We start from the raw sequence: 72,089 nt of genomic DNA on the forward strand, positions 1-72,089 counted from the left end.
TGACACTGAGAAAGGGAAGTTATCAATAAATGCCATCATTTAAAAATGGCTGGAAAAGAAATTGTGTGGAAAGATGTGACAGGATTTTGCAGTGATTAAAATTCATTCACTTGTGGTTCTTCTGAGCAGCTTACCATTGATTCACACTGCTCCCTATTTTGCCATATATCATTTAATGTTCATTAATAAAGAACTACTGCCTTGCTGTCTTTTCTATTTCATTCAAAGGTGGCTGCTGAACTATAAAATAAAAACATGTGCACGATATGGATTTCACTAGGAGCTGATCCCACTTAATTCTGCCTTCAATGATGGCTTGTTTTTGAAACCAGGCACTTTTAATAATGACTCTAAAAGCTCAAAATCTTTATTCTTCTTCCTAGATTACAGAAAATCCTATGCAGAGTAGTATTGGTTTTAAAATTTGGGTGTTTATGGTGAAGTAAAATAAAACCCTGAGTCTAAAACTCATTAAACTAAAACATATTAGGTCAGCCTTAAATCCTTTTTGTACTTAGTGCTTAAGAAAATGACACAGACTCATTAGTCTTCCTGTTCTTGTCAAATACAGAAACTGGAGTTGATTTTTCATTAGAGAGGAGATTAAATCTGAAAACCAGAATAATGGAAAGTTTAAGTGATACTAAATGAGTCATATTAAGTTTGTAACCTAAATTCTTCCTTTTCAGTTTTAAATAATTAGGGAAATGATCTTTCAGCACACTGTTGTAGCAGCAATACAATTATTTTGTCTAACACTGGACCTAATTTCCTACCATTAATTGTACATGTTAATTGAGTCATTTCAGTCAATCAATCACAAGGCAGTTCCTTAATGAGTTTCTATAATGTGAACAATTCTGTGTTTAGTTCGATTAGAACAGTAGCTTTCAAACTTTTAAAATTAAGATCCACAGTTCAGAAATCTATTTTATATTGTGAATCCATTCATGTACACATTCAATGGTAACAGGTCTCAAGGAACAAAGCCCATATTGATATCTGTGAAGCCCTCTAACACAATATTTGCTTTCTACTTACTATTTTATTCTACTCTTTTTACTTCTTTTTTGTTTTATCTATTGCATTAGACAATGTTGATTGAGACCCGTGACTAGCAAGCATATTGAAAAGCACTGCTATAAAGCAGGCAAGGACTCTCTCCAAGGAGATTATAATTAGGTCAGGAAAGAATAATACACAACAATCTTTAATATATGAGTCAGTGAAATGGTCACCAAAGGGACAAGACTTGAGCCAGATTCTGAAGAGCAAGAGTCAATGAAGGGTGAAATAGGAATGACCAAACCTTGGAGATGACATAGGCCTGTTATCACAATTGTGAAGAGACCCTCCTGGGAAAAATGCAAATGTGTTTTTGGAACAAGAAAATTATAACAGCAGAGAAAAAGTGTGTAAAGAGATGCAAAATAACTGAGAATGAGAGAGAGGTTGACACCTAGCATAGGAGAAATGAGAGAGAAACCAGAGTATTTTGATAATTAGAAATGTGATGGGTTTTCTGAGGAATCTCCATACTGCTTTCCAGAGTGACTACACCAATTTGCAACTCCACCAGCAATGTGCAAGTGTGCCTTTTTCCCACATCCACACCAACACCTATTATTGCTAGTGTTCTTCATAATAGCCATTCTTATAGGAGTAAGATGAAATCTTAGGATGGTTTTAATTGCATTTATCTAATTACCAGAAACGTTGAACGATTTTTCATATATTTGTTAATTGCTGTATATCTTCTTCTGTAAAGTGTCTGCCCAGTTCCTTAGCCCATTTATTGATTGGGTTCTTTGTATTTTTGGTGTATTTTGTAAGTTCCTTGTAGAAGGAACTAATCTTTTGGAGATTAGTGCTTTAGCTGAAGTATGTGCGGAAAAGATTTTTCTCCCACTCTGTAGTCTCTCTTTTCACATTGAATCTACATCGTGTACAATAATGCAAATGAAAAGTTGTACCCCATTTGTGTACAATGAATCAAAATGCAGTCTGTAAAAATAAAAAAATTAAAAGAAAGAAATGTGTTGATATAATGATATTGAAGGTAAAATTCAATTTGATAAAAATAGGACAAACTTTGAAGGAATGACTGCAGAGAGAAAGAGAGAGAGAGAGGGAGGGAGATCCACTATCCACCATGATGGTCATTCTGATGTCAAATGAATAGTCTACTAATAGTTTAAGCAGTGGCATCAAGGAAGCATTTTGCATGAGAGCATTGAATGGTTTCTGAATTCCCTGCTTGCAGAGGTGACATACATTATGTGTTTGTTGTAAGATGGTATCCTTTTAATTTTACACTTTCAAATTCACAAAATAGAGTCAAATGTAATGTATATTGTTCACAAATTACATATTTATTAAGCAGTTACTATTTATCTAGGGAGGAAATGGTGTACAGGTGAAGAATGATAATATTAGTAAAGAACAAATAAAATGATATTAGATAATGACACATCTTAGGAAGAAAACACAGCTATATTATGAAATGTAGTTATCAGGGCCCTAAAGGTAGGTTATTATTGACTATAAGCAACAATACAGAAATAGGGAAGAAAAAACAGAGCTAATACCAACACTTCCAGTTGCATATGTGACCCTTGCAGGTCACAGGAGCCAAACAATCAGAAACAATTTACATGGCCCAAGGAACTGGACCACAAGAACATGAATACATGGAGATAAGATGATATTATGAAGACAGAGCCTAAAAGCTATTCTATGAACTCTGGTAATGAGAAGTACTCTTTGACTCTCACAGACAATGTGATTAGGTTGATTCTAAATCAATCATTTGGAAATATCACAGAGACAAGGTGGTCTGGATGCCATATAGGTATCTTAGGATTGCTGAGCTTTGATGAAATTTTTAACAGCAAAGCAAAATTAGAATCTCTTTGGGTTATTGTTTCAAAAGCAAATGATTAGATGATCTCCCCAGAGGTACTTGCTCAAGCAACTTTGAACCTGTTGAGGAATCAGCATTTGTAACAAATATCCTAATTGAAGCCTAAAATTACTGAAGCATGAGAAAGACAGAATCTTTCATTTTATAGTCAAGTTGATGGAAGCTAGCAAGATTAAGTGATGTTCAGGGTCATGCTATCACACACACAGCTGAAACTAGGATCTGAGTGTCCTCGGTGGTGTTAAAAGAGAACAGTTTTAATATTTCGACATGTGTGCCTCTGACATTGGCTCTGTTTTCTACTAGTTATGTGACCTATGTCAAGTATTTTAAACTCTCTGAGCTACTGATTTCTTTTCTGAAAACAGGGATGATTTTTCATAACTTAAATGTGTTATTTATATATTTTCTAGAATCCAAAATAACTTATTAGCCAACATTGCCTGGCATAAGGAGCCTGTACCAACTGTAGCTATTGCTGCTATTCCTGATATGTTGTAGAGCAAGTGTTTAAGTACATGGGCTCTGGAGCTAAACCATGTGTGCCCAGAACCCCGTTCTGCCATTTACCAGCTCAGTGGCCTATGGGGAATTAAACACATCATACCATTGTGTCTTCTTGGGTAAACTGGCAAAAGGAATGCAGTAATTTAAAAGAATTGTTATAAAGATTAAGTGAATTATGACAAGTGTAGCACTTAAGACTAGGCACAGTACATTTTCGTTCTCAATGTGCCCTTTTTTATTCTTGCCTTACACAAAAAGAAAAAGAGAAATAGCCTTGGGGAGGTCATTGCTCCTGAAGAGGCTGCTGCAGAGTCAGACAAATTTCAGTTACAGTAGAATGAGTGTAGAATGTGCAGTCTTTAAAAGAGGTCAGGGCAACCTTAGAGTCAGGAATGCTTGGATACCTGCTTCTCCTGCAGATAGAGTTGTCTCCTTGGATATTTCAAATTTAGGTAAGGCTGAAAATTGGGTCGACTGCATGTTCCCCCTGGGTTTCCTTGTTCTACTGTTTATTTTCCTCAACTGTCTTTCTCTTTACAACTTTTCTTGTTTCTTTAGTCTGGGCAACTTTGTGTTTTACTGAGATTTCTAGAAATTCAGTGAGATGAAAATGTAGTGGTTGTATTTGAAGGTATTTTCTAGCTTCATGGGTATTTAGTCTTTCATTTAAGTATTAAAATACTTTATTGTTCTCAAAGAATTTATTTTGAGAAGTCTGAATTGAAGTTCTTCTCCACTAAAACATTCAGGTCACAGCAAGTAATTAAGTTCCTCATGTAACATAATAAATAACATAATCAGCTACTTTTAGTTTAAAACATGCCTTCATTATGATTAACATCAGGTTAAAAGAGTGAGTCATATTTACATATGCACATACAAATGAGCAATCATTAAATCCTGATGACTGTACTTTCTAAGATGGTCTTAGACCTCTAACTCCACTGCTATCACAGTCTATAAAGTTCTTGAAAGCCTTTTACCTAGTATTTTAAAGCATTCCTGATGCACAAGCATAGTAATTTAAAAAAAAAATACTGACACATACAAACGTAAAATTTGTATATATTAATAGGGAACCATGTAATCATTTGATATATACATAAATTGTGTGATGTTTAAATCAGGTTGAACCTGTCTGTCTCTTCATTTCCTTCTGGGTGAAACTTTCAAAATCCTTTCTTGTAGCTTCTTGGAATGAACAGTACTTTATTGTTCTCTGTCCCACCCTATCACCCAATAGTACACCAGAAGTTCTTGCTATTTAAGTGTAGCTTTGTACCCATTAATAAGACTTCACCCCACCCCTGCACCCTCTACTCTCCCCAGCCTCTGGGAACCATTCTACTCTCAACCTCTAAGATCAACTCTTAGATTCCATGTATCAGGGAGGCCCATATGACACTTGTCTTTCTGTGCCTGGCATTTTTAATTTAACACAATGATCTCCAGTTCCATCCATGTGTCCCAAGTGACAGGATTTCAAATACTAGAAATCTTCCCATATCACTCCTCTGCTTCAAGTTTTCCATTGTTCCTTAGAATAAAGCCAAAAATCTTTTAAAAGACCATGTTGACCCATCTTGTGCCTCTCTCTTGCACCTGTGCATATTTTTTGACTCCTCTCTGCTCACTACAGTATCATCTCTCTGTTCCTTCAGGTGTTCCTCTTGGTTTTAACCTCTGGAAAACCATTTCTTGCTCTTCATTCAATATCAACACAAACACAGATTGCTTACTCCTCATCCAAATCTTAGATTTTAAATCCCATTTTTTAAGAAATAACTTTTGATTCCATAGAGTATTTTGTTCCTTACTGTTTTATATTATCCTAGTACATTATGGTATGTTCTTTTTTTTTTTTTTTTTTTTTTTTTTTTTACTTTATATTACTTATCACTTCTGAGGTCCAAGAATGAATGATTTAAGATTTGTAATCCACATTGTACTGAAGCTGCATGATGCCAATGACCTTGCAAGAATTGCTCAGTACTACATCTTCAATCCTGGAAAAGTGCTAAGTAAATCCAGAGAAGGAACATAGCAACTATTTTTTAGCTGAACAAATGCACTTGTGAATAGCATTCAAGATGAAAATTTAAAAGGGAGACATCTTACCTCTAATTATGGGCACTACTTGTCATGAATTCTAACAAATTAGACTTTAATTCTAGCAAATATTTAGAGTTGACAACATAAATATGCATATAACAATGATGGAATAATTCTCTATTATTTTCTGGCTACAGTTGTTTTTGCCATATTGTGAAACACAGGCCTTAGTGGGGCATATATACCAATTGATATTAATTTGAACTAATGAAGACTTAAGGAATGATTTGAAATATTGCCCATTAGTACTAAATGAAGTAAAGTGAATGTAATCATTCTTTTTTAGATTTTAGTCTGCAAAACCTTTTTTTTTTCTCTCTCTCTCTTTCTTTTCTTTTTTCTTTTTTTTAAAGAATCTGCCTCTTTCATCCACAGGGACTATGGATTAAATAGCTCCAGTTACTTCAGCCTAGACATGGGCATGGGGTTGCGGTTAGCCAAATGTGACTTTTCATCAAATAATGACTAATGGGGTAGGAACATGATCAAAACTAGGCTTAAGTCTATTTAGAGTGATTTGTATGATCACTGAAACTTAGGGATCTTCCTCCTTCTGAGATTGTGAATACTGTCTTGAACTTTGAGTGGTCATCTTTTCGGTCAAATAGAGAGGTCTGCTTAAAAAGAAAGCAAGGATAAAGAGCACCAGAGGTGACAGCAAAACAAGGTCACCCAGATCTGGTTGTCGTTTTGGAATTATGGTTTACATAATGCAATGAAAAACTTTAAAAGAAAACTCAATTGAATTTCTTTGCATTTTAGATGCAATGACAGTTTCCAGAAGCAAACTTTTCTTTAACCTAATAGTACATTTAATGAGAGATGTGAGTGTACATAGTGGTGTAGTATTATTACGAATCATCAGATTTGTGGATATAAACACATTCGAACTGAAGGAAATCAAGAATAATGCAAGAATTTCTCTGAGACTTTTACAGATTTAAACATGTGGAGAGCATTATGTATAGTAAAGTCTCAAGAAATACATTACAGAAATAATGGGAGCAAAGGACAAGCATTGGTATTTAGAAACATGCTCTATCAACAGAGTACCTAGCACAGGGCAGAGATGACTAAGAGAAAGCATAATACTAGCTTCCAAATATTTATAAGACTTTTATTGACAAGAAGGCTATACATGTTCTCTTTTTACCTTAAAGGAAAAATATATTGGAAATTGGGATACATTATTTAATGCCAAATCCTTACATCAATATTTAGTCACTTGTTCTTTAAAAAGGTACAGTAATAGTGAAGTCATTCTTTTAAGTATTTCCCAGATCCTGAAATTTTTTAGCAAAATTTAGTGCTTAAAGGAATGTAGTAGAAATGACATTAAAGGTGGTAGAATGAAGTTTATAGTTTCTCACTTTGTGAACCATTGCTTTCCATTGCCAATGAAACTCTAGAGTATTAAAGATATTAAAAAGAAGTTTTTAGAAAATGATACAATTTTCCCTTAGTTTCTAAACCTTCTCTCCCTCTTCAAACTATTCTTGTTGCTCTTATACTACTTCTTGTTTCAATATCCCAATTTAGGCAGTCGGAAATCATAAAGCCTTTTTTCTTCTTCTTTGCTCTCAGCATGCTAGTTCACATGCTGAGAGATTATCTGTGAACAAATCTCAAAGTGCCTAGATATTTTACAGGCATGAGCTCTTGAAACCAATTTTACAGGTTCATAATCACTGTCTTGACAGAAACACCTAAAAGTGGTATTGTAGACTTTGTCATTAATGAACATCATAGGGAAATAAGATAACAGCACATTCATTGTAAACAATGACAACAAGAAACTTCAAAAAGATAATTAAATTTAATTTTTTAAAAAATTAAAATCAATTTTATTAAAAAATACAAGAGAAAGTCCTACACTATGGGCTGGAGTTATGGCTCAGTGGTAGAGCTCTTGCTTGCCATGTGTGAGGCCCTGGGTTCCCTCCTCAGCACGACATATAAATAAATTTAAAAAAAAAAGATCCATTGACAACCAAGAAATATAAAAAAAAAAAAGGTGGAGCCTTCAAAACTCTATATATGTTCCTTTAGAAAAATTGTGCTGTCATTTGTCTTTGTAGCAACAGAATGTTTAAAATTAAGAGTAAAATGGTTAGCCCCAAATATTTGTGGTTTAGTTGCTAATGAGTAAACAGTGCTGTTTAATAACATCTGGCTTCTCTAAAAAGCCCCAATGAGAAAAAAAAAATATTGAATTTAAAGCTGGCAGGCACCTTGAATAGAAAATCATGTCCAAGTTTTGAGTTTTATAAATAATGTGAAAAATGATACAGACAAATATAGTAACATCAGGAGACACATCACAGTCCTATCCCTTACCGCAAGAGAAAAAATGCTGACAATTATAACCATATTTATTCTAAAGAGCTGTTAGCATCGACATATTTTCATACAGTGGAGAAATTTTTAAAACAGAATAAATGGCATTCTATGTAATAGGACAAAATTTCAATGTCAGATTATGATTCCCACTATCAGGTCTCCCTTTTGAATTGATCTTTCAAGGATGTGATAGCTAAAGAGTAGAGAAGAGACCCTACAGATGGTAACTGACATGTGGCAGATTCTTTCTGATGATGTCCATCTAGCAAAGATGAGAGAACACAGGATGATACAACAGATTCATTTAGTAGAATAGTGTCTGGGATATATTTCATTCATATATCTCAAGTCACCTGAGGGTACCTTTTGTGCTTTTACTTATTGAATGGAAAGGTGCAAAATGTAACATGGATGTAACATGTAATTCAACTGTTGAAACTGTAGAAAAAAAAAGAATTAGATTTTATTTATGTAGGTATATTATAGTTTGATATTAAATAAGCTTATAGCAGGAATTAGCAATTATTTCCATAAAGGGCCAAATATTAAATACTATGGGTTCAACCAAAAAAGTTAAGTTGGTCATGGTAACATGAAAGCACTTATAAACTATACAGAAATGCATAACTCAGCTGCAGTAAAACTTTATAAGAAATGGAAATGAACTGCAATGAACATAGGTTAGTAGTATCCTGGTCAGTGGTTAACATAGTACTCTACAATACTACCCTTCAGTACTCATGCAGTCTGGACCTCCTTCTGTTCTGTCTATGGAAAATTCATTCTTGATTTTTGAGCCCATTTTGAATTCTTGGATCTCTGTAGCAGAATGAATTTGCCTTGAAATCTAGGACCCTCATTTTCAGCAGACAGCTGTGTGTTGGATAAAAGAAATTTACAATCCACAGTTGGCTCTAAGTATTAAGAGCCAAAGACTAAGAAGTATTAAAGTGCACAGATTATTTCATAAGATATATAATCAAAAAGAATGCATGGTAACACTGAAGTCTTTTTTTTTCTTTTTTCTGCGTAAGAGTATATGAGAGCTTCATCAAGCAATAAAACCAGAGAGAAAACTCAGAAGAGATGTGCCAAATATGGTTAGTATTCAGATGCTGTTGGGTTCCTAAAAGTTTCTTAATCTCCTCATTTGTGTAACTCTAGAAGGTAGGTGTGCAACAGCAAGGGAATGCAGCCAACATTTTCTGAGCAACACCTTCCCCCATAATAATGGAGCAATGGCTAAAAATTATGGCAGGCCAGTTGAGGCCTCATGGTGGAGAAGATGAAGAAACAATTATGTACACTTGATTAATGGATGACCTTGTGGGACCAAGGACATCCATCAGCAAATGACACTCCTAAAGGAACAGAGAACTACCGTACATGAAAATTATCTCCCAAACTTAGAATGCCATATTAATATTTAGATTGCTACCCTCATGCAACTCAGTTGAGAAGAGAAACCCAAAATTGACTAAGCAGTTACAAAAGTAAACTAATTTAAAGTAGAAGTAACTGAGTTGCCTGAATTGGAAGTCTTGATGACTCAGTTGCTGTGTATAAGTTAGTCTTTTTTTGAGTGAGGTTAACTTGAGAAATATAGAGAAATAAATACTTTAAATATTTTAGACCTTTGATTATTTAAATATGATGCTGGAAATTTTTCAAGATGTCAGTAGGATATAATATAGGTTTCCCAAACTTTGCTATTCTATAAGGCCAAGGGAAGAACACCAAAATAATTTGGGAAAATGACCATAATAGTTACCCAAGGGGGGAAAAAAAAAAAAAGAGTACTTCCCCTTGAATTCTACTCAGGGTCAGCTTTAAGTGAATCTATAACAGGAACTATTTCTTTAAAGATTTCAGGAAGGTGTCTCTTGAATAGGTCTAGGTGGCAATACCTCAGCAGCTTAGTGGTAGAAAAATTGGACATCATCTGGCAACATAAAGATTCAGTGTCATGGCTATAAAGTTTGTGTGGTGAATCAGAGCCTACAAGGTCTATTATTTTGGATCTTTTTAATCTACAGTAGTAACCATGGAAGGAGATTATCACATTTCAATAGACAAAGATTCTGAGAATGGAAAAGATTAAGTGACTCTGGTACTCAGGGTCATGCAAATCGTAATTGGCAATGTCACAGTAGTGAGGCTGATATTCATTCTCTATAAACTAATGAGAGTAAACTTAAAGGAATCTCAAAGAATTGTGGAAAACCATGAGTGATGATAATATTGGACAATGCCAAAGATAATATTGGACAATGTTGACAAATTAATCATGTCATCGAAGTCATTGTAATTGTTGTTCTTTCTATGATAATTGTACTTTTCAATTTGTTTTTAGCCTTTCCTCCAGATCTAAAAACTAATCCATATCTTTTTCATAAAATTCTCTTTAGGCAACTAGATCAGTTTATATTGCTACTGAAAAAGTCCTAAAATACAAAATGATAATGGTGAAACGTCTATTTATGTGTGATGAGTTACTAGTTGTGAATTTAAAGACTTTAAACTGAATTTTCCAAACCACATCTATTAATCTACATTAGACTGAATGCTGTTTCAGGATGTAGTTATCTTGTCAATTTACTATCTGCACTCACTTTTCCAAGCATTTTGAAACTCCCAAGTTGCAGAAACCACCAACTAACAACAGAAAAACAACACTGTCAATCATTACTTTGTACTCCTGCTCTATAAATAGACCATTATTTATATGGAGCCACATGTCTATTAAGCTTCACAAAAACAGCAACTCTGTTGGCACATTTCTTCATTCACCCAGTGATTGAGGGGCTGAGGACAGAGAAGTGAGAAAGAATGGGATGCTGCCAGTCTGTGTGGAACTTACATTCCAGTGAAGACAAAAGGGAACATTGAGGAAACAGACCATGTCATAGTGTGTATCTGGGTGCCTACTGGAGGTTGGTGATCAGGAATGGACTCTCAGAGAAATTACAGTAAAGTGGAAATATGATTGCCTTGAAAGAGTCAGCCATGTGAAAATTGGGAGGCAAAACAATCCAAGCAGAGGCAGTAGTAAATGCAAAGACACAAATTAAAAAAATAATTTGAATAATTAGAAAGTCAGTGTGATTTAAAACCAAAGGCTTAACGGAAAATGCTGTTGGAGGAAGTTGGAATACAGTTCTACAGGGGATTTGCTAATAGGATAAGAAGTCAGGATCTAGTTCAAGTGCAGAGTGAAGTCATTGACAGACTCTAAGCAGGGAGTGATCATATCTGAAATGCATTTTTAGAAGATGACTCTAGCTGTTACATAGTTGGCTGTGGCAAGGAGGGTTAAAGCAGGGGAAAGCACTTGGAGTGTCAGGTGATAAATGGTATTCTAGGTGACAGCAGTAGAGATGGAGAGAGATGAGTGGATTCACCACCTGTTTTTGGATACAGCTGAAAATAAAGTATTTACTGAAGTAGATTTGTTAGGGGAAAGATGACTAAAGAAATTGCCTAGATTTCTGTTTTCACTCATGGTTTGATATCATGAGTAAAACTGAAAAAAGAACTAGGTGTAAAGGCAGAAATCAAAGTTTCTGCTCTGTATTTGTTAAAATTGAATTGACACATAATTACATATTTATTAATTGAGTGAATGAGCAATCTCCTTTCTCCAGAAGTCTTGACTTCTAATAACATTCAGTTTAATTTTGGGATTTTTATTTGGAAAATTAAATCTATTCTGAGAAATATTTATTAGGGAATACTAGTTAAAAATCATATATGGAGAATAATACCATAGAAAAGAATGAAATTGTAAGGGTTTCTTTAACCAAATCGTTTTTCATTTTTCTCGATGATGAAATAAAGGTCAAGAGAGATAAGTGGTTTCTCTACATAAATACAATTGGTGAATAAAGGATCAGAGTACATGAAGTTTCTTAGCTATCAATTCAGTATTGTCTTTTATTCTGGATGCTGTCCCATTTTCCCTAAGTCTTTCCTCTAGTACATGGGAGAAGAAAACCACCAAGAATAGAGTGAGCAAATAAATCATCACTGTGTGCTCTTGTTGCATATAATGGAATCCTTGTGTGGCAAAATCTGAGAAGAGAAAAGTTTCACTAAGTATTAGGTCCAGAGTTCTTGTAATGACTCCTGACATTTGTATACTTCCAGGAATAACTATGAGCATCTTGATTTTGCAGTTATCCATGTAATTACAGTGTTGACATGATGTGAAAAAATAAGAGATGCCTCACATTTGTGTCCTCCTGTACACTCACATAGTATTTTAAAATATTCCCAGTTTTCTTATTCTTTCAATTTACTACTTAATGTGTACTTACTATGTCTTAGTATGTTAAAAATTCCGAAACTCTGTCTTCTGCTTCTAAGTTGCCTAATGTTTGACTTATACTGGAAATCCTATCTTAAAAGTTATATTGAAAATCAGGATCTTTTTATATTTTGAATATATATTTTGCATTAGAACCTCCTCATACACTCCAATAAGCAACTGTCTTTGAAATTGTAATTGGAATTATGTTATGTGCATATACACATATGGCATAGCAAATCCCACTGTTATGTATAATTATAATGCACCAATAAAAAAAGAAATACATTGTAATTGATTGGTCAGTAAACGGCTACCATCAATCTCTCTTTCCTTTTTTTTTTTTTGTCATTTGCAGTAAGTACTTGGTCATATTTTGCTTTGTGCTTTTACAATGCAATACATAATTTTATTTTGTGACAACAATAGTCAGGGTATGAGATATTATAAGATATCAGTTTGTTGATATTTTGTGTAATTGCAAACAATAATACTAGATAATATTCATCTCATAAAATTATTACCAAATTACCAAGATTACATTTTTATATTCACTCTTTTCACAGTTATTGGTAAAGTGGGCATATTAATCCCAAATAACCTTGCACCCATATCTTCATGAGGCCCAACTATCTCACATTGACCTCAATGACATGATTTTTAGTAATAACAACATAAATATATATGGTATTGAAATAAGGCATGGTTTTATGTCCAGAAGGTGTCCAAATTAGACAATTGTGTTATTTTAAATGATTTGCTAATTTCTTTTAAATGGTCCTATTATTGGCATATTGTTCTTTATTTCTTTAAAATCTGTAGGATTTGTCATAATATCTTTTCTTTAATTTTCAATGTGTAAGTAATCCACACCAATAACCTGAACATCTATATAAATATAGACTTTTTTACACCAGTTTTAACCTATGGTTTTGTGATTCTCCTGCAGAACCGACCTGCACCCCAAAATTTAGTACAAATGTCAAGAATAATGATGGCACACTTGCACTGCAAGTTTTAAAAAATTAACTTCTCATAATATCACTTTTGGGGGGAAATCAGGGTAGGTTGCAAGTTGGGCTTATGAGAGGAGAGAGAGAATAGGGATTAATGGCTGTGGGATTTTTTTTTTTCCTGGTGGTCAGCTGTTCCAGGGTGAAGGCTTTCATTCAAAGGCCAGGACTTTCATGGTGTGAACTTCCTGTAGGCAGCAAAGGAGCGCACCCCTGGGCTTCCTTATCTCACCCAGGTGTGGGGCAGAAGGGGAGGTGGACAGGTGAAACTGGAAAGGGTCAAAAAGCAAATACCAAATATGGAGTCAGCCTAGTAAGAATAATTACATCTTTTTACCTATAGAATAAGGTGAGTAAAAAAAGACTTGCTTCAACTTTAATCTTATTTTTATTTAAAAAATTTTTTCAACTTTAATCTTGTCTCTTGTAATTCCTACTTTTCAAAGAGAATCATATGAAAATGAAGAATGAAATGTATTTTTGTTTGGTTTTTATTTTCATTTTGAAAGAGTTCTTTTGATATGTACCTCTTTTGCTCCTTGATAAGCATTCTGATAGTGGAAATTCATTTTGATATTGCTATAAGATAACTGAGCTCTAAGGGAGGTGAAATTTGAATAATAACCCCAATTTAGGCCACATTATTCCCCTTTCATCACTAAGAGATTAACCAGTTTTTAATCTGTACTTGTGGTAAAAATACATGTTATGGTGATTCATTTAAAAACATAGCTAGATTTGAACAATTAATCAGATGATTATCCTATCTATGGGGCATCAAGGAGACAGATTGCTTTCAGTTATAGTTAAACAGATAGTTGGAGTTTACAAAGAATTTGTAGAGAAGATAATCTAAAAGGCTTATATTTTCATCCAAATTTTATTTAGAAAGGAGTTGAGGCCAAGAGAGGCTAAGTATGTTTTTGGAAATTGCTCAGCAAGGAAGAGACAAAGCTGACATGCAAACCATGATTAGCCAGGCTCCCAAGTCCATAATCTCCTAGGGAAATGGCAGAGAACAGTGACAAGGAACTAAGACAGGGCAATTTGGAAGGTGAGACACTGCTATAATTGAATGGGAAGTGGTCTTGAAATATGGTGGTGTTCACTGACTACATTTAAACAAGAAAAAATATCAGTGGAATGAAACTGGAAAATAGTAGATAACCTGATGGGAAGGAATTAGTGAATAAGAAGATAAAAACTTATGGGCAGAAACTGCAAAATTACCTTGCAAAAATATGTAACTATGAAAACTGGAAACTTTGTGTAGACGCCTAGTCAATTTGAAAGAAGGGGTTATGCTTCCTAGTAAGGAGGATACTTAATAATCTGAGCACATAGGGAAACCAGGGGATTCAGAGACTGAGCAAAGTAGAAAAAGAAATAAGAAAATAAACAAACAAAAAACCTGACAAACCAACAAACAAAAAACAAGGAGAGGAATAATTTGGACAAAATCTCAGATGGATTGAGGGGTTGTGGTAAAGCATACAAGTGGGGGAAAATACAGGCATGATAACAGTAGGAAGCCAGTGTCCCAAGTGAATTTTTTTCAGACATAAATAACAACGAATAACCCTGAAATTTTGGGTTTTCTCTGATTTTCTTTGCTCTGAAAATAATGGAAAGGATACTTTTTCTTTAAATTGAGAAAACTGCTATCCAACTCTGACCAAGGTCAAAGTCATTAGTCTAGTTGAAGCCCTAGGTGAAAGGATCAAGAGGACTCAGCCCTGCAATGGTATCCAGGACGCGTGGGCACCTAGAAAAGAATTAATTGGTGACCCAGCACTAATTGGAGAGCAGCACAGCCAAGATCATTAGGCAGTTGATTTTCTAAAATGTGTCTGTGCCTTCCAATTAACATTTCAAAATCTTTAGTCTTAAGATTGGTTTCCTGTTGTTCAGAAATGAATGAAGCAAAATCTTTGGTACAACTTTGGAGAATGATTATAATTTACTAATTTAAGCAGGTATTTTACTGTAACAGCTACAGATTAAATACATTGAAAATGATTAGTCCAGTCAACTATTAAGTGTACAGGCTAATAATTTGTAGAATAAATATTGACATAATGCAAACCTTATACCATAACATCATATGATAGATTGATACTTTTTCTTCTGAGTAAATATTTGACTCAAGTTGTTTTAGTCAAAGGTAGAGTCGGTTTATCATTATGTGCATGAATCATCAAATCTTATTTGACACTATGATCTTTTAATTTATACTGAATCAACAAATGTTTATGTATGTGTGTGTTTACTATCTGTGTATCTTTGTGTGAACATTCACACATCTGCCTGAAAAATATAGGTATAGAAGGTTGATAAGTTCTCAAGTATTATTCACTTAAAAGAATATTCCCTTTACCTCAATGGTTCATGAACTCAGTTTAGCATAGAATGCTGTAGGAAACCTCAAATTATCATCAAACAGCAAAATAATTTTTTCAGTAATATAATTATTTAGTCAAGTCTTCGAATCAACCAGATCAAATAGTTTAGAGGAAATGTCAGAAAGTTGGGAAGATCTTTGGTTAATTAAAGTAAAAATTATAGAATGCTTACTATATTCCAGACTGTGTGCTAGGCTGTATTCCAGACTGTGAGCTAATTTAAACAAGCAAGCAAATAAACAAATGAAAGATTTCTTTCATCACAGAATTCCCAGCCCAGGATGAGAGACAGGAACATAAATAACTGCACTCTAATAAAATGTGTTCAATATCCTATATTATCCTAATCACTTGAATTAAGTAGTATAGAATTATAAAGGATGGATAGAGACATTCAGTCTATGGAGCAGAGCCAGTGGGTTTTGGCAAGATCTTCAAAGAAGAGCTGATATTTAAACTGGCCCTTGAAAAATCATTAGACCTCTGCCCAGCTATGCATGGAGCATGTGGAAAAAGAAGGTAATGCATTTGCAAAGTACATAATGTGGTCATTTTGGGGATAAGCAAAATTGCCAGATTCTTTTTTAAGTCCTGACACTGATTCTGACTTTGGCATATTACCAGCTTTAGATAACCTTACCAGTGCTTCAGAGTCATCCATAGATTGTCCATAATTTAAAAAAATTTTCCTATAGGGAAGTATGATCCTTACTTCACATCTGGAGAAAGTGAAGCGAAGAGAAGATAAGTGACTTTTTAAATTGACATCACAAAACCAAGCAGCCAAGTAGGACACATGGGCAGTGACTCCTAAATCCCAATTCAGTACTCCATCCATTGGACCACAGTCTCATAACTAGAGCTTGCAGTTTGTCATAGAATAAATGAGAGGATGAACAATATTTTTGAGTGCATTAATGCAGTACTGTCAGATCATTGTACCATGACTTAGGTATTAGTGTTATTTTAAAAATATCAAGAACATATTGTTATGGTTTGGATGTGAGGTGTCCTCTAAAAGCTCACATGTGAGACAATGCAAGAAGATTCAGAGAATAAATGATTGGGTTATGAGAATTTTTACCCAGTCAATGAATTAATCCCCTGATGGGATTAACAGAGTGGTAACTGGAGGCAGGTGGGGTGTGGTTGGAGGAAGTGGGGCATTGGGGGCATGGCTTTAGGGTATATATTTGTATCTGGCAAGAGGAAATCTCTCTCTCTCTCTCTCTCTCTCTCTCTCTCTCTCTCTCTCTCTCTCTCTCTCTGCTCTCTGATTATCATGTGAGCTGCTTCCCTCTGCCACACTCTTCCATCATGATGTTCTACCTCACCTGGAGCCCTGAGCAACGGAGCTGACCTACTATGGACAAAGACCTCTGAAACCATGAGCCTGTAAATCTCCTCTGTAGTTGTTCTGGTCAGTTCCTTTAGTCACAGTGGAAAAAAAGCTGACTAAAACATATATAATTGGTATCTATTGTACATGTATTTGTGAATTCCTCAAAACTCTCTTAGTAAATGGACAGGATGGAAAGTAAATATTTATTGAAGTTTTCTAATGGGATAAAGAGTGTGTTAGATCCTTTGCGCGATTTTAGTTATTTCTAAAAAATAACTCTTTGATACAGGGATAATGATTTTATTCTTCTTTTATGGATGAGAAATCTGAGGATCAAAGAGGTGAAGCAATTTGTACAAGGTTACATATGTAATACTACATTTGCCTCGTTCTGAAGTCCATGTCCTTTCACTAAAGCACAATACTATCATCACAATTGTTTGATCTAAGTAACACATTGTAAGTATTCCTATGTTCTTAAAGTCTAAAGTACTTCCTACTCTTTGCCTGGCATTTAGCCCTGAAATGCTTCAAGGTTTAGAAGTGGTAAAAATGTTTGGATGATGATGATGATGATGATGAAGATGATGATGATAGAAACTAATAATTATTCATTGCTTATACTGTGGTAGATGCTCTAATCATTTGGCATGCATTAACCAATTTCATCCTCACACCTTTCCAACAGATTAGATAACATTATTATTCCCAGTTTAAATGTGGATTTATTACAAAGAAAAGTCAAATAATTTGCCTAAGTTCACTTGGCTAGTAAGTGACTTGAAACTCGAGCATCTGGTTATCTATCTGTACAGTTAGTTATTTTCTGGTAGCATATCTAGAAGAAATTATATGGCCTTGGTAGTCTAATATGTGTCGGGAACTTGGCCAGGTGTATTTATCCATATATTTCATTTAATTGCTAGAAAAGCATGGTACTTAGTCAAACAGTACAATGATTAAGAGGGAAAGATCTGCAGTTGACAGGAAACACTCAGCTTGTATGTATATTATTAATCTATCATCCTGTTTTATGTACTCAAGACAACATCCTGAAATTCAGAGAAATAGCTTGCAGGAAGTCACATGACTAATATGCATTATAGTCATGATTCACTAAAGGGATCTGTACTATTTACTCATAATTTTTAAAAATAAATTATATATATATATATATATATATATATATATCTGAGGTTTGTAACATGATGTTATGAGATACATATTGATAGTAAGTTACTACAGTAAAGAATATTAATATATCAATTGGGTCACATTTTTATTTTGTTGACAAGAGCAGCTAAAATCTACATATTTACAAAAGTTCCTAATAAAAATTTTATTAACTGTAGTCCTGATGTCACATATTAGATCTCTAAACTTGTTCATCCTTCATATCAACCACTTTGTGTTCTTTGACATGTATCTCACCATCTACCCTCTTGCCCCTAACTCTGGTGATCTCTGTTTTATTCTACCTGTATTTTTGGTCCATTTTTTATTTGCTTCAACTCCATATGTGAGATCTTGCAATATTTTCCTTTCTGTAGCTGACATTTTTCATTTATTTTAATGTCCTTCACGTCTATATGTGTTACCACAAAGAGCAGGATCTCCTCTATAAGGCATAATAATATTATATGATAGGTATATATATCATACAAACAGGAACATACATATATATGTATGTACACACACATACATTTATGAATTTGCCACATTTTACTTATTCACTCATCTGTTAATGAACACTAAGAGTATTTCCATATTTTGGCAATTGTAAATACCACTACAATGAAAATAGAAGTGCAGACATCTTTATGAGGTATTGATAAACTCAGATGAGACTCATATATATAATGGTTTTACTTTTAATTTATTTAGGAACTTTCATGCCATTTTCCAGAATTACTGCTAGGGTTCTTAATTCTCAACAACAATTGTTAACTAGTGTCTTTTTGGTAATAACCATCCTAATGAGTATGGGGAAATATCTCATAGTTATTTACCCATAACCTTTACACTATGGTTATGAGCCCTAAATAAAGTGAAAATTAGGCTGATGTTATTTCTTATTAAATGTAGATGGAACATTGAAAAAGTAGGTGTTAGTAGGGGGAAAATAGAGCATCAAAAGGTAAGAATGTATTTCACATTTTATTGATGGAAGAATAATGTTCTTCTGATCAGAATAAAAGTTTTAACACACAAAGGCTAAATTGTGGTATTTATTCTATCATAGGGCTTCACTTATAGGGGCCAAAAAGAGATTTAAGATGCCTAAATGATCACTGAAGGAAAGAGTTAATTAATGGGTGCATGAATGGAGGGATGATAACAGATTCCTGCAAGTTGAAAGTGGAATGTGGTTTAAGTTGTTATAGAACCCAAGACATTATAAAGATGAGAAAGGAGCTGGAATGTTCTTTCCTTTTATGCCTTTTTATATATATAATAATTCAGTTCACAGTAATATGTACTATAGGAAAAAATTAATAAGGAAAAATAAAGACCAGAGTAAACCAAAATATTTTTTACTTCAAGTACTATTTTCCCTGCCTAACCAATACCTACATATAGATTTATTGAAATCATGCAATGATTGAAAAGATTTATTGAAATCATGCAATTGAGCATTGTAGCTAAAAATGTCTGTTTTATCATGCCATCACATACCATTGTATAATCAAATGAACAGTCTCAGCAATTCAGGGAAATTTTTAGCTTTATTCATTATATAAAAAAAATGAAGTGAATGATACTGTAGTTTTTAATCTTCCTTTGCTCTTTTTGATTTACCTACTTATCTCATCTCTTGCTTTTTTCTCCATCTTTTTGTCTTATCCTTTTCTGTATATTTCCTGGTATGCAAAATTACTATGCCAGGGCTCATTGAGGGTCTGGTTGATTTACAAGAATTATTTAAAGTATGCAAATTATTTTGGAGATATGGGTTATTTTCATTTTCAGGTTGGTAATTTATGACTGGAGAAATAATAACAATATGCTTCTGAGTGTTTAGAAAAACTTATTGTTCTGTTAATTTTTTAACAGCTTAAATTAAAATCTTAAGGAGATGAATAACTAAAAATTAACTTATAAATATAAATAAGTAAAGCACTTCTCTTATTACTAACACTAGAATTTCTTACTTTTTAAATCTAAGTATGTTTCTTTCCTTGTGATAATGTAAGAATGCTATTCTTAATATATACCATGTTCTCATCTCTATAATAGCTAGGGAAATATTAATTTGTTTCTAAGAACTATGCTTGTATGTCTGTAAATTGATTGAGTAGTAGATGTCTGGAAAATTTTCAGAAGTTTTTCTTTATAATAGAATAAGAATATGTACACTGTTTTGTCAGTTATATGAGGCTGACTAATAAAGTAGCATATTGGAGAAAATTTAAATACTTTTGGAAATTGAAGAGTGCAATTTGTGGTATTCATTTCAAGATAAAGTATAATCAACATGTGTCACTGAGGTACTTTTTCCAAAATGATTTCTTGCTAAATAAACAAAAGGAAAAACGACCCTGTGAAATACTAAACCTGCATTCCTAACCACTGTATTCAATATTGCCACATATCAGGGAGAATGCTTGACAATATTTATGTTACTATATTAGATAGCACAATTTTTTTTTCTGTTTTAAGAAATGAATCATTTTCATTGCTTTTTAGATGTGAATTGTCTTTCAATTCTTATTTGTTTCTTCATCAGGAAATATCTTTAATAAGCACTTGAGTCCAGTGAATTGCTTCTGTAATATGGAAATCTAGCAATCCAAACACATCATTCTCTCAAGTTGCAGGTGCTATTAGAAGGAAAGACTCACTTAGATGTTCTTTTAATTAAAATTTAAATTAAATTAGTTAGCATTCTATAGAGATAATTCAGTTTCTTCTGATTGCCAACTTGTCAATTTAGAAATTTCCAATAGTCAATTAGTACTGCACTTTTAGTATTTTTACTTTGGCAAACAGAAAAGAAACTAGGGAATGCTGGTCTATCTTTTAATTAAACTCATCTGTGACACAAGAACTCCTAAGTACTCTAGGTCTCACCAGGAAGTTTTAGCATCCAACTATATTAAGCTTCTATTTGGTTTTCGTTTATGTTTTGCAAAAAGTAAATAATCTCTTTGAAACAATTGTTACTTTATTTTATTGAGATTTATCTGAGTCTATTAATTCTTGCAGAGAATCATAATGAACTAATATTCCCAAATCTAGGACTTTCTTCTGACTCTGTTCTCATTGATTAATGGGATCTTGAGTAAATGGCTTCTTTCTTTGGTTTCAATTTCCTCATTCACAAATTCAATAAAACTTCAATTTTTAAAACATCTGAGGGCAAGGCACTGAGCAGGCATTGATCATCATATGATGATGAACAAGATACAGCCGGTGTCCTGCAGCAGTTCAGCTTGATAAAATGATGCTCATTGTTTCAATAAACTCTGCTATTATGTGGGCACATAGAAGCATCCTTTAGGGCTGGGGTAGAGCTTAGTGGTAGAGTACAGGCCTAGCATGAGTGAAGCTCTGTGTTCAATCCCCAGAACCACAGGCAGAGGGTCGGGGAGCATCATTCTTAGTGAAATGAAATGCAAACATACACAAACACATGAAGAAAAAAAGAGTATGAAATTTATAGAACTTTTTTCTTTCTTCTTCTGAGTATTAAGATAATCTTACATATATGAAGTATTTGGGGGCATAAATTGTTCATATGTTTGGAGAAATGATTGTCCAGGGCCTTTAGTATGTTTTTGGCTTCCTCATCCTATTTCTGACATGGTGCCTTCTAGGAGGGCGTACATTTTTATAATTATCATACTTGCTGTTGGTATAATTACCTTGAAGTCTATGGGAACTAAAGGGCCTAACTGAAGACATTTATTTTCCCTGAAAGAAGGTTTTTAAAAAATCTTTAAAAATGCATTTCCTAGCTTATTTGAAAATGCAGAAGAAATTCTAAGATATGCTGGATTGCATCTGCCCCATTATGCTAAACACTTACGCAGAGTCCATTGGAATGATCATTCAGCACCTGTATCAATGTCTTTTCACAGTACAACCCATAATCAAAGTATAAAGCAATCACCATAGCAGTTATAATTTGCATTATGACTTAATAGCAATGGTTATAAAGGATGATATTTGAGTATTTTGAATTTCACTAGCCATTGATTGCAGGACCTAGGCACAATTCATCAGTAGCCTCTTTTATTCTGAGACAGAAGTGCTAAGTGAGTTTGACTGAACTGGGCTTTTATTTTTGCATGCAGGTGGTATCTGCTGAAAAAAAAATACATTTTAAACAGAGCTTTTGTTCTGGGTCTGTTCTGATAATTTCCTTTTCATTAGCTCTTTTTGTTAATGATCAGCTATACACCTTCCATCAATTTCTATTACATGTAAAAAAATTTTTAAACATAGTGATAACTCTCCAAGCCTTTACTAAGAAATCAAAGATCAAATTAAGAATTAAATACACAATAACTAATGTGATAAAATGTATAGTTAGGACAATTACTGAGAATTTCACATGAAGTATTCCTCTCAACTTTACAGAATTTTGTATTTTACAATTTGAGACATGGAGATTACCAGGAAATCAAGGATATCAAATTCATCTCTCCAATATTTCAATATACTTGGCTCAGTGGAAGAACTGGAGGAAAGGAAATGAGGAATAGAAATTTTAAATAAAAGAAAATACATACTATCACTTTAGTACAGTGCTTTAGGATGTGTCAAAATATATTTACACTGCTTTCACGTAATTGGAGCATGGAATTCTTTTCCATAAGCCAATTTTTTCTTCAGGAAAAAATGTATATCCTATATTTATTTGGGAGACTACCTTCCTGAATTTGATATATTCATACATGAAGATTATGATGCTCTGCTCTGTCATTTATAGATAATCTTAGGAGGAGCATATAAAATTGCTATCAATTGATATGACTTGTGGACATAAATGGATATTAGAATCCAATAAATATTTATGAGAAGGAATTCTTATTATAATTGCTACATTGTCACATATTATATAGTCTGGGATGCTATTTGGTTTGTTTCATTTTCAATAATCATTAAAATTCTCAAAATAACACCCTGTGAGTTTTGTAAAAATTAAGAAATATATGTACAAGGTTTAGCAGAGTAAAACAGAGCAAGTGCCAAATAAATGCCAGTATTTATGTCATTATTCTATTTGTGTATACATGTTTGCGTAAAATTCTAGAACTATGGCTTTGCTTATGTTGTGACTTTTTCAATTCATTGATTATTCTTCTTAGCAAACTTATGAGCATTTAGCTTACTTGGATTCTGACATGTAAATTGTTGCTGTTGCTCTACTGAAATTTTACTCAGGAACAGGCATTCTCTGTGCAAATACTGCTGAAAAGCCATCAAATTTCATGTCCTTTAGTTAAAACTATTATATTGTGGTAATATAATAGTTTATATATTATATAGTTTATATATATATATTCCCCCCAGCAGATTTTGCTCAGTTTGATTCTCCTCCTTATACTTGCAAAGATGGAAAGAGTTGAAAAAAAGTTCAGCATTTTAAATTTCTTTTCAAACACTTAGAAAAGTGCTTCTTTGTATTTACCATAAAATATCCATTCTATGAATAAGTTCATACAATTTATTAAAAACATCTTAGGGGGAGATAGAGAACATTGCCCTAATAAAAAATATTTAATTAATCCATAATAGGTATTTCTATTCTGACCAAAGTCTTTATAACACCATCCTGTGGATTTTACTGAAAATTTGATCAACTTCCTTAAATATCCAAAATCACTTCTTATGAAATAAAATTTGAGTTCACCCTTGAGCCAAATTTGTCCTTAGAGAACTTCTTAAAACTTCTCTCCAATAACCTTGCTTTTCCACTTCTGGTTATTCCAGCACCAATTGCTAAAGAGAGAAACTTTTCTCCACATTTTATGTTAGTTCTAGTAATATTTTTTTACATGGGAGAAGAAGGTGCACATTATATTTTGGAGACATTTTTAATTTTGTTAGGATGATAGACTTATAAGTAAACACTTATCATGAAACTTAGTTTTCTGAAAAATAAATGTACAACCTACAGTGCTCACTCAGCACAGGAATATGGACTCTTAATGTTACATGAGGGAAAAGCTGTTTTAATAATCACCCAACCTGATCTTATCCTGAAGGATTTGTTGATAGGGAAGTAGGGAAGGGAGCAGAAAAAAAAAAAAAAAACAGCTTGAAGGAGGATTCCTGATCTCCCAAGGTAGATAACTTGTGAGTGACCCTTTGGACAAGGGGATACAGATGGACATTTTGTTTAAAAAGATGCTGAGCTTATTTTTAGACAGTTTGAGGTGAATGTGGAGCCACAAGTGCATATGTCAGAGTCACATTGGGGCTGGACATATTGAGTTGTTACTAGCTGAATGATCACTGAAGCCGGGTATATACAAAGGTATAGAATTTGATGAAGCAGTGATCAAGGGGCCCTATTAATCTAGGGTGGCACATTGAAAATATCTAGGGGATTTTTAAGAGCTTGGATGATACCCCATGACTCCTCCCACATCCTGCACCAAGAAAACAATTTATTATTAGTGATCTAATAATGATGATCACTTCTGTTGGAACCTAAAGTACAAAAATATGGAAAAAGTCCAGTGGAATTTAACAGAAATGAAATCTAAGTCAGACTTCTATTACAAATGTAGTGTGCAATAGACATTTTCTAATACTCTACTTTTCCTTAGTTTCCTTACTTGTCACATGCAAATATGGTTATTGTCTTCTTTAAAGAAGTGTTATGTAGATGAAACAAGTTAATTTATGTAAAAGACTTGGAACCGTGTCTGTATTTACAAATACGAATAATATTTTCATTACATGGATGAAGACTAATATTAACATTGGTAAAAAATGATTTATACCAATAGACTAAGAAGAACAAAGAACAAGTAAAGAGAAAGTTTACATGAGTGTAACAAGGAGAGAGAGGGTATAAAAATTCCTCAATAAGAAGAAGCTCAGAACAGATATTAGAAAGATAAGGTTATCCTGTAGTGGGTGTCTCAAATTAATTGCTTGGAAGAATTTGTCTGAACATAGGGCAATATTCATTACTTAGTTCCTGGTGGTGCTGTTTACTTTTCCTTCAAACCTATTTTCAGGGCTTTTCCTGTTTGACAGATAAGAAAAAGTAAGTGATTTGTGGATGGATACCTTCTTACCCCATGGATACATTGGATGATAAATATTTATCTTAAATAAAAGATAGAACTCCATGGCAAAGAGCTATTCCTTATCCAGTAAGAGTTATTCTTTATCCAGTAAGTTGAGTATGCCCCATAGAAAGTTTGTAGGTGACACACAATTTCCCTTGAGGCTTCAGATTCCTTTTTGTCCAAGCATGAATAAACTTCATTTATTCAAAATCTTTCAATTCTGTTCTTCCTACTGTGATTTACAATAAGCTGATCCCATAGCTCAGTTGGGTGGCATATATCAAAGCAAGAAAAATATGACTTAAGCACAGATTTAAAACAACAATAGAGCAACCATTAGGTTCCAAAATAAGAATGGACTTCTAAATCTTGGAAGATCAACAAAAAAAGTTCTAGAATCAAAAAGTAATCAGAGAGAATCATTATCTGTCCTAATTAAAAGTAAAATTAAAATCATCCTGCAATTTTAGCTTCTTAATGCTGATGATCAAATGTGATTTTCTCCTGGGTAAAGTCATTTTTGTCCTTATAAAAGTTGGAATTCCTGGCAGAATAGGTTTTATGAGTTTGCTCTTAGTTAAAGGACAGTTTAATACTGGCTTTTTATTCTAAAGGAGAAAAATCATATAAATTAATCTAACAGGATATTTTATCATTCCTCTTGGCCTTCTTAAGATAGTAAAGTACTAGGTTACATTTTTCCGAAGTCAAGCCTTATGATACTGAGAATAAATGAAAACATATTATTTCAGTAAATTTATATTCAAAAGTAATCAAGTTAGCATAAAATTGAGTTTTCAATTCTTAGATTAATAGTGTTGGTAAAATTAGCCTATTGATTTTATATCTATTTACTGATATAAGAAAACCTGTGTCACATCTACACATCAAGAAAGCTAGAGTGAAACATAGTAGGTTTCCTACACATCACTTGTGTACCTTAGAGCACTATCTATGGAAGTCTTCATCACCACTGATTTTATCTTAAAAAAAAAGGAGAACATTGTTTTCAAAATTAAAGGAAAACTAATCTATATATTTTTTTTATTTTTGGATTGTGAATTCCTAACACATAGTAGGTTCCTAGTCAATGTTTCTTCTATCATTCTTATATCTCCCCATCTCCTTTCACATGCACATACACACACACGCATACACATACACACACACACGCACACACATCACATCACATGCACACTCAATCCATAACCTTGAAGGAATTTTTGAAAAAAAATATCCATCTTTTGTTTCATAGAAAAGAGATCTCAACTAATCTGTAGTTTGCTATTTTCTAAGTATTGGAAGTATCTGAAAATTCCTGGAATAAAGTCTAAATGTATATAAATTCTTAAACACAAAAAAACTACTAGTTACTAAATTGCATGAAATTTGACGTATTCAGGAGACTCAGGTTTTTTTTTTTCATTTCCCATTTAATTTTATGCCTATTTATAAGTATTGGGCAGTTCTTCAATAGCTCTTAGATTTTGGTTAACTCTGTTATGAGATCAGTATTCAAGATTTCTTCAAGTGGTCCGAACATCTGACAATCAATGGGAAATGGTATTAAATACTTGTGTTGTTCAGCAGACATTTTCCTCCTTCCTCGGCAGCTACTGACTTGCTCTTAATAAAATATAAAGTGTGAGAGCTTGTGAAGTAGAAAAATAGCACATGAAACATTCCTATAGATCATGTCCTTATTATGGTTTGAATGTGAGGTGTCTTCCAAAACCTCACATGTGAGACAACACAAAGTTTGGAGGAGAAATGGTTGGGCTACAACCTTAACCTAATCAGTGAATCAATATCAGATGGGATTAACTGGATGGTAACTGAAGGCAGGTGGGATGTGGTTGGAGGAAGTGGTTCACTGGGGGTGTGTCTATGGGGTATATAGTTTGTATCTGGAGGATGGAGTCTTGCTCTCTCTCTGCTCTCTGATCATCATGTGAGCTGCTTCCCTCTGCCATACTCTTCCACTCTGTTCTTCCTCATCAGGAGCCCCAAAGAATGGAGTTGACTGTCAATGGACCGAGACCTCTAAAACTGTGAACTCTCAAATAAACTTTTTCTCCTCTACAATTGTCCTGGTCAGGTTTTTCAGTCACAGCAGTGAAAAAGCTGACTTAAACAGTCCCCAAATGATGTTTGATATTATTAGGATCATAGTAATTGTTCAAGTTATGATTATTTAAGGATAAGAACAAATATTGCTATAAGCTAACAAAAGAAAACTGTGATTTTTGTTTTCAATGAGTTAATTCCACGCAAAAACTTATGAATATTTCACTATTTATTGTTAACAGCAAGTTTCAAAATTATTTTTAAAGAGGTTCAATGAATTAATAATATCGAATATCAATTTAGTAGTTTGATTCTCTATCTGAATATAAAATGAATAAAAAGGATTAAATGGGTAAAATACTTGATGAAGGAGATTGATGGACTCAAAACCTTGTATAGCAGATCCTCTCCAAGTTTGTGTCTTATTTTACAGAGTTTTTTTGTAATACCCTATGCTTATGGAGAAAAGAAAGCAACTGGAGTGGATTTGTTTCAGTTAATTTGTTAGGTCTTTTTATTGGTAATGGTGAGAGAAATTAGAGTCCTAGTGAATTAAAGTAAAGCTTCCCTTTGTTAAGCCATTGAAAAATCATTAAGCAGGGTTTAAAAAGTGAAAGAAAGCTGGTTTGCTCATTCAGTTCCAAACAGTGGAGAAGACAAATGGAAGAGTTTATTTTAAATTTGAAGCTTTATCAAATACCTTTCCTTGAGTGACAGTACTGTAAATAAAACCTTAAGCTGGTGTCATAATGGATCACTCTTGTGCTAGTTATTCCCTAGGCAGGACTTCAACCATGTTATTTGCATTTAGTCTTTGCTAACAGTTCTGCTTATATTCTTGTCAGAGTTTTACTGCCTTCTGCAAAGAAAGAGGGTGTCTGTATTCCCAACTTTCTAGAATATAATAAAAGAGCAAACACTTCTTCACAGAGCCTCTTTGAGATACTTAACTTACTTTTTGACAAAAAGAGAATGGCACTGAGCACTCAACAAACAAGAGCAACTTTTCACACCATAAATGCTACTGTGCATTTAGTCATTACTAGAAATACCATTACCATGAATATAGGAAAATCTTGAACCATCTTTCTTTGTAGACTTAGTGTGGTCTAGCAACATAATATCTTTAAAAGATAGTGTTCAAATTCTTTTTTTTTTTTACTTTTTAGATGTTGATAGACCTTTATTTATTTATTTTTTTATTTATTTATTTTATTTTTTTACGTTTACATAGGGTAATGATGTTTATTTTATTTTTCCCCTCCCCCCCACCCCTCCCACCCCTCCCACCCCTCTTTTCCCTCTACACAGTCCTTCTTTCCTTCATTCTTACCGCTCTCCTTAGCCTAACTCTAAACCTAACCCTAAACCTAATGCTAGCCCGTCCCACCCCCCATTATATGTCCTCATCCGCTTATCAGCGAGATCATTCGTCCTTTAGTTTTTTGAGATTGGCTTATCTCACTTAGCATGATATTCTCCAATTTCGACCATTTGCCTACAAATGCCATAATTTTATCATTCTTCATTGCGGAGTAATATTCCATTGTATAAATATGCCACAGTTTCTTTATCCATTCATCAACTGAAGGGCATCTAGGTTGGTTCCACAATCTGGCTATGGTGAACTGAGCAGCAATGAACATTGATGTGGCTGTATCTCTGTAGTATGCTGATTTTAAGTCCTTTGGGTATAGGCCAAGGAGTGGGATAGCTGGGTCAAATGGTGTTTCCATTCCAAGCTTTCTGAGGAATCTCCACACTGCTTTCCAGAGTGGCTGCACTAATTTGCAACCCCACCAGCAATGTATGAGTGTTCCTTTTTCACCACATCCTCGCCAACACCTATTGTTGCTTGTATTCTTGATAATCGCCATTCTAATTGGGGTGAGATGAAATCTTAGGGTAGTTTTGATTTGCATTTCCCTTATTACTAGGGATGTTGAACATTTTTTCATATATCTGGTGATTACTTGTACATCTTCTTCTGTGAAGTGTCTGTTCATTTCCTTAGCCCATTTGTTGATTGGATTATTTGTATTCTTTGTGTAGAGTTTTTTGAGTTCTTTATAGATTCTGGAAATTAGCGCTCTATCTGAGGTATGGTTGGCAAAGATATTCTCCCACTCTGTAGGCTCTCTCTTCACATTTCTGATAGTTTCCTTTGCTGACAGAAAGCTTTTTAGTTTGAATCTATCCCAGTTGTTGATTCTTGCTTTTATTTCTTGTGCTATGGGAGTCCTGTTAAGGAAATCTGATCCTAAGCCAACAAGTTGAAGATTTGGACCTACTTTTTCTTCTATAAGATGCAGGGTCTCTGGTCTGATTCCGAGGTCCTTGATCCATTTTGAGTTGAGTTTTGTGTAGGGTGAGAGATAGGGGTTTAATTTCATTCTATTGCATATTCATTGCGGAGTAATATTCCATTGTATAAATATGCCACAGTTTCTTTATCCATTCATCAACTGAAGGGCATCTAGGTTGGTTCCACAATCTGGCTATGGTGAATTGAGCAGCAATGAACATTGTACAGTGTCCTTTTTTCCAAATTCTTGCTGACATTTATCTCTTTACTTTTTGATAGTAGTCATCCTATTAGGTGCGAGGTAGTATGTCAGCTGTTTTCATTTGTATTTGCCTCATAATAAATGATGTCTGTTGCCTTTCCAAATACTTGTTGATGTTTATATCTTTTGGGGGGCCACTTTCAATTCAGGTCTTTAGTCCATTTTTAAAATCAGTTTATTTGTTTTCATTTGAGTTGTATATGTTCATTATAAATTTTAGATATTAACCCCCATTATCAGATATATAGTTTGCAAATTTTTTTCCAATCTGAAGGTTGCCCTTTCATTTTGTTAATTTTTTTCTTTACCATGAAACTTTTGAATTTATTGAAGTTCCATTTATTCATTTTGGCTTTTGTGGCTTGTTTTTTTGTTGTGCCATCCAAAAATTTACTGCCAAAACCAAAGTTCAGGAGTGTTTCCCGTCTGTTCTCTCTTAGGAGTTTTATACTTTTGGTTTTAAATTTAGGTCTTTTATCCACTTTGACTTGATCCTTATATATAGTGTACACTCATTCTTTTGTACATGCAAACTGAGCCCTCTGCCATTGAGCTACATCTCTAGCTTTCTATATTTTTCTCAACATTGCCACAATTGATCCTGATAAAACATAAATCCATTGATTCACTCTTGCTTAGAAGCTTCCAATGACAATCATTTTCATTCAGAGTGAAACCAAGTACTCACAAGAGCCTACAGAGTAGAAGGATCTAACCCTGCTCTGTATCTGGTTTCATCCCCTCTCAGTCTCTGCCAGTTACTTCTTGCTCAAACTCTGTGAATCTCCATGTTGTTTCTCTAGCAGAATATCTATTTATCCCCTTCATCTTCCTATAGTACCTGCCTTGCATTTAACTGGTAATGCACATCTCTTTGTACATTGTATTATAATTACTTGTGACTCTTCTGCCCCTCTTCAGATACTTTATGCAATTTTTGAAGGTGTAGCTAATATATTTTCTATTTGTATCTGGAAAAATACCCCATTGGTATCTCAATATTTAGATACATATGTGTCATATGAGGCAATAATTGTATGTTAATGCATAATAAATGAAGTTTAAGATATTCAATTCATTGCAGGCACAGAATAGCATTATACTACAATTCATTTTAAATTGGTCTTTTAAGAAATTAAATATATGCACTAATGTGTTTTTCCTCTAAGAATCTTTTGAAGTAAATCATTTAAATATACATAGACTACCACAATGGTTAACAATCTTTTGATCTTGAAAAATGACTTGACACTATTGGGCTGAGGATATATTAATATATATGTAGTATGCCAGAACACTACCAAAAATAAGGCTTCTTTAATATATTTCTGCTTGGATGTCAGAGTCTGGCAATGTAACGAACAGATACATAAAGAGCACTGCTGATACATTGTAGATAAGCCTGGTATTGATCAGAGTGGCTAGAACATAAATTTGGGTTGGTTTTATTAGAGAACAGCATAGCTCAAGTCTGTGAGTCTCTTCAAGTCATTAGTTTCCTGCAGAATGTACTGCATGATGGTTCTTGCAAATGAATATCCTTTCAACTGAAAGGTGGATCCAGCTTCATCATATTGGGTATGGACTCAATTACTTATCTCCATGTTATTTTTGGCAAATGTGTTTATAGAAAATTTGATAAGTCTTAATTTTTTTGAATCCATGCTTTTGAGAGACATGTTGCAAAAATAATCTCATGTAGTTTTTTTTCCATGTTAGCATTTCATTATTGGGCTCCAAAAGAAAATAGCCAAAAAGAAAAGTACCTCTACTCATGCTTTTATTTTAAACATGTTATCTTTAATAATGATAAGTACTTTAGGAAAAATGAGAAGATATTGGTTTTGAAATGTCTCTTGAAAACATTCCTTTCTTTCGGTGTGTCTCTCCTGATGGTGAGAGAGAAAGGAAGTTTCCGGTCTCACATTTTGCAAACTTAGTTCTTTCATGTAGGCAAGTCCTATGTCCTATCAGAATTGGTGACCTCACTGTAACTAGTTTGCAAACCGTTACTTCTAGACAAATTTGCAAACCGTTAGTAAACTGAATCAGTATAATGCAATATCTTGGAAAAATATTTAAATTACAAGAGTTTTTATTTTCTTAAATTTAAAAAACTATAATAATAACAGTGCATCTGTCAAATTAGCACACTGAGTATTAGGTAAAATAATATATTTGATGGACATAGCACAATACCAGGCATAAATTAATGGATGGGTAATTTCATGTTTAAATCTTCTTATCCAATTATTTTTCCTTCCTTACTCCTCCACCCTATCCCAATGCATTTGCACTCAACTAGGGGACATTTTTCCCCTGGACAATTTGAAAATATCTGAACACAATTTTGGTTGTCATCACTGAGAGAGGGCAACTGGTAATGAGCAAGTGGTAAGCATCCTTCTATGTACTAGACAGTCACCTATGGTATGAATTATCTGGCCCCAAATATCATTATCTGGCCCCAAATTCAAAATACCAGCATGGTAATGTTAAGAAACCCTGCACTAATCTGTTCTTCTTTCCCAGTTTATTCATAGCATTCTTGTTCTACTGCAACACATTTTCTCTTATTATTATATTTCTGTATTGTATTCTCTGTCCCCTCATAATGTTTAAGTACGGGTTAAGCCTTAAATTTTATTTTACATCTTGTGTCTTTGAACTATTTCTATGGAAAAATGATCCATACTGTTCTGACCCCGGTGTGCAGAATTATAGTTCAGCATAGATCGTGAGCATCTATGAACTTTATAGCTGAATGTGCCAGATGACAAGGGTTATCATCCCTAGATATCAGCTGGTCAGCAAGTAACTACTTAGGTCAAAGTGACCAAGCATGTTAACAGAGGAGGTAGATTGCTTTGTTGCTGCCTACTACAGAAGGCAAAGCTTGGGCCCTTACCTATGGTGAAATGAGTTGCATATATAACCTTCACATGGGCCCATAATGTTGCCCCATGGGACTTGAGGACAAGAGGAATTAACATTCACATGCCAATTCATACTATTTGCTTAACTCTAGGTTATAAAGTCCATCAAGTTTCATTGTCTACTTTTGGCACCCAAAGAGTTGTGTCAAGTAGACTGCTAGTTGTCCTATGTGAGGTTGGACTCTTCTCCTTACAATAACACAATGAGATAGACCATGAAATTGCAAGTGTGTCCTATAGCACCCAATTTGCATGATTCCTTTTTCTTTTGGCTTGTTCTTGTTTCTGTTCTGACATTAAGTAGTCCATCATAGCAAGTTTGTTTCGCCACCATCATCACCATTATCATCATCATCATTAACCATTATCACTTGGAGAGCCAAGATTTAGCATAGTTCTTGCTGACTTTAACACCATGCATGTCCTTCCCACTGTGTTAGGTACTGTTACTGTTACTTGATTTTATGCTAATCCCTTTTAATTTGTATACAGAAACATTTTCTAATTTTACAGTTGCTGCCAATTCTCTGTTGTATTATTATGACTCTTTAAAATTCGTATTTGGAAATTTATTCTGTAACTGCAGATTTCTTAATGTTTTTGTCTTATTAACTTTTAGATTGGTATATTACAAACTAGAAATTACCTGAAATGTAGTAGGTTCTCTATATTTAGTAAAAATAAGATATGCGTGTGTGTATGTGTGTGTGTGTGTATGTGTGTGTGTGTGTTGTGTATGTGTACACATAATCTTAGGCTTACAACTTTTGTTAGCCCTGAATATAAATTTGATATTATGGAGTCATCTTTGGAAAATTATGTAAATTTGCTTGATAAATACTTTTTGGAATATATCTCAGTATTACATTTTTCCATGAAGTCTCCTCATTATCCAATCTGAGACTCCAGTCTCAGCCTCTCAGTCACAGGGTTGCAAAGTCCATTCATCTGTTGGCAAATCTCAGAAGACAGAACGTGTCCCTCTCCCCAAGGATTGACCCTAACTTTTAAATCACAAGAAGAAAACCATACTAAAGTAATTAAATGTTTCAAGTCTTTTCTTGAGGTTATTTTGTTAGCTGTAACCAAGATTTAATTTATCTCCATTTTTTTTCCTTGTCTTCTCTTATTTCATATTTACTTCAATTTAATGTAGTATAAACTATATTTTAAAACCGATATTATTTATTTTAATTAAAAACGTTACTGTCCACTTGAACATTCAGCTGCACTAACAGGGATGTTTTATCACAAACTGAAAGACAGCAAAATTACCTACTTCCTACTTGATATTTAAATTCTATTTATATTGCTCAATATAGCAAGGAAACGTGAAGCATGACCCTGGACCTATATCAGTATTGGTGCTGTTCTCCAGGATAGAGCATACCTAAATTCCATCCAAGAACAGATGTTTTATATTGATGAGAGGAGAAACTTTTTTCTTAGGGGAGTATGAGCTGTTTCTCAGCTTTTGGGGGGATAATTCTTGGGGAGTTATATCCTCCTACCAGAAGTGCCACACTCAGCAGCATTTCCTCTGCCATAGTAGGTAGCACGATTTAAATAAATGTCATTTTTTTCATGCTTATAGTTAATTCTGAATCAAGAAGCATAAAATAAATGTTTTCAGTAGTGGTCCTGTTGAAAATCAATATTTTCTAGTTTTTATGAGCACTGTATGTAACATAAATGAATGGAATAAATTTTGTATTACATATTCTTCAAGAACTCTTTAAGGAGCCACACATAGTATAGAATTAGTTATGTCATACCCTTTTTCCTTATAATAGGTTTAAAAAATACTTTTTAAATCTACCTATACATATTCTAAAAATAATGCGTTTGCCATAAATAATAAAGAGAATAGTATAATTTTAACTTAGACATGGAAAACAAGAAAATAGAACAGCTAAGTAAATTTATAAATGCGACTTCTCTGGTTTTAGAACATCACTGCTATATTTAATCCCTTTGAAATGTTCTACAAATGCATTATGTGGGATTATCTCTGAGTTTTGAAAGCTCTATTGAACTCCTATAATTATCAAGAGCATGGAGGACTAATGTTATAAAGCTTATTCTTTTTTCATGCATTGAGTTATGTGCATTAGTTAGACTTCTGGATAAGTTTCTCAAACACCAGGAAACTTAAGATATAATTCCACATCACAGGCAATCTAATGTCTAATACATTGGAAACAATACATTGTATCACAAAAGTTCTTAGTTTCCGGACTCTCTCTGGCATCTGTGTTTCAACTTGGATGTCTCTGCTGTGTTCATCTAACTTGAAGTTTGAGCCCCTGAACCAACAGCATGTGCTCTGCCATGTCTAGTATATTGAGGGATAAATGGGTTCTAATCAGTTGGATTCTTCCAGTGTGTTAATGACTTCCTGGGAATCAGTTAGCACACAGGGTACTGCACTCGCTCTGTCTTTTCACTAGAGTACCATTTAACAAATTGCTGCTGCAATGGTCTCAATGATACCCCAGTGTTCTCAAAATGTTAATTGCAGATTCTTAGGTACCTAACTTACTCATGGCCTAACTGAAAACAAGAATGTGGAGACAGTGGAATTCTGGCAATGCAGTTTGCTTGAGAGCATTGATTTGATGATGTATTAAATGCTCTGTACTTCCTAGAACTTCTATTCAAATAAAGAGGGTTTCCCAGTTGTCCTTTTACTCTTTTGAATATCCTACCCATTCCAGAATACAGGAGATAAAATTGTTCTTCTATTTGTCTTAACATTTGTGGAGTTTGCCTTTTCAACTCCTGGAGAAGAATGTTCTTTACCTTTACCTTTAAGACAGAAGAAAACTGTGTCAGGTTATAGAAAGCTACTACTGTGCATTCTGAGTTTTGAGGCTGAAATAGTAGCACTAGATAATACCTTGAATTTTTTTTTTTCTTTCAGTTTTTCTGGGACTGTTTTAAGCACTTCAGTAAATAAACAATCTGTGTATAGGTGGAGGAAGTCAATATACCCTGCATCTTTTTCTAACATCTTTTCTATACTTCAATCAATAGAACATGCAATTGAAAACACATGAGGTCTGGACTTTTCAATAACCTACTATAAAAGTGGACTTGGAAGGGCGAAAGGTCAAATGAGACAAAACAGATCAAGATGACTGCCATTTTTCCTGAATGGCATGTTTACCTTTGAATGACATTAATTAGCATTTGTATTTTAACATACATGATTTTTTTTCTTAATTACCCAACATTCTGACTTGTAGAAACAAATTCAGTGATAGACTTGAGATGTTGGGGACCCTGGGGAAAAACAGAACAAAAACCAGACTTTGAGAACAACTCAATTAAGGAAAGGAGGAGCTATCTGAAACTAATGTTGCTGACTATCTAAAACTGTAGAAACTAACAGGCATAAGAGGTTTCCCAAACCTCGATGAAATACTGTCATGCATTGCACTAATGAGAATGACTATTACCTCTCTGGTTTTAGAAATCCTAAGTAAAATAATTAAATATAAATTCATACACACATTTTAAAGGAAAATTAATATATATTATTGTGCAACAACATTGGATTATATACATTAACATTTACTGTGCTACTGGGATATATGACTACTTAGCCAGAAATACAATTAAAAAAAATCAACCACCTATCAGAGTATGGAATTTTAAAATTGTTAAAATCACAATGGCATAAAAAATCCTACCCTCCACACTTACTCATAGTGAGAAGTTGTATTTAATATACTCTTATTATATATGTGTTTGTCTTTCTATATACTTATATTCCCATATGTGTCTATGTGTGAATATATGTACATGTGATGGTAAATGGATGCAACATGAGAAATAATTGCACCACACAATAATAATGTATACATCTCAAATAGTTCAGCTTTGCTAAAGATAGAAGTAAGGTGCTTATTTTTCAGAATTTATTCTCTTTATTCACTTTTGAATGTAAATGTGTTTAAAAATTACAAGCTTTTTATTTCCTGATTAAAGAGAAATGTACTGGATTGCACTTTGAAAGAGTAGGCATTGTCTTGTGACTTAAGTCTTTACATTTTCTTGTGACTGTTAAGAGCCTATGTTTTCTTCCACATGATCCATGTTTATAAATTGCTTGCTTTCTAAGCAAGCACTTAACAGACATCATATCTCAAAGCATCACAATATTCCTGTAAGAGTAAAATGGAGCAAGTAGCATTCTTCTCACTGATAAGAATCTAAGGTCTTAGATTGAATCACTGAAACATGGCAATACCTGGCTCAAATCACACAGTGAGTGTAGCGAGACAATTACAACCTAGGGTACTGTATTCTCACTATTAGGGTTCAAACTGTTTTCTCAGTAGAGTTGAATGTTCTTTTTCTTTTCTAAGGGGGTATGGGAGATGGTACATCTGTGATTTTAAAAAGGTATGTAATTCCTCTAGTGATACCCTTACAGTGAATGTGAATTTCATTTGCATGCTTGGATTCCTCACTTAAATTGAAGCAGCTCATGGCTCAAATGAACGAACAAAAATAACATTGACTGTGTTTCTGCTTGACTTTTATTTTTCAAAAACTGTTCTCTTTCTGAGTCCACTGTGACAACTGATGACAAATTATTTTGCTTTTGTTTGGTCACCCTCAATATATACCTGAAATCATGTACTTTTTTTTTTCCTGGAACATTATGACATTTCCATGTGATTTGTTTTCTAGGTAAAAGGGTTATTTTATTATGAAAAGGTTAGTACCAGGGTTAGCAATATTAATGCATAATGTCATATGTGGTTGTTTGGACATTATAGTGAAGGCTGCTTACAGCTGCCCCAAGTGTTTATTGTTGGCTGTGAATTAATCTGCTGTTCTAATGTGACATGTTCAGTAAAATGACATGGATCATTGGCTGGTTCAAGGTCTCTGCTACAGCAATATGAGGAAAATAAAAAATAATTCTTACCAGTCTAAATTGTTCCTAAACCTTGTCTATATCAAAACAAATAGAGCACTGACAGAAATTCCACTTATACATTGTTGCAATTTTTAAAACTTGCTAAAGATAATTATTTACGACCCCTCCTAAACTAAGAATACCACTCCATTGAGCTTCATAAAAAGCTGGTGCCTAGAGGAAGGATTCTGGAATTTTCTACTGAGATCAGTTTAAAGTTTTCGGATCTTTTCTAGAGTTCCAGCAGACTGAAGAGAATGTGTGGGGGTGCAGAAGCCTGTTTCTGTTTATCACTCAAACAACTTCAATGTGAATGTAAGATTCAGTATGTATTTTGAATAAAGGCATGGCTAGTTATGTATTGAAGATTCTTAAAGCATTGTGTTTATGATTTGACTCTGAGGGGTCCTCTTAGAAACAGATATGAGGGTGGCATGTGGGGGTAAGTCAAATGAATTTCTCATTCCCTCCCTTTAGGAAAAGCAGCTTTACTCTTACTTCTTTTCATACTATGAGCTTCAGATTTCATTTGAAAAAAGGGTTTCTGAATAGGGGAAGCAAATATTTCAAAGTTTAGCTCCCCAAGTGTTGGCCTGGGCAGCTTTCCCTTCATTAGAGCAGATTGCATAAATTGGAACCCTACATGAGGTCTCTGTCTTCATCACTGTGCTTGTACTGTGAAGAATTCAGGTATAATTACCATCTTGCTCTGCATATTGTGAGGAGGACTGAATAAGAAATTTTTGGAAGAACTTTGGAAAAGCTTACTCATGATTCTTTTAAGTATGATGATTGATTGCTTATAACAAACTCAAATTGCATGGCAATCATATGTGAGAATCCTGAAATGCCGAAATTTGAATACAATGTAAATGATATCATAATATAACTGAATATTTCATAACTGACAAAGTAAGATTAGTAAAGTTGTTTTGATTGTTTTCAGAGAGCATTTGACCATGAGTCAACTTGAGCAAGTTACCTTTTTCTAACCTCTAGTTTCCTATCTGTGATGAAGGGAAAACCATACTATTAACCTCAGGTGTGGTTTTGTACATGCATTGGTATGATAGCTGCGAAGATACTTTCTTCTATGCCTGGCACTGCAAGTATGTCTTGTGCTCAACAAATGTTTCTTTATTGTTGTTACTGTTATTGTTACTTGCATTTCTTTTGTAAGTTGGTCAGTGAATTCATTCCTGATTATTTATTGTTTGTTGGAAATAAGAAAATGCATTTATAAAGGAGGAATAAATGCATGATTCTGAAAGTCATCTTCCTGTTACATTCTCCCCCCCAAAACATCTACAGAGATAATAACAAAGCTATGAGTCATTATGATCTCATGAGAAATATATGAGATGCTTCCATTGAAATTTCACTGAAATCTTAATACAGCCATTATGGTTCTTCCTTTGAAATCATAATCATGTGTTCTGAAACCATGGTGGTGCATCGTGTCAATGCACACTAAGGGAGTCCTCATACACAGACCATTGACATGATAGACTATAATGGCTCTTTCAGAGTTGCCATGGTCCACTGTGCCAATGCATACTGAGGGAGCCTTTAAAGCACTGATCCGAGCCTGCAGAGTACTTCTCCACTGTGTGGAAGGGGAATATCTTATGAATATTTTGATGAAAAGCTAGTCACTTGAGTTTCATTGATTTTTAATAAGCCTCATAGTGATACAGTGATTAGTGTGCATCATGATACTGTAAGGTTCAAGTTTTACTTAAGAATATGTTAACAGTTGTCAACTTCTCAGGATACAACCACTTACATCCAAAGCAACTGTCTGTATCAAAGATAAGAGGACCTTCGTTGGCACATGTTTCAGGGCAGCCTCCCAACTTAGCCATGGCAGAATCATCACCCTCCACTAATGAAAGCTGCCAAAACACTCTTCATCATTTCTAAACACTGTACCTCTGCTTGTGCCTTATTACTGAAATTTCAGAATCATGAAACAGATGTGTTTTCCTAAATTTGTTTCTCAATGAAGAAATTCAGATTTATATGCAAGATACATTGAAAGTGTTAACCTTAAAGGACTAAGTGTGTTCATTTTGCAGCATTAGTTATCCACCCATGACCATTTGAATTTTTTTTCCACTATGGAAGAAACTTAGTGTTGGATTGTACAGATGGTCACGCATATTGTTCTAATTTTAAAATTTACTTACTTAAATAAAAGTCATAGCCCTCTTTAAGTATTTTGTAATTAACTAAAATTATTTAACAATTAAGGAACCCAATTTCCCAGATAATTCTAAGACTGCATGTCCAAGAAGGGTTAGCAAATTAAAAAGTACTTTGCAGAGTTTTAATCCTGGCTGCTTCCATCCAGCATAACATTTCTCACTGTTTAATGTCATATTGCTTTGCCCTTTTATTCCAATAAGTATTTATTTCTCTTCTCTACTTTTTCCACGTATGCAGACTAATTTTTGAAAAACCTATATTTCCATCAGCAGAATATTATATCATTATTTGTAAAGTATTATCTGATAACTGCATTTGCTTATTTACAGCAGACTTTGCTATTGTTACTTCATAAAGTAATAATATCATACAAAAATATCATATAAAATAAAAACATGAAATCTAACTCTTTAATCATCCCAAAGAAAATGGCAAATCATAGCATTTAGTCAAGAACATTCTTTGTTATGACTCATGGCAGGTTTTCCACCCCTTTTTATTTGACGGTTTGACAATGAGTAGATTCATCACTGACCCAGTGACCCAGGAACAGCACATCTGACTAAAGCAGATTAATAATAAAAATAGCAACAATACCTAACATATATATGCCACTTATTTTTCATCTACTCAAATAGATTCATTTTCCCCTTTTCTGCTTTGCTTTGTGTCTTCATTGGTTAAAGACTAAGAGTTTATCATTTTGTTCTCCTTGGCTATTGACTATAGCCAATAGGAGAAATAAACAAGAAGTCAGAGGGAAGAAAAGGTAGATGTTGCTTCTTCCCTCACACTCCATCTTCTTTAGCTTAGCAAAACAGCAGTGCCTGCATCCTTCTACGATAAGAGCATAAAAAGCTTCAGCTCTGTCTCCAAGAACAAAAACATCAGGCCTGTAGTTCACAACAACTTCATGTTATCATGAGTCTCTGGCTTCTCAACCTCTTTTATTGATTCCCTTAAACTGGGACACAAATTTATAAATGGCCCCATCATTAAAATTTTTTATTTATTTATTTATGTGAAAATAAGATGATTATACAATAAATGGTACCAGAACTGGTTCCAAGGAACAGAGGGTTTTCTGGGATATGGCTCCTCACAAATCTAATGGACACAAAAGTGACTTCCTTACTGATGGATGAGTGATGGGATGTTGGAATTCCTAGTAAACAGTGACATTGCATTACCCAAATTTTATATAAAGAAAATCTCTGGCATGGAATGTAATATTAGCAAAGATCTAGACAGTAACTGTGGTCCACATTAAAAACAGAGTGAGAACAATTACTGTCTTATAGGAGGACAGCTATTGAGTGAGGTGAAACTACAAAAAGTAGAAGATAAGATTATTGCCTTAAAATTCCAATGTACAGCATGGATTGAGAATCATAAAATTTCTATGGTCTTTGCTTTGGCATTTTATTTTGGACTTTTTCAAAAGTAGACTCAGAGAAAAATTTGGGTTTAAAGTAAATTCTTTTATAGGTAATCCTAAGAATTACAGAGAGAGTGTGGAAATAAATCAAATAATTAAAGAAAACATTAAATGTACATTAATGAGCAGGTTACCCTTTCTCAATTCCATAAGGAGGTATATAGGACATTATTCATTAATTATCCATCTCAGGGAGGAGAAAGGATATTTGATCTACAAACTCCTATCAAATATTAGTTTAACATTTTGGAGTTTTAATTTCCAATCACTTCCCGTTTGCTCCTTACTCCAGGGTTGGAGCCAGGAAACATTGGCGGAGAGAGGAATTTGTAGTGGAATTCAAAATAATCTCTAGGATATGCTGAGAGCAACTGGGTAGCACCCTGAAAACATCTGCCATAGTTATCTCAAACATCCTCCTCATAAACTGTAAAACAGACGAAAAGGCTACTCCAGTTAAATACACAGCTCACGAAGTCCTTTGTGCCAATATGAATGTGCACTGGTTGGGAATAACTGGTTGTGTGAACTGTGAACTTTAACCTGATACATAGGAAGCCTAAACTCATATATTCCCCAGGTTTCATTACTGACAGAAGAAAATATTTTCACCAACTCATTTAAAAAATAAAATTTCCTTGCAAATAATTCTTTTGACAACTGCTCTTCTTCTTAAGACCTATATCTACTACACTTGGTTACTTTCAAACCTACAGTGAGTGTTAAAAGTCAGAATTTGTCAGAGAGAACTGCAGTATCTTTTCTGGTAAGAGACCATAGAGCAAAGAACAAACAAGATATTGCCAATCTCTATAGTAGTAGCTAAGAGGTCTTGTATTGTAATGAACTCTATGGAAGAGGATTAAATATCACATTCATTTAGTAAATTTATTTTACATGGCTATATTCAATGGAGATTTGGCATTAATTGTGTTACCTTAATGAACACAGAATAACTAATAATTTCCTCATTGTATCTTGTTTGCCTTATTCTTTTCTTCAAAGAGAACTTGCTTAACTAACTACATGTTTTTGAATTTCTCACAGGTCCTGCTTTTAGAGGACTCTCCTTATGTTTGTTTACTGAAAAATTAACACAGACTCTTACATCTTTATAGTGAAGGATCTCTTAATTCTAATCAAGAAAGGCAAGTCATCTTCTAAGAAAAGTATACATTGTCACTATTTTACCTCATAAAATAGGGACCTTCAACAACCAAGTACAGATAAAACTGTGACTCTGACAAAAAATCCTTTAAAAAAATATATATATATATATTTTTTTTAGTTATACATGACAGTTGAATGTATTTTGGCTATACACACACACACACACACACACACACGTAAATTATAACTTATTCTATTTAGATTCCTACTCTTGTGGTTGTACATGATATGGAGTTACCATGGTCGTGTATGCAAATAAAAGATTAGGAAAGTTATGTCCAATTAATTCTACAGTCTTTCCTATTCCCCTCCCCTCTCCCTTCCCTTTATTTCCCTTTCTCTAGTCTAGTGGATTTCTACTACTCCCCTCCTTGACCTCTCTTGTTTTGGGTTACCATCCACAAACCAGAGAGAGCATTCAGGCTTTGGATTTTTGGGGATTGGCTTATGTCACTTAGCATGTTATTTTCCTGTTACATCCATTTACCGGCAAATGCCATCATTTCATTCTTCTTTGTGACTGAGTAATATTCCATTGTGTATATATACCACGTTTTCTTTATCCATTCATCCCTAGAAGGGCACCTAGGTTGTTTCCATAGCTTGGCTATTGTGATTTGAGCTGCTAAAAACAGGTGACTGCATCAGTGTAGTGTGCTGTTTTTAAGTCCTTTGACTATAGACTGAGGAGGGGATAACTAGGTCAAATGGTGGTTCCATTCCAAGTTTTCTAAGGAAAAGTCTTAATTTATGGTGGAATACAATGATGGGTGTTCTTATGATATATCTCATCACTCAAAAATTTCTGGCATGATATACTGGAGAAATGGCTACTAAATGCTTGCTTGTGGTGCCAATGAGGGAAAATGCCTTGTTAGGTTAAAATGCTGTCCTGCAAGATTCAGCATAAACTTTTAATTAAAAACAACAGTGGTGTGGCATCAGCCTGGGCCAGAGAGCAGAAGTCTGGGAAGAAAGGGATGCTGAGCAACCCTTCTTTATATACCCAACATAGGTCACAAGGAATTTGCCATTTCTTTCTCTATAACCTTAGGAACGACAAGTTTGGAGGTCTTGGAGAAGAAGGCCTCCACCATGTAGCATATTCAAAGTTCCATTTAATTGGAAACTAAGATTGCCTCTGGCCATTTGGAGTTTCTTGTAGCAGCACACTGAAAGCAGAGAAAGGGGCTATTGATTTGACAGGGGTGAATGATCACAGTTGTCACAGGGAGATTGAGTGGTGTTTTAGTCAGCTTTTTTTGTTGCTGCTGCAGAAAGACTTGACACGAACAAATTTAGAGAAGGAAAAGTTTATTTGGGGGCCCGTGGTTTCAGAGGTCTTAGTCCTTAGATTGTAGGCTCCATTCTTCAGGGCTTGAGGTGAGGCAGAACATCATGGCTGAAGAGCGAGGAAAGCAGCTAAGGATATGACAATCGGGAAGCAGACAGAGAGCTCTGCTCAACAAGGACAAAATATAAAACCCAAAGGCATGTCCCCAGGGACCCAGTTCCTCCAGCCACACCCTACCTGCCTAGAGTTACCACCTAGTAACCCCTAATAGAGGGTTAATGCACTTAATGGGTTAAGGCTCTCAGAACCCAATCATTTCACCTCTAAACCTTCTTACATTCTCTCACATGAGCTTTTGGAGGACACCTCACATCTAAACCATAACATGTAGTTACTACAAAATGGACCAAAGAAGATGAACTTTTGAAACCAGGAGACTCACTGATGCACATTTTTGTAATCCATGTAGAACAATCCTTTCCTATATTCTTAATTTGGTAACATTTTTCATTTTCTCCTCCAGTTTCTTTTGTTCCTTCCTTATGTTCCCAAACTGTCTCCTAATTCCATATCATTACAGAAAATATTAGAATTAGTGGCTGTTTTGGAGGTTCTTCTTTTCTTCTGCTTCTGTCTTCTCTTTTTGTCTTTTTTATATCTTTCATTAGTTTACCATGCAACATATGTTCAGTTACAGTGAACCATATTCAGAAAACTAAAACACTAGCATGGATTTGCCTGATAGGGTAAATCTGGATGTGGTCAGATTATTTGATTTTACAAACTCATGATCAGAAATTATACAAATAGATTTGAGGGACAAAGTTGTCATCAATAGGGATAATGACATTAATAGCAAAATGAATCCTGGAGCTAAAGGAACTAAGATCACTGCCATCTGCCATTTACTGCAGATACACACATAGTTCGTGATTTTTTTTTGTTGAATTCTTCATCTGTGAAGCCCGAATCTCATATGGGCTAATCTCATATTTCTAAGTTTTTTCCATGATGCTTGATTTCTATTTTTTTACTAGACACATGAATCATAAGGATCAGGATTTCATATTAACAGGTATCCCAGGAAGAGTGCTAGCCTGCTCAACATTTGGGCAATGCTGCACAGCATGTTGTTATCCAGAGATTTGTTACCTAAGCAAATTTATATTTGGCAAAAACATTTTTAATTTGTGAAGTCTCTTAAACCAAAGAGTGCCTGTTTACACAGAAAAGCAATGTGTTATAAGCAGTATATTTTAAATTTGAGGAACCATATTTTCCTATGCTAAAAAACCTCATTATGCATGTCACTGTGAGGCTTTTCAAACACAGAATAAATTTGGGAAATTTGAAAAAGAAAAAGTCATCATCTGACTAGTCCTTTGAATATATAGGTTATCCAGCATAACATTTTGTTTGTTCTTGAATAAATCCACACGGGGCAAAACCACATCTCTGGTTAATGATGAGAATCATAAAAGAAAATTATTGCTTCATTTTAAAGAATAAGAAATATAATGCCATTCAAGAGGTCAGTTCTTTGGCATAAACAAGAACTCTATTTTGAAATCGTTTAAGAACCATGATCTATGCAGGGCTAGTAAGAGACTGCAAGTATTTCAGAGAAAATAAATGAGTCACAGTCATGTGCCTTCACTCACTGTAGAGTATAAAACCAACCACTCAACCTCATTCTTCCTAGAAGCTAGCGTACCACACAAGCATCTTTTAAAGCCAAAGCTCTGCTAAATAATAGCTCCAGATGCATTTCTGATACATTGTACCTTATATCTTTAGTGACTAAGTTGCATTTGTTGTTTTTATTATAAGTATGCATTTTAATAAGCCAACTTTTGAGGCTGAAGTATGAGAAGTCTAATACGAATGCGTTTTTCACAAAACTAAGTGATAACCAAGGTGATTCTAGGATGGGCATCTCAGTATGGATGGGAAGGTGAAGTTGTGGGAGCATCTTCAGCCCTAGAACATCTTTATTCTCTCTCCTCAACCACTGCACTCATTTCATATTTTTCCTTTCTCTCATCTCACTTCATCATCTTTGCTCTCTACCTCTCTCATCCACTTATTCTCTTACCTCTTCCCTTAAACGTCCTTGGACCTTATTCTCTCTCTACCACTAATTTCTCTAATTCCTTAATGTGGTTCACTTTTGCTTCATTTCATACAAATTCTCAACCATTATTTTGATTGCTTTCTAAAAAAGGATGAAAGGATAAACTTTGTGATGATCAGTATAACTGAGGAAGATATTTTTCTATGGCAAATTTAGGTCATATACACGAATGTTAGTATTTGGTTCAGATGTTATAGGTACTTATTAAATGATAACAAAATAATTTTCAGCTTTTAAACATTAAACTCATCCTTTGAAATGATTATGTGATAGCCTGGTCAAAGGATGGGATTGAGTATCTGATGAGAGAGATGTGCCAAAGATCAAGCTGATCCGCTTCTCAATGTCACCCTGCCTGAGCAAATTGGCAACTCATATATGCTTTGTGTGATGAAGCACAGAGAAATATGTGCATTGGAGGCCAGTTGGCCTGCTGCTATGTGTGGCCAAAAAGTTATTCTTGCCAGGTGCTGAGTCCAGAGCTGCTTCTGGCAGGCAAAGCTTTGCCTGGAGCAGAAGTTACTGAAAGACTTTCCTGTGCATATGGAAGGGCATGTTTTTAGCTACTGCTCTGAGATAGGAAGAAGAGAAGAACAGTTCTAATGAATTTCCCATTCAGAAGCATCAAGGTCTGGAGGGAGTAGCTCACTTAGATTAATGTCAGGATTTAGGGCATATCTTCTTAAGCCCCCTGTACTACAGAAATACCATTAAAATACTTAATAAGAGAAGGCTAAAAGAGGAAAAGGAATTTCAGAGATAGAAGCTCAAAGAGGTATATGGTATACACATGGAAAAATCAAAGAGTGCATTCTATCTTATTTGTAATAATGTTAGTAAGGATTTACAGCCTGATATGCAGGAAATAAGCCCATGTGTCAAAGAGCATAGCAGCTTACCCACTGAAGGTGGAAGATAATAGCCCAATTTTTTCTACTCTCGCTGTGTGTAACTTAGTTTATCTTTTTTGCCTCTATTTCCATATTTTTTCTTCCCCTTACCTTTCTTAAAGACTTCAAAGCAACTCAAATACATTCAGTTTATTGGGGAGGAATGAAATAACTCACCTCAGGTATAAACTGCAGAAAGGACAATGGTGGCTAAGGATAAAGTAGTGGAGGTGGGATGGGCTGTGCAAAGAAAAAAATATAAAAATTTGACACCAGTGTCTCTTCATACCTAGCAAAGTTAACAGTAAATCTTCAATATGATGTAAGATAGAGTACATAGTAGAACTTTTCTGACGTGTCTCACAAACAATTCTTTAAAATGCAAGTTTATCTATATTGGATTCTAAATAAGTTTTGCATATTCAATTTGGCTGTTACATTAGTTAATTCTGATAATTCAAATATATCTCTTAGGACTGGCAATTCAGATAGAATCCCAACATTAAGTATTATTTGGGGGTTAAAATTTCCAAATTATTGGCTACATGGTACACGCATTGGAAGCAATATATTGCAGAATTAGACACAGTGGCTCATACCTGTGATCTTAGCTAGTTTGGAGACTGAAGAAGGAAAATTGTGATCTAGAGGACACCCTGGGCAACATAAAACTCAAAAAAATACTTGGAAGAAAATGTATAAATTATGTAAAAGTACTTAAAAATTTTCCTTATTTTAAATATTTGAATACATTAAAACCCATAAACATATATATAGGTTTACATACACTAAAACATAAAATGCTACTTCTAACTTCTTTATCATTTCATTTGTCAGAGGAAATATGGCTAATAGTAAATACTAAGGATTGGATCATCCAATCTTGATTTTAGATTTAGATGCTTTAGAAAATAATTAGAGCAAAAAACAATAAATTTTCTAGTAATTTTGCATTTAAATTGAAAGATATATCCAATAATACACTGGTCACACTTGGAAGAATATAAGACTGATACCAATATGATACTAGAATTTTGGTATTAGGAAAACTACAAGTAGCTCAATGTCATTAATTAACAACTGCATCAACTTACTTTATCTTTTCTTCATGCAATATGGTATTCGTAACAATGGCTCACCAACCTCCATTTTACTTCATAGTGATATGGTTTGGTTCAACTCAACAGTAATCAAAGTAGAAGAAGACTACCAAGAAGCACCTGAAACATGCAGTGTGAGTGATACTCAAGACAGTTTGAATTCAGATATTCAAAACTCAGTTATGGCTTCCAGATTTTATATTAGTCCCTTGGATAAGAAGTGTAAACTCTAAATTCAATTGGTAAAGAATCTCCTACCCTTTCTGAAGGGTGTCAAGTATGTAGAAGTATGTGAGTCAAAGGTTATTCTGAGATGAATATCTTGCATCTTGTGAAAAAAAGTTGCTTTAAGAGGTGTTAAGAATGTGAGTTTGTGTGGATTCATAAGTATTAAAGTTTGTGGTTTTACTCTTTTAATTTACTAGCACAAAATTAGACACGTAGGAAATAGCAGTTGGAAGGAAGTCAAAAGATCTAGCCAGGTGCTGGGGCACACGCCTGTAATCCCAGTGACTTGGGGGCTGAGGCAGGAGGATCATGGGTTCAAAGCCAGCCTAAGCAAAAGCAAGACACTAAGCAACTCAGTGAGTCCTTGTCTCTAAACAAAATATAAAATAGGACTGGGGATGTGGCTCAGTGGTCAAGTGCCCCTGAGTTCAATCACCAGTACCATTAAAAAAAAAAAAAAAGAGAGAGAGAGAGATCAAGAGGTCTAGAGCTGCAGACTGACATTGAAGATTTGGCATGAGACATGTATCCTGTTGGTGAAAGTATCCTTTCCCTTCAACTCTAATTCTTGGTGTCCATGTTAGTCACATGATGAGTCCATGACTGAGACTGGACTGAACATGGAACATATCGCCCTGGCCACCAATGTCCAGGGATGAAACAATCTGTGTTCTTCATCTGAAATTTATTAATTGTGAGTGGAAGTGAAATTCTTTTTCACATAAATCATAGATTTTCAGATGTATGCATGAAATATTTGTCAGCTGTCTTCTGTGCTACTTTTTCAAAAAATCTTTTTTAAATGTGTCTGTTGTCTAAGAAGAAATAGAAGCAAGTAGAAAAGAGAAGGAGAAAGCAGGTGATGTAGTTTAGATAGATGTTCCCCAAACTTCCCGTGTAAGGCCATGCAAGGAAGTTTAGAGGTGAAATGCTTGGGTTATGAGAACTTTAAGTTAATTAGAGCATTAATCCACTGATATGGGTTGACTGGGCAGTAACTATAGATGTGTGGGGAGTGGCTTGAGGAGGAGGGTCACTAGGGGGTGTTTCTTTGGGGGTTTATAGTTTGTCCTTGGTAAGCAGAACTCTCCCTGCTTCCTGATCATAATGTCCTGAGCTGCTTTCCACCTCCACACATTTCCGTCAAGATGTTTTGCCTTACCTTGCACCCAGAGCCATGGAGTTAACCATCTATGGACTGAGAACTCTGAAACTGTGAGTCCCTAAAATTTTCCTTCTCTCCTTGTTCTTGTCAGGTCTTTTGATGACATTGATTAAAAAGCTGAGTGTAACAGCAGGCAGGAACTTTCTGTAGCCTTCAGTTCTAAGCCCTGGTTTCTTCATCCTGGGCTTCTGCAATAATTCCTTGAGTTCCAGAGTCACCCCACTGTCTTGATATCTTTACACATTATCAGAATGAGGTTTCTGGTGACCTTGAAGTCAGTTTCTATGCAAAAGAAAGATTACATGGAGTCATTGTTCTGTCACCAGTTTGTTAAAATGTCAATTTTTATTACATAGTATTTCATTAAGATTATATAGTTCAACATCCCTATCTTTGTATTTTATTTATAATTCTAAAATATTTGACACTCTACATTTTGTTTTCAGCACAGTTGACAAAATGTCCCTAAATATTAATAATGTTTATGCATTTAAGATATCTGATTGCCTTTTAGGAAATTTTAATTATCTAACAAATCATCATTGAATTGTATGTTCTAAGAATCTAATAAATTAAAACACTAAATATGATAAACTCAAACATTATTTTACTGCTTATAATATAAAATAATTTTCATTATTTTTAAATTAAGTGTACAAGCATAAATCAATTACTCAATTGATTAACATGAAATCACCAACCTAGTAAACTGATTCTATATTGTAATATGTCAAATTATCTTAAACATTAAATATTTTTAAATGACAAATATACATAGACTTTTCTTCTGCTTATGCAAAAATATTATTGCCATTGGTTTGCTTTGATATTTTCTATTCTGAACATGAATTTAAATTTCCCCAGCAGTAGGTGGATTAAATTCCTCAATCAAAGACAAAGTATCTGAGTGGATAAATAAAGCAAAGATCTAACTGTATGTTGTTTGTAATAGACTCACTTTAGATTTAAGAACACAGACTGGAACTGAAGGCATGGAAAAAGTGATTTCATGCAAATGGCAAAAAAGAAAAATGAAATTGTCTATACTTATATCAGAAATCAGGATTGCTCATTAATTTGTGCAGTCCCATATTCGATATTCATTACACTGATATTTTCAATTACTAAGAAGTGGAAACACGTAAATGTCCATTAGCAGATGAATGAACTGATAATGTTGTATATAAATACAATGTAATATTTTTCAGTCTTTAAAAAGATGGAAATCCTGCCAATGCAACAGCATTGGTGAACTTTGTTAGACATTATATTAAGTGAAATCAACCAATCACAGAAGGAAAAACACTGCCCAGTTCCACCTATGTGATGTACATGAAGGAGATAAGAACTTTAGACAGAGGATAAGAACAGTGATTGCCAAGTATAGCAGGAAACAAAATTAGGGAGTTCTATTCAAAAGGTACTTTCATTTTTTGCATGTCAATTAGATTATACAGAGCTGACGTAAAATCTTGGGTTTAGTTCACAAACCTGTACAGTATACCTCAAAATTAAGAGGTTAGATCTCATGTTTAGTGTTCTAACTAAATAGAAAAATAATTTTTCTGCGACTTAAGGTTTTCACTATGAAGTCAGCAATTTTATTACACTAACAGAATTGACATTATTGTACCTCTTGAATTTGGTTTACCTATTCATTGGCTGAGGTTAAATGTTGACCAAGATTTTGATTGGGACTTGAGATCTGGTGCTGGAGACAGCCAAATGATTTGTACTAATGACTGGATAATAATGCTTATAAATCCTAGCTAAAAAGTTGTTAAGTCCAAATCTTGAACAAACCGTCCTAAGAAAAATAATTAACTAATAATTTCATAAATTGTTTTAACTTTTTTGAAATATCAGAACAGATAAAATTAATTAAACCCCAACCAGGTTACTTTAGCAGAATTGTTTCAACTGAACAATTTATTTCCTTGTTTAAATTTGAATGCATTTTATGTTCTTCTGTCTTGCAGAAAAACAAAAAACAACAATACCAACAACAACAAAATAATAAAACCCTTAAGAGACGTTTGAATGACATTTGGTTAAGACTGTTGAGTGTTCAGAATTGCATGATCTTATAAATTTCCTCCTTTCTTAAGCAATTTAAACTGTTTCTTTAACTCAAAACTAAAATATTAGCCTGTGATCCCAGCGGCTTGAGAGACTGAGGCAGAAGGATCATGAGTTCAAAGCCAGTCTCAGCAAAACTAAGGCACTAGGCAACTCACTGAGACCTCGTCTCTAAATAAAATAGAAAATATGACTGGGGATGTGGCTCAGTGACTGAGTTCAGACCCCAATAAAAACAACAACAACAACAACAACAAAACACTAAAATATTCCTCACCAGGAGAAAAAGAAACACATTAAGTAATTTTACAAAGAGATCTTAGCAGTAAAATGAGAATCAGGAAATTATACTATTTTAGGAACCAGAGGAAAATCAATTCCTTTCTCAACATTGCCTTTCATGTTTGGTTACCATATACAAATATATTCAAAGAATAATAAATTTTAGGAGAAACTTGAAGAATTCACATTTTGATTGAATTCAGAATATTAGAGGTTACGATAAAATTCAGTTTCACGATTACAGAGTAATATTTTAAGACCACCATTAAATCATATCTTAGTTAATATTTTATGCTTATGCATTTATTTCTGTTTCCTGGATGTATATTTAATTTATTCATCAATGTTCTTTTTTTTTTTTCCTTTTCTTCCTTTTTTTTTTTCTTTTTTTCCTGATTAGCAACTTGCTCCTTGGCTCATAAGAATCAAATTATAGTGTAATAAGTTCTTACAGTTCATCATCAATATTTCCAGTTGCAAGCACATTGATGTTAAATTCACTTAGTTTACAGGTATAAAACTAGAGATAGACTGTCAAGTTCTTTTTTCTATTTCAATCACATTCTGGCTCTGGCCCACTTCATGAGCAGAAATAGAATCTTAAAATGCATTTGAAATTTCATTCCTGCTGTAGTTTGGATATTGAATATCCCTGAACTGGTCATAAGATAAAAGATTAGTCCCCATGGTGGTTCTTTTGGAAGGTGGTAAAACCTTTGAGAGGTGGATCCTTGGGGGTGGTCCTTAAGTCATTGGGAGCATGTCCTGTAAGGATGGTGAGACCTGGCCCTTTCCTCTGCCTCTCTGCTTCCTGGTCTGTTATGTAAATATTTTTGCTCAGTCACACAATGTCACCATGATAAGCTGCTTTGCAATAGGCTCAAAGCAGAGGGACCAATTGATCATAGACTGAAGTCTCCAAAACTGAGCCAAAATAACCTTTTTATCTTTTTAAAGTGATTATCTCAGGTATTTCATTATAGTGATAGCAAGCTCAGCATAAACATTTGGAAAATTTGCAACTTAACAAAAAGGAGTGTATAAAGATGTAACCAACAATTATGTAGTTGCTAGTGCTGATAAAAAGAAGTCAAGTGCTTTGCACTAGGACTATAAGAAAGATGCTTGGAGGGCATCTTAGAAATTCTCAAGGCCACCTCAGCTATCACAGGTTCAGAGATGTAGAAATGAAAAGTCTTTTCAAAGATTTTGGAGACAGAAATTTTTGAATAAAAGGCCCTGGGTACCCCAGTACCTACCCACCCAGGCCACCTCAGAAATCATTTCTCTGGGGTTTATACCCTGGTGTTCAGCTGTCAAGTCACTCAAATGCCATGGAAGCTCTGGTTTAAGTGGCCCCAGGTGCAGTTCATGCTAATGGCAGTCCTTGGCATCATCCATGTGATACTGGTTTTGCAGGCATGAAGAATACAAGATCATGTGGTCATGGGGGTTTCTGCTGAGATTCCAAAGGAAAACCCAGGCAGTGAGTTAGTGTGTTGCAGGACTGAAGTCTCTGTAAACAGCCCTCAACAAGCCCATGTGTAGAGCTATAGAAGTGAACCTGAGGCTAAGTGAAGACACCTAGAACATAAATGTGCTAGCAGCAACATGCAACATGCAGAGGAGTCCAAGAGAGGCTGTGTGGGCTGCAATCAGCACATAGTGGTATGGTTGCCCAAGTCTGTGAGTGCCTTTCTCCCCCGACAGTATGCCCTGGCATGGAAACTGTAGGAGTTAATGTTTGCCTTGCTGAGTGTTGGTTTTGCTTTGGGATAATCCCTCCTTTCTGTTTCTTTCTCTGTCCCTTTCAGACTGGGAAGTTTTCCCAGTACCATTCCACTCTTATATTTGGATGTATGCAACTTGTTTTTGGAACCCTTAGAGGCTCGGACATTTAGCCATAAATCTCAGAGGAGACTTGAGACTTGGACTTTTGAGCAATACTGGAATTGTTAAGACTTTAGGGACTCTTGAAAATGAACTAAATGCATTTTGCATGGGGACAAAGGAAGAATGCTGTAGTTTGACTATTTAATATCTCCCAAAGGCCTTTGAAGTAGATTGGTCTCTAGGGTGGTACTATTGGGATGTGGTGGAAACCTTAAAAGTTAGGGCTTTGTGTGATGTCCTTAGATCATTGGGGGCATGTCCATGAGGGCAAAAATGGGTCCCCAGACCCTTCCTCTTTGTGACTCCTTTCTTCCTGGCTCAAGATGGAAGGCATTCTGATCTATCAAATGCTCCTGCTATGATGTGCTACCTTGCCTCAGGCCCAAAGAAACAGTGTCAACCAATCACAAGCTGAAACCTCCAAAACTGTAAGCCAATGTAAATATTTTTTCTAAGTTGTGTATTTCAAGTATTTCATTATAGTGATGGAAAGCTGACAACCCAATTCCCATGAAAATCATTTAAAAGGATTTCTTTCCTTTTAATTTTTTTTTACTTGCAATGAAGTATTATCAGTTTTAATTACTGATATTAAATACATATAGGTCTACATTTGCACAAATATATTTATTGTGGTGGGATCAAGTATAATTGCTATATGATAATTGAGATTGACAAAATATTACTATAAATAATATATTAAAAAACACAAGCAGCAAATGAGACTAATTTTGTACAATCATAACATGAAGCTGTTCTCTGGCTTGCCTAAAATCAATATTTTAGGGACATATTTATAATTGAAAATTTTTTTTCATGGTACTTCAGAAAAGTAACAAAAGTCAAATTTAAATAACACTATATCCCAATCATGTAAAAAATTATTGTCCTAATCATTGAATTGACTTGATCTTTGTGTATTCTGACAATTTCATTGGTTACTTTCATGAACTTTAAAACTTTTTTGCAAGATTCTAGATTAGAAAGTCTATAATTTTCTATATTTGTAATAGTAATTTTTTTACCCTAGAATTTTCTTGTGAGATTAAATACTTCATGTTTCCTAATCTTATTATCAACAACTACAATTTATTGACTGTACGAGTTTTTCAGAATCTTTTCTTTGGGAATATCATTATACAATTTTTTCCTTCCTTGATTTTCAATTAATTGGGTCAATTAAAAAACGTAAGTGACCATGGGGTAAAATGCCAAATGAACAGAAAACTAAAACAATGCCAGATGATGTTCTTAGGTCCATAAGAACAAACCAGTTCACCATTCCCTGGCCAGCAGAAAATCTAATGCAAATATAAATCATCAGTGAAGCGAAAACTCATATTTTATCTTTCAATAAAACTTTGAGATTTTGAGGTATTTCTGAGTAGGTAAAAAATGTTCATCTGTGACTCAATTTCTCTCTAAAAATTCTGCGTTCTCAATTTCTCTCTAAGCTTTTATCAAATTTTCACAATGAGCACTTTGGTGTGAGGCGTTTCCTCTTTGTGGTAAAACTATGATCACCTTATAGGCACAACATGGTTCCATCTTTGGGGTGATGTTTCAGCAGGTTTATTTTTAGCTTGTTCTTATTAAACTCTTCTACTCTACTGTTAGATTTTTTTTTAATGAATGGATTAACTGGTAAATAATGATTTGGGGTTACTTTCTAGGAGGTGAGGGACAGATGACAACAACTAGAGTGAAGAGTTGTGGGGCATGTCCTGGCTTCCTTCTTACCAAGTCGAGGCAGGATTGCCCATCACAGTGTCCTCTCAAATCAGAGAAGCCAAGGGAGCCGGCACTGACTGACAAAAGTGAGGCCAAGAAGGAAGGAGCAAACTTGGCCAAGGCCTTGGGGCCCAGGCTAACAGGAATGTTGCCTGTCCCTTCACTGTCCTACTCTGTGACTTTAATAATCTGTCAGTAAGAATGATCACAAGTGGAAAGTGATGATTTTCTATCAAGGCCAGGCTTCACATAATATGGATGAAGGCTCCTGATGGAAAGTGAAATGTGCAAAATCTCTATGAGGATTATGTTTGACTAACAGACTATAAATTAGTAGGAAGTGACAGTCATCAATCCCAGCATTTGTTGTGCACATTCTTTTCTCTCATTAAATAAAAGTCAGTAAAAATTGATCTTTGCAGAATTTGCATTAGAAGAGAATGGATAATTGTTGAAATCTCAAAAAACAAATCTTAATAAACAAATAAATGAACAAAAAAACTTCATGACTCTGTCAAACCATACTCTTATAAAATACAGACTTGATCATTTTTCAAAACATGTTCAGAAGAAATTCTTTCATGAAAAAAAAAAGAAGTTAAGAAAATTACCTGTGGTGGAGAGTTATCATTCCTTTCTTGTTATAATTCTACATAAGTCTAAGAAGTAATTCATGGAAATACCCAGGATGTGCTTGGAGAGAACAATTTCCTCCTACTATCTGGATCATTTAATGCACAGCATGAGTTGCGGGGTGGGGGGGAGTCAGATATTTTATGAACAGGCTTAACGTTACAATATGCAATTGTTTTTTGGTTTGCCTCCAAACACCAATAAGGAGCCCACAGCGATCACAAGCTCCTTTATATTGGGATGAATGACTCTTGTATTTTAATCGCAAACAAAGTTGCAGACACAATTTGAAATTTTTTTATGCTTGTAAATATGTTGCTCATTGTTCCTTGTTTCAGAAGAACCTTAATTTGCACTGAAAATTCTGTTTCCATCATATTTTCATAGGACTATGTATCTTTTAACATGGATCTATTTTTTCCCATTGGTGAATGCTGTTCCAGGGAAAGTGTTTACTAAATTCATGAGACCAGCACTATCCCTGCTGCTATAATTAAGGTACAGTGCTTATACCTAACCATAAAAATATTCACTTCAAAGTCTCATCTCATGGGCAAATCTTTAGCTTACAGCTATGCAAAAAAAGCTTTGGGGCATATTTTATTTATACATCCATGCGTACAGAAATGTGTTCAACATATTTTTTAAAACATCTTCTTCCTGGGAGTCATAAGACATTTTTCAAGTTGTTTTTCAGACAAATATTTAAATGAACAGCATCAGAAACCTTTAAATGTATGTTGTTGATGGAATATTTAAAATTTTTATATTCCTTTTTATTTCTAAAATGTCTTTATATTTTTATGGATGGACTTTTTCCATAAAATTATAAAACATATAGAGAATTTTAGAGGAATGTTCTATACACAAATTTTTTCTACATTTTTGTAAATGTGGTAGCAGTATGCTTCATTGAATTAAACCAAATAATATTAATTATAATACTCTATTTGATCATTTATAATATTCCATGCACTAACCTTTTTACTTTAATAATATTAATAAGTCTAATTCTTTTATTTTTTTATATATAATGCGGATTTAACCCATGGGCACTTTACCACTGAGTCATATCCCCAGTCCTTCTTATGTTTTATTTTAAGACAGGGTCTCACCAAGTTGCCTAGGGCCTCACTAAATTGCTCAGACCTGCTTTGAACTTGCAATCCTCCTGCCTCAGCCTCCCACGTTGCTGGAATTACAGGTATGTATCACTGTGCCCAGCTAAAAAGTCTAATTATTCTGATAGCCCCATAAAATAGGATTATATATAAAGAATTATAATATATCATTATTTCCATTTTAAACATGCTAAAAGTTAGGCATGGATTATTTACTTGCTCATTGCTCTACAGCTAATGAGTGATGGAACCAATATTGGATCCTAGGCTGTTAGAATTCAGAACTTAGATTTCTATAGAAAAAAATTAGTTATGTTACTAATTATTATTAGGCTAATAGAATTTTTACTCCAATCATAAATTGCTTATTCATGAAAAAAAACATGATTTTTAGGTATAGAGTTTTCATCTATGATATTCCAATAGTCTGTATATGGTCAATTTATATTTTCTAAATATATTTATCACTATAGAGTGCAACAGTGCTAAAATTAGAATTCTAATGTCTTTACTTTTTATATTGACACAATATGTATAAATAATTGTAAATCCAACATTTGGGAAACTGATAGCTGTGTATTATCATTTTAACTTGTCCCAGGGAGAAGGTATTAGAATTTACTAACAGATGTAGAGAAAAACAGAAGTTGTTTTATAAACCCTTTTTCAGATAAATCCAAGTGAAACACATTAAAAGCTTTGTTCATAATTACCTTTGGTTTTCTGTGCTGGAGGAAAAAGCACCTAAAAATGCCAATTGGCTTGGAAAGAGTAAAAAAAAAATCTAGGAATAACAATCTAGGAATACTTATTGTGTTTACAGTTTAAAAGATTTTTAACTTTTTTAAATTCGCAAGGAATTTCTTAAAGAATCCTCAGTTGCATACCTATCTAAGCAGAGGCCATTTTGCACTGATGTTGCTAACTAGAAATGTTGCAGTTGTAGAATGTTTTAGTACAGTCTTCAAACCTGGTGCCTTCCTCCTTTCTTGCAGCTTGCCTTCCTGATTCCTGCTGCAAGAACTTGTAGAGAGAAGAGCAGACAACAATATTCTAGTCTTCTTGGAAATTTGCATGTAGGAAAGCAAGTAAATGCATATTCACCATGTGCATAGTTCATAGAGTGATGAGGACAATATGAGCCTCAGAGGGAATGATTGTTTCACAACAAGGAACTCATGCATTTCAAATTGCTGGACACCTGGGCTTGAAATAGGTCCACACTCCTGTTGGTTAACACTACTGCTGTAATACTGGCAAGAAGACTGACAGCTTGAAGGGGCATTCGCAAAGTCATACAGCACGTTAATTCTGGTAATGTGTCTTTTTTTCATGATTGGCATGATTACAAGAAAGAAATTGGCCATATCTTCCTGATTCTGCATCTGGTATCATGGCACAATAAGAACAGACTCCACATTGAGTTCATACTTTTTAACTCATTATTTTAGTCTGTGCAAGTATGTTTTGCTGAGAATGTATAAAATCCCAAACACTGTGATTTTCTTTCATGTTCCTCATTAACCTATAGGATTAATCATATCCTTATATTTTTCTGTTGCCTTTACTTTGACTCTTGGCCTTTACCTCATATAAAATTATAGACTGCAGTAAAAAAAAGGATAAAAATCTAATACTCTTTGTGTTTGTACACAGGCACAGTTTTTGATAGATTTATTGATTACGTTGAGTACAAATTACTTAAAACTCCATAAGGAATCTATTTTCTTTCTCTGTGTGTTTATCCTTGCTGTATGCATATGTGTGTGTGTACACAGGTTTACACAGATAAACTTGAAATATGTAGTTCTAAGGCTCTTACTCAGTTACCACTTTCTATTCCAATTATCCTTTTAAACTTATGCCCTATGCACTGTATTTAAAGTTTATTTTGGACCTTTTCATTTGCAGCTACACACATTATCTTTGCAGTTCCTGGGAAAAACAGAATTGAATCAGCTAATCACAGGTCTGAGGAAAAAAAAAAAAAAAAGAAAGAAAAAACAACCAATAATTGTTCCTCTGAAACCTTAGAGAAAAATCTGACAGCATAGTCTGTAGCCATTCATATCACTTTTTGGAAAACAAGCTCTGTCTTTAATCTGTTATTTGGTTTCAAACCTGCTTTTGATCCATTATTCACTTTGAAATTCAACCTTTGTTCAGACATTCTCTTTAGCAGTATATTCTAAATTTGCACCCACAGTTCAGAAAGATGGAGACTTGCAACAGCAGCATTTTCTTAATTTCTCAGATCATAGAAATACATAAAAATTATCAAACTGCCAAACACCTCTCAGCTCACTCTGGCTCAAGGAAGCACAATAATTTGGATCCAAGATAGCAGAAGAAAACATTTTTTGTAGTGTAAGCTATACACAATAATAATGCAAACTAGTCACTATCCAAATATTGAAATATTTCCCAGTATTTCTTTCAATGAACAGTACAATTCTGGTGATTAGCCATCCTATCTCTGTGTTGGTTTGTTCTAGTCAATGTCCAAGCAACAGCAGTTTTCTTTTACCATTTAAAAGCTGTTTAAGAAAGATTAGAAAATAATAAATAAGCTCAAAAAATATCATTGTTTGCCAAGCATAGAGGCACACTCATATAATCCTAGGTACTCTGGAACCTGTGGAATGTAAATTGCAAGTTTGAAGTCAACCTCTGCATGAGACCTATCTCAAAAGAGAAAAACAAAAGACTGAGAAGTCTGGAGATGAAGCTCTGTGGTAAAGCATCCCTGAGTTCATTCCCCACAACCAATGTGTATGTGTGTGTATGTTATTACTTACACTGTCTTCATTGAGTATATACTACGATGTGATAGCCAAGTGGAGCGGCTTCCTGAATACCAGATTGCCTCAGTTTGGGGCAAGAGGGAAGCAGGTCTCTTTCTTAGATTGGGCAATAGCAGCTAAGAGCATCCCTGGGTCTGGCTTGCACTCAAGTGTTGCTTGTCCTCAGTTTCCCAATCAGCAGATTATCTCCTTGGAAATGATATGAGTGCAAATTCAAGGATGTGCCTAAAATACTGCCAGAGAAAAAATGCTTTTCCTCTAAATCAGGTGTGGGACAATTGTATTCATTCCTAACAGTATAAAAAGTTACTTTAGACTTTGAAAACACATTGTTATCATAAACATTTAATCTTCCTTAATAATTTTTGTTTTAGTGATTTATTTGATGGGTGAATGTTCTTTTTGTAAAATAGTAAAGCGTTTAATTTTTAAAGGAATATTAAAAATTCCGAATGATTATGGCCCAGATCATATGATTTTGATTTACAGAGTACCTGTGATTAGCAGTTTCTTGTTCCCAGAAAGCTCTCAATATTGCTTCTATATTTTCCTTTAACCATGGTAGAAGTTTCACTATGAAGGAATTTCAGAATATGAATTATGATTTCTCTTTGGCAAGTGGTGATCAATCCTGAGCTGCCTGAATTATATTAATGCATTGCAATGATAATTTGCAAAATTTACTTTTATCCCTGCTTTATCAATCATCTTTCTGATCAAACTTCAAAAAACTTAAACCATTAGTAATGAAAGTTTTGGATTTAAATGATAATATTAGATTAATGTGAATTGTCTAATATTTAATGTTTATCTTTGGAAAATTTTATGAAGTTTTTACCAAATGTCTACATCTAGTTATTTTTAAAATATATATGTTTTTGATATATATTTTGACTAATTGACCTTGTTGGATAGTACTCATTTAAAATATTATTTTTATTCAGTTTTTCCTTTGCTGTGACTAAAAGATCTGACAAGCACCATTAGAGAAGGAACAGTTTATTTGGCTTAAGGTTTCAGTGGTCCATGTCCTCAGACAGTCAACTTCATAGTTCTGGCTCAAGGTGAGGAAGCACATCATGACAGAAGGTCTTGGTAGAGGAAAGCAGCTCAGGACATGGCACAGGAAGTAGAGAGAGAACTCTCCTCACCAGGAACAATATAAACCGCAAAGGCATGCCCCCAGCAACCTACCTCCTCTAGCCTCATCCTGCTTTCATGAAGTTACCACCCTGTTAATGCATTATCAGTGGATCAATCCCCTGATTAGATTACAGCTCTCATAATCCAATAATTTCACCTCTGAACCCTCTTGCATTGCCTCATACATGAGATTTTGGGGAAAATCACATATCCAAACTATAATTTCCCTTCCAATCTTTTTGGGAAAATTCTCCTTTTCAAAAGCATTTTTCTCATAGTTTTTCAATGAATGCATGTAATGAATGTATGATCTATTATTTGGAGCATATTTCAGTAACAGGAGCATGTAATTAAAAGAAATTTTCCAAGTGATTTTTATACCATTGACCATTACTATGGAGAGTTGTATCTTGTTATATAAACTGCCACCTAACTCCTCTACCCAGCCTGAGAAGCTCATCCATTTTCACACCACTTGTATTAGAATTCCTAGTTTCCTCAAACCTCAGTCTTCTACTCTGTTCATTCTGTTAACACTAACTTTTCTACTAACTTTAATACTGTTCCAGTATGGAAATGTTACTTCACCCTGAAGGCTGACTTGAAATATAATCTCTCCAAAGAAATTTTTTTCATCTCTTGAAATTATCACATTACTACTCAGTTTAATTTTTCAATTGATAATTCAAAAGCCTACATATTTTGGATATCTTATTCACTGAGGTTCAGATTTAATAAAGAGCTTTATTAGATGTATTTGTTTAGTTGAAAGCAAACACGGCCAAGAGCTTTCACATTATGGAAGATAAAGACTGATTGACATAGCACAAAAATAGCCACTTGTAATTAGTGAGGGAAAAATTTCTGTAAACTAAACAGCCACTTACTTGGTGTCTCTTATAATTCTTCTAAGTAATATGAAATACTGAAATAGTCAAATGAAATAAAATTATTTTCTATATTTTACTATCGATGCATTCATAAAAATTTTTTTCTTTCATTTTTTTTGAGAAGACAGCTGTCGCTCAAAGTCTAATTTGAAAGTAATTTGCCTCTCTGTATCTTTGCCTTTTTTTTTTTTCTTTTGTGTTCTGAAGTTTCATATGCTTTTATAAATTAATTTCACCTACATTGCTTGAGATTTGTTTAGCTGGTTTTTGAACATGTGGTTTGGTTAAATATATGCTCTACTGAATCTGATATTTTAGTTCAGTTCTAGAGCATTTTCATTCAATTCATTTAAATAGCTTCTGCCTCCTGTTTATTACCTCTTTTATTAGATCTTTATATTTTCTGACATTTCTTACTTTATCTTTTATGATTTTAAACCCTTATATTTTTCCATGCAATTATTTCTCTGTTGTATTCTGGATAATTGCTTCAGACATATTTTTCATTTAATTAATTCTTTGCTGAGCAGTGTTTAATATGGTATCAAATAAAGCACTGAATTTTATATCAGTTATTTTTTTTCTATTTCTAGAAGTATATCTTGGTATTTTCCAAATCTGCTAATCATTGTTATATTTATCAACAATCTCATTTTAGAGGCTGTGGAAATAGTGATAATACAGTCCCTACAATCGATATTTGCAAGGTAATCAAAGGAAAGGGTGTTTCTTCCTTCCTCTACCATTAAATGTAGTTATTTCAGGTTGTTTCACTGATCTGGTTTTGTTTTTTTTTTTTTCCATGTAATCCACATGTTCTCCTCAGTATGCCAAATCACTCATACCTCCTGTTATCGGGTGATTATAATTTCCTAATCTAAATTTCTAGATCCAGAATCATATTCTGCTTGCTGGTCAGCATTTCATGGATTTGTTTTTCTCCTTACCAGAGTTTGAACTCAAGGGCACTTGAACACTGAGCCACATCCCCAGTCCTATTTTGTATTTTATTTAGAAACAGGGTCTCACTGAGTTGCTTAGCACCTTGCCATTGCTGAGACTGACTTTGAACTTGCCATCCTTCTGCCTCAGTCTCCTGAGCCACTGGGATTATTTCATGAATTCTTTATGAAACATCTAAAATTAGTACAAAAAACAAATTCTGAATAAATTATCTTTCTTTGTACTTCCTTTCTTGCCTTACTTTGATGAAGGATCTCACAGTTCAGGCAGGGTTTCTAACTGAAGCTTTTGAATGTTCCTCAGTTTCCCTTAAATGTAGAGACTGTGTTGTTACACTACCTTTTCTGTGTGTCAGACGTGCTCCTTCCTTTTTTTCCCCTTTGCTGTTGCCTCATTTTAGGGTGTTTTTTTCTCCTGTTTGTTTTGTTATTTATTGTACTGGGGATTGAACTCAGGGGTGTTTTACCACTGAGCTACATCCTCGGTTCCTTTTCATTTCAGTTTGTAAAAATTTGAGACAGGGTCTTGCTAAGTTGCTTGAGGCTGGCCTCCAACTTGGCAATCCTTTTGCTTTGGCCTCCAGAGTTACTGGAATGGTGCCCAGCTTCTGTTTATAATCTTTGTAGCACTGTATCCTCACTAGTCTCCCTAATTCTATTTTAATTTCTTCAGATCTTTGACTACTGTGCTTTGGAAGCAATCTTTTTGAAACTGAAATCTGATCATGAGTCTTTTTTTTGGTCAGGCATTCTCTTGTAGTTTGCCCATTTTTACAGAATGAATTCCAATTAAAAAAAAAAGAAAACATTTTCCCACTCTTCTTTTGCCTTTTTTTCTTTCCCTCCCTCCCTCCCTCCCTCCCTTCCTTCCTTCCTTTCTTCCTTCCTTCCTCCCTTCCTTCCTTCTTCTTGTGATACTGAGGATCATCTTTTTTATTCTGTTGTGTGCTATCACTTTTTCTATTTTCTATCGTACTAATAACTTATGATACAAACAATTAAAAATTTTCATTTTTTTCCCAGGAAAAAACATACTTTTACATTTTTTGGGGAACATCTGTCTCCTTGGTATTTCCTTATATATTTATTTTTTCAAAACCCAGATCAAATTTTATATAACTCTTTGAAGACTTCATTGTCACCCAAACTTAATTGATCAGTTCTCCTCCTTTCTTGTTCATATTCTGCACTATTTCCATAATTTCACTTGTCACTCAGAATTAAAGGTACCAGTTTTTCCAGATAAACTTAAATTCCTAAGGAATGAGGAAATCCTTAATTTCCCTCTATTTTCAGAACTGAAGATATTACCTAACATTTCGTAGGTGAGCCATCATGTTTTAATAAATTGTTGAAGGTTTTGAAGATTTTTTATTTGTTTTTCTTACTATAGAAGCCATATCTATCTAATGCTCACTTCATGCCATCTCAATCTCCCCTATGTTTTATGGTTCAGCCCAACTTTTATGTCTTCCAGGGCACACTTGCTGACCACTCTTGACTCTCCACGTTTCGTACACTTGAATAATACCAATCACAATCATGCTTATAACTCAGTGTTGTGTTAAAATAAAAAGTGTGAATTAATTTTCTCTCTACTCAATTTGTGTGTGTGTTTCTAATCTGTGGAAACAGAATATAAGGTAAGAGTAGCAGGTGTGCAGATTGATCTGACACTATTCTTATGCATTAGACTTTCCTTTGTTATTTTCTACTTGGTTCTCCTTTGGATAGATAGCAATGCTACTATTTGGAAAATAATCATATGGAAAGTGACCTAAATTTTAAAACTAAAATTTAATCAATATGGTTACAATCTGCATGTTAAGCTAGTATTAAAAACTTCCCATGAACAATTTATCCATTGTAATATGCTTACTGCAGATAAATAGTGAGCATCAGAAGTTATAAAATTGTATCTCCAGCTCTTTTTTTGACTTGCTTTATTAGTATTCTTCTTACTGCATAACAAATTACCAACAATGGAGTAACTTAAAGATCACAATTACTTACTGAAACTGAAACTGATTGACCGCTTGTCTCACTTGGCTGAAATTAAAAAGTGTTGGTTGATGCCACAATCCCACCTGCAGCTTTATGGACCTCCTCCAAACTCACTGATTTGTTTGCCAGCAGAATTCAGTTCCCTGTGGTTTTAGGACTGAGGTTCCTGATTTCTTACTTTTTATAAATTTGCTTCTGGAGTTCTCAACTCTTAAAATTCACATCACATTCCCTGCTGCATGACTCTCCCTTATTTTCAATTTGCTACTGTGAAGACAAACCAACAATTCTCTTCTGCTGCTTCTTGACTCTCTTAAATGCTCAACTCATCCTACAATCACAGCCACTGCCATATGCAAAGGGAGGGAATGATTCAAGTTCTTCTTACCAGGGGTGCCAGTCTTAGAATTTTACTCACCACACTTGCTAAATGTTTAAATATTAAGTGCCTTGTTTTTCAAAAATGAAAGTTGTAAATAAAATGAATGAAAAATTTTTTTATGATATATATCACTCCAAGCCTTAAAACTGCTTAATTTTCCAAACCACAAATATCCATTCCTTTTTGTTTTAGATTTTTTTCCCTTCCAAAGGCTGAATATGTCATTTTCCTCAGTTATATTTGTTGATCAAATTCAGTCTGCCCCAAAGAATAGACTTCTGCTAAATGAGTAGCATATACAACATATATTTTGTGGCTAAAAATGTTACTTCATTATTAATGAAGAAAAGTGAAGAGTAAAAACACTTTGGAATTGCAAAATTCAATGTACAATGATAAAAGTAGTGGTTACTGAAATAGAATTATATTGTACTGGCAAATGATCATACACCACATTTGAAAACCTGTCTGCCTTGACTATTTTATTAAAATGAATACAAGAGCAAAACGACTCATAGAAAACTTATAGAAATTAACCAAGGAAAGCTTTTAAATCATGTGTCATGTGAAAATAATACAGAATCCTGCCTTCTCCTTGATGGATTCTGTCACCTGTGGGAGAAAGGCATTCTTGTTTGTAGGATCTGTTGCATATTCTGGAACTCATAATGTCTAACTGTCAAATTGTCCACATAAAAGATAAAAATACTTTTAATCCATCACCAGGACATTTCATCTTGATTTTAAAGGAACACAAGAGTTATCATGTTTTCTGAAAGAACAGAACTGGGAGGGTTTTGATTTTTTGCTTTTTCTGGTCTTTTTTGTTTATTTGTTTTTTGCTCTCTAATTTAGGAAAGTTGTCAAGAATCTGGGCTCCTGCATTGATTTTATCACTAGAAGAGCTAAGCACACTTCCATTTATACAGTTCTTTTTAGAATACAACAATCTGTTTATAAATTCGAACATCTTTTCATAGATGATATATGTGCCACTACACTAATTCCAAATTTAACAATTTAAGGAATTAATGAAGAGGGAAATTAAAAGAAATGATAGTTTTCTTAGGTACTAGTTAAATGTTCTTATAATTATGTTAAAATAGATATTATTTCAAAATGATCTTATTTCCATTATGTAGTTTATGTTTAGAAATATAATCATTTTGAACATACGAATTTTTCAAAATTAATTGAATTTCTTCATAGTCTTTAAGGTTTACTTCAGATTTTTTGTTTCTTTTAACAGTAGGCTAGCACATTGGGACTACAACTCTCTCTGAGGAGAGTAATAACATCAGGACTAATACATTATTAAAATATTCTTAAGCATTTGAAGAACTAAAAAAGCAATGAAGACATATGAAAAGGAAAAGGAAACCCAGAAATAAAGGAATTCTAAATCTGATTTCTAGATTTCAGAAAATTCAAAATTTCTAAAGGGATTATGTTCAAATCATAGAGCATCTGAAAACAAGAAAAGAAAAAAGCAAACAAAAAACCCCAAACATGACAAACTTTGTCTCAATGTATTGGGACCCTCAGAACAACACTGAAGATTAGAGCATCCCTCTTTCATAGAATTTTACTTAGATATTCTAGAAAATCATAATGTTGTGAGATTGGTTTAAGTTGGTCCTAGGAGCTTGGCAGGAATAAGTTTTCATACATTCTGAAGGAGAGGAAACTTCAGCTCAGACGTCAAATTATTGCTAGGTAACATTCCAAATTCAGTGCTTCAAGTTCAAGCAAGTTCAAGTTCAGTTAGTCGATGAGAATGAGGTACAAATGAAACTCGCATGTTGTGGGAACTGCAATGGAAATGAAAGCCACCACAACAAAAGATACAAAAGAGTCCAACTATTAGAATAAAACCAAATTAGTTTTAAAGAAATGTTTAAGAAGCGAGAAGCTTGAAGATAGCTATGAGGAAGAGAAAATTATATGAAGGATCAAAGCAAAAAAGGAAAAGAAATAAGAAAAAACATTCTTTGTGTGAAACTTATGGGAATTACCAAATTACTGAATAAAGTAAAAGAAAATAAACTGACAAATGAAGCACAAAAAACTATCAAGAGCACTGGCAGAAAATACCAAAGAGATTATTTCCAAATAATAACATTATAATTTATCTAAGGTTTATTTATTTATATTATTTATTTTTGTTGTTGTTGCCAGATAAATTTAGAGAAAAGGTCTTCTTGACAGGCTTATAAGATCATAATTCTGTGAACTTAATGGTACAGGCTAAACCAAGTTCAAGGTTTCCATGTCTCAGTTTCATTACCTGTAGAGTTGATTTGTTAGATTATATTCTTTCAAAATACCTTTAATATTCAAAGTTCTAAAGCATTCTGATAATTCTGTGAAAATGAGATTAATGCATTTTGAGAAAAAATCAGAATTTCTTCTTTATTATAAAATTAAATAAAATATCAGTAATAAAAGATTTTCATTACTGAAAAAAGAAACACAAATTTTTGTATGGATAGCGATGACTAGATCTTTTTTTTAAAAATTAAAAAGCCTGGGATGTAGCTTTTAGTGAAAGTGTCCTGGATTCAATCCAGTATCAAAAAACAAAACAAACTAACCAAAAAAAAAAAAAAAAATCCAAAAACAAAACAAAACGAACAAAAAATAAAATATCCAGTTGTATATAAACTCAGTAGTGAACTATGATAGGAATAATAAAAAGGCTTTGTTTGAATGTTGAAGAGTCAGAATAGTGTTTAGCTTCTTTCCTTTATTACTAGATTTCCTTTTTCTTTGTTGTTTGACCCATGAAAGCTTAAAGAACAAAGTAAAGGTGAGGATAAATTCCATTCCAATTCAATTCTGTAAATATTCTATAATAAATAGATTAATGTGAACATAAAAGTCGAATGAAGTCGATACTATTAACTCATGGAAAGCATAATTATACTCAGGTCGATTCTCTCACAAGGGTATCATTTATTTTGCCATATAAAAGAAATGTAAGACAATTAAGAGTTTCCAAATTAGCTTGATGGGAGAAAACTTACAATAGGGCAATCCATTACTTACTAATGAAGTTACATTCCATAAAGGAATTCCTCCAAGGAATTTCCTTTTGAAATAATATTTATGTACAGTTTAGCAGAGGTGAACATTGATTGCTTATCTCAATTGCAAATTTAGCAAGTTCCCCAGAGGAAAAAGCACATAGATTGTTTGACTGAATTGTTGTGGGTAGTTTAAAATTATGATGAAAGGCAATGTAAAAATAGAAACCATGTGGCTTTCTTTAGTTTGCTTGAAGGGAATGTTACTAATTTATTTTTCCTTCAAAAAGTCAATGAAATTAGAATTTATATTTTGCTTCCAAATTGGCAATGACAGAGAGGGAATTACATTAATCAGCTTGCTATATTTATTAGTTCTATATTACTCACTTTAGCCCAGACACTGAACATGAGTGCTGACTACATGGCTGAAAATACTTGATAAAGAGAAATAAATGAGAAAAACTGATATGAGATAACAGGTATGCTAATTCTATGTATAGACATGAATTTGGAACAGTTAATAAAGATATAGGTACAATGTGTACATCATAGCTACATGCCACATGTTGATACAGAGAAGCACAGTGTCATGTTAGACTCTAGATACTTTAAGTCAGTTGTTTATAGAGTTATTTGAAATCCATAATAATCTATTATTCATTTATCTATACATTAAATAAATTCTAATATATCCTGGATTCTGAGAAAAAGACAATTTCTGTCATCATGGAATTTACTGTATAATGAGGAAGATAAAACAGGAATGTGCAAACAAACTAAAAGCTTTGCAATTATAAATGCATTCTCTATTGCAATAGGAAAGTTCAGTGATAGAGGTAGATAGATGGGGGCCAAACGATTAGATAGGGAGGAACATGTATACTATTTAAAATGAGTTTCTAAGTCATGACTCATGAGTCAAGAAGATAAAACTGTGTAAAGAACACAAATAATGAATTCCAGGCAGCCCAAATGGCTTTTGCTGGGAAAGGGAAGGACTTGGTGTACTTATAGGATACAGAGTGTCTGATGTGATCAGAACTTCATGCATCAGAATAAGAGTTGTTGAAATTGCAGTTGAAATGCACTATATTAGCTGCATATCACTATCACAAAATACCTAAGATAATTAATTTATGAAGAGAAATGTTTTATTCTGGCTCATGATTTTGAAGTTTCCATCTTCCAAGATTAGGTGAACCCATTACTTTGTGTCTTTGGTGATGTACCAGATGGCAATGGCAGGAAGCTGGTGGAGAGGTAAACTCCTCACCTCATAGAAGCAAAAGAGAAAAGTAGAGTTCTCGAAAGTCTTACGATCTCCTTCAAGAGCAAGTGTCCAGTGGCCTAGGAACCCCCCACAGGCCTCAACTCCTAAAATTTCCACTGCTTCCCAATAACTCCACCCTGGGGGCCTCCCTTCAACAAAGTGACTTTTGGGGGATATTATTATACACCAAACTATAATGTACATACAGGGACTGGGATTTGTAGGCCATATGCAGGATGTATAATAGATTCAAAGTTCCACCAAGAAGTCAATAGAGGAGGGTTATGAGGCATTGCACAGTCTAAATTTATGACTTTAAAAAAGGAGAGGACCTAGACTGCACTGAGTGTTGACAGTTGAAAGTGTGGAGAATAGAAATAGAAAACAGGAGACCAAAAAGAGACTATGAGAAGGCCTAAATTACAATAGTATCACTGGGGAGAAAGAGAAGGAGGCAGATATTTGATTTTTTTTGGCGATGTGATTAACAACACTTGGTGGAACATAGGTACCCTTCAAGAGATGAATGGATAAAGAAAATGTGGCATATAGACACAATGGAGTATTACCCAGCCATAAAGAAGAATGACTTTATTGACTTTACAGCATTTTCTGGTAAATGGATGAAACTGGAGAATATCAATCTAAGTGAAATAAGCCAGACCCCAAAAGTCAAAGGCCAAATGTTTTCTCCGATATATGGAAACTAATCAAAAATAAGGAGGGGATATTAAAAAAAAGAAGAAAGATCAGTGGAGCAGACACAAGAGAATGAAGGGAAGGGAGGAAGGATGGAATAGGGAAAGACAGTGGAATGAATCTGACCCAACTTTCCTATGTACATATATGAATATACCACAGTGAATCTCACCACTGTATATTCATAAGACATAAATTTAAAATTTAAAACTATAAGTAAATAGCAGACAGATTAGTAGAGTAGAGGAAAGGGAACATGGGTAGGAAGGAAGAGGAGGAAGGGAAAGGGGAACTGGGGACTGAATTAGAACAAATTATATTCCATGCTTTTATAATTATATCAGGATGAATTCTATTGATATGTTTTTCTAAAAAGAACCAATAATTATATATATATGTTTGTGTATATAATGTGTGTATATATGTATATATATATATGTGTGTGTGTATACATATATAATAATATATGTAATAATATATAATATATTAATATTATTAATATATAATAATATTATATTAATATTTAATAATATATATAATATATAATATGATATATATTATATTAATATATAATAATATATGTGTATAATATATAATTATGGGTTCTTTTTAGAAAAAAAAAATATATTTAGAGAGAGAGATACTTAGATACTTGGTGATATTTTTGATAGAGGGGAACCAAGGAGAGGGAAAAAATAAAGCCCCCAGAACTATTTTTCTTGAAAATCTCTGTGAATGATTGTATCATTTATTGAGATAAGAAATAGATTTTAGGTTTTTTGTGAATAAGGGGAAATTATCAAGTGCACTCTGGACATGCTACTTTTGAGACTTGTATATAATATAAGAAAGTTGGACTTAAAAATAAGCATTAAAATGATCCAACAAGAAAATTCAGAGTCACTAGCAGCCATAGGGATGGAGTGCAGAGAAAAATGAAGCCTGGTGCAGATTTCAGCATGAAGCTGTCAGGAAGGTTATTAGAAAGGTTATTAGAATAGCCAAGATAAAAATCGATGTTCTTGAGGCTAACTGAGGAGATGGCTTTCAGAAGAAGGGAATACTTAGCTATGATAAAGGCTGCGGAGAAGTAAATGAGAATAGAACTTGATCACTGAACGCAGCAAAAGTAAAGTTGGTACAGATTTTGGCAGAACACATTTTCTTTCAGTAATGAAGAAAGAAGCTAAATTATAGAGCACCAAGGAGGGAGAAGAGGTGGGAAAGTAGAGTCAATGCAACTGGTTCTTTTCTAAGTTTTTCTATATAGGTGACCACAAAAATGGAGCAGTGACTGAAAAGAACTGCAGAGGAAAAAAGAATTTGGTGTTTATAATATGAAACAACAAGGGGAATTTGTATTCTGATATGAATATTCTGTTAGAGAAGGTGAGAAAGATGGTTTAGGAGAAGAATGAGTGAGCAAGGGGTGAAATATTTTAGTTAGTTAAGGGAGATGGGAGGCAGTATGGAGTAAGGAGAGGGATAAACTTTGTAATGCAAGGAAAGATGAACAATATGGATACATGTGCAGGCAGGTCAGAAAATTAAGTAAAATTGGAGGGAATTCTGGTAATTTCTGTATCCTCAGTGAATTGGAAGCAAGTTTAGCAACTAAAAGTGATTAAGCAGGTATAGTCCAGGAACGCTAAGGTGGTTGAGGAATAAAGATAATTTATGAAACTGTTGTTTTAGGATAAATACAAAAGCCTCCTGCAGAAATATGTTTGAACTGCCAGAGAAAGTTGAGCATCTACTTAACATTTGACATGGCAAGTTTAACTGAAAATTCCACTTTCAGTCAACCTAACTGGTGGTGTGACTTTCATTTGCCTATCTC

The sequence above is a fragment of the Sciurus carolinensis genome, chromosome 5 (genome assembly GCF_902686445.1).
Source record: "Sciurus carolinensis chromosome 5, mSciCar1.2, whole genome shotgun sequence".
Lineage (NCBI taxonomy): Eukaryota > Metazoa > Chordata > Mammalia > Rodentia > Sciuridae > Sciurus > Sciurus carolinensis.